This window comes from Bos javanicus, chromosome 14 (assembly GCF_032452875.1).
Source record: "Bos javanicus breed banteng chromosome 14, ARS-OSU_banteng_1.0, whole genome shotgun sequence".
Lineage (NCBI taxonomy): Eukaryota > Metazoa > Chordata > Mammalia > Artiodactyla > Bovidae > Bos > Bos javanicus.
In genome coordinates, this window is record NC_083881.1 from 45,115,993 (window position 1) to 45,187,189 (window position 71,197).

The 71,197-nt window shown below is 42.0% G+C and overlaps 1 protein-coding gene across 1 annotated transcript; it reads right to left on the bottom strand.

The window, feature by feature from the left end:
- Positions 1-23,215: 23,215 nt before the first annotated feature.
- Positions 23,216-56,451, bottom strand: MAL2 (mal, T cell differentiation protein 2). Its single transcript, XM_061439082.1, has 4 exons — positions 56,216-56,451; positions 40,395-40,565; positions 28,129-28,284; positions 23,216-25,503 (listed from the first exon to the last, which is right to left on the bottom strand). The coding sequence occupies exons 1-4, from the start codon at positions 56,345-56,347 to the stop codon at positions 25,432-25,434; spliced, it is 531 nt and encodes a 176-aa protein (XP_061295066.1). The 5' UTR covers positions 56,348-56,451; the 3' UTR covers positions 23,216-25,431.
- Between the last annotated feature and the right edge of the window lie 14,746 nt (positions 56,452-71,197).

A 71,197-nucleotide genomic window follows, 5' to 3' on the forward strand; every position in this document is an offset into this window, starting at 1 on the left:
CACATTGAGAGGTAAATAAAGACTAAAAATAGTCTCCTATTAGGTCAGGTCAGATGTCTGAGAAACAACAACAACACTGTTTTAAGGTTTCTTTGGATTTCAGAGTTATGGATAAAGCACTGCGGACTTATAAGTGCCAGAGCTGAGTAAGATTATTTTGGAAAAGATAAAAAGAGACGAAATATGGAATATTAGCTTTAAAATGACATTACTTTTATTTATTAATCAGGGACATAGAATTTACATCCTTGTCTTTTTCATCTGTGTTAGTCTCTAGTAGGTGTTCAGTAACTCTTTGTGAAATGAATATTGGCTGTGTTCTCACCATTATCCCAAATTCTCCACTGAATGTGTGTGTGCTCAGTCATGTCTGACTCTTCAGGAGCCCTGTGGACTGTAGCCTGCCAGTCTCCTCTGTCCACGGGGATTTCCAGGCAAGAATATTGGAGGTGGGTTGCCATGTCCTACTTCAGGGGATCTTCCCGACCCAGGGATCAAATCCTCCTCTCTTGCATCTCCTGCATTGGCAGGTGGATTCTTTACCATTGTGCCACCGGGGAAGCCCTGCCCCAATCCTAGGAACTGCTTAGAGTTCTCCCAACATGCTCAAGCCATCTTCCCTTGTTCCTTGCCCATGGTGTCCTCACTTTCTAAAGCTGCCCATCCCCTCAAATGCCTCACTAACTTACATTTGTGATTCAGATTCAGTTCAGACCCCTGTTCCTTTAGGAAGTTGTTCTGATCATGCCCAGCTGGGCCCTCCTCTGTATACCTATAGTGAGCACTCTGTTTATGATCCTATTACAACATACTTTATAATGTCTATATTCTTGCATGGGATTGTTAGATTTCTATGAGCAGAGGCCAAGAAATTCATATCCTATTACCTAGAAAAACTCATAATATCCTGCAATAAATTTTTAGTGAAAGAATACACACACACACACACACACAAACTCACACATCCCACATATTAAGGGATGAATATTGGTGAATGAATATACACACACACACATATATGCACACTCACATCCCACATAAAATTCAATATGTCCTTTTACTTTTCCAAAATGTAAAATATTGGCCCATGAAATCTAGGACATTTTTTTTTTGCCTTTTCATGACTCAAATGACTAGTATATCATTCAGCGTAGGCAGGGTTATCTTTCAGTAAAAACCAATCTGGAATCTTGGAGGCCACCTGGCCCCTAAGCGGCTCAACCCCCTCATGTGTGCAAGTCATAAAACATCTGGAGTATGCGAGGACCAGCAGAATTTCAGCTATGAAGATGTTTAGTTTGCTGTCTACACTTAGAACGAGATTTATGAGTAAAAGCACACAGTTTATTATCACGTTGATTTTTATAAAGCAACTTCTAGATCAATATCAATTTGTTTTATTCTACTTCTATGTCAGCTTCTAAAGCCTTGATTCTCTCAGTCTTTACATCTTTTTAAAAAATTTTTATTTCATATAGGAGTAGAGTTGATTAACAATGTTGTACGAATTTCAGGAGTAAAGTGATTCAGTTTATACATATATATGTATCTTTTCTTTTTCGGATTCCTTTCCCATTTAGCTTGTTACAGAATACTGAGCAGAGTTCCCTGTGCTACACAGTAGGCTCTTGTTGATTATCCACTGTATGCTATATTTAAAATGGATAACCAACAAGGACGTACTGTATAACACGGGGAACTCTGCTCAATGTTATGTGGCAGCTTGGACGGGGAAGGGGTTTGGAGGAGAAGGGAAACATGTATATATGTATGGCTGAGTCTCTTTGCTGTTCACCTAAAACTATTGCAGCATTGTTAACTGACTATATCCCTATACAAATTAGGAAGTTCAAAAGAAAAAAAGAATAAATAAATATAGCAGTGTGTACATGTCCATCCCAGAGTCGCAATCTGTCACTTCCTGGACCACCACATACCCAGTCATCTAAGGAGTCCTTCCCTCCTTCCTCTTCCTGCTCTTAACACCCTAACCATCACCTCTGTGTGTCTGGGTTACAGCACTAGCTTCCTGAGTATCCTGTGTCCTACTTCAACCCGTCTCTACACCTCACAGCTAGAATAATCCTATTAGAACATTCTTAGGTGTGTCAGTGTTTCTCCAGAGTTTACAGAATAAAGTATCAAAGCTATAGCTTAGTATTCAAGGCCTGTTATCATTTGTCCATGACCTCCACTCTGACCTCACTTTCTCATTATCTCCTCTGAAAGCCTTTGGCTCATGTGCAGGGGCCCTCCTTGAGTCTCTGTGCCTTATCTAGCCTGGCTTAATGACAGTTCTTATCTCTTAGGGTTGTCATTAAGATTGAATGAAACAATGCATTATAAAGCTCCTAGCACACTGCCCTATGGTACAGTTGGCTCTTGATATTACTGTGGCACATGGTTAAAAATATATATGACAGGGACTTCCCTGGTGGCTCAGACGGTAAAGCATCTGCCTACAATGCAGGAGACCCAGGTTCAGTCCCTGGGTCAGGAAGATCTCCTGGAGAAGGAAATGGCAACCCACTCCAGTACCCTTGCCTAGAAAATCCGATGGACGGAGAAGCCTGGTAGGCTACAGTCCATGGGGTCGCAAAGAGTCAGACACGACGGAGCGACTTCACTTTCACTTCCCTGGCAGTCCAGTAGTTAAGACTTTGCCTTCAATTACAGGGGCATTGGATTTGGTTCCTGGTGGGGGAGCTAAGATTCCGCCATGACTTGTGGCCAAAAAACCAAAACAAACAGAAACAGAAACAATATTGTACCAAGTTAAATAAAGACTTTAAAAACGGTCCACATCAAAACAACTCTTTAAAAATACACAGGACACCTCTGTGACTCTGATCAGCAATGCCTTTTTAATTATGAGTGTCCGCGTCCTGTGCCAGTGCATCCCTCACTCATTATCACCCTGAGCACAGAGAGCATTCTAACCAGCACACACATGCCAGTCATTCACATCTGAAAACCATATAAATAGTTCTAACTTAGTGCTTTGCGGTGCATAGTTCCAGTTCCCATCATTCAAATGATGGCATGACACTGTAGTCCTCAGTCTCATGGAGTTTCACTGTGACTGCCAACAGTTAAGCAGCCACTCAAAAGAGTAACCATTTTCAACATCAAAGAATTTGCTTTTTTAGCTGCCAGGGATGGAGTGTTATAAATCCACTATGCTGTGTATTTTTTTTTTTAATTGAAGTATAGTTGATTTACAATGTTTCAGGTACAGCAAAGTAATTCAGTTATACATATTAATATGAATATGTATACATTCATATACATAGATTAGTTTCTTTTCTATTATAGGTTATGAGAAGATATTATATATAGTTCTTTTGCTAAACAGTAGGAACTGTTGTTTGTCTGTTTTATATATAGTGATATTTATCTGTTAATACCAGACTTGTAATTTATCCTTACCTCTCCTTCCCAGTTTGGTAACCATAAGTTTGTTTTTTATGTCTGTGGGTCTGTTTTATAAATTAGTTCATTTTATCATTTGTTTTAGATTCCACCTATAAGTTATATCATCTGATATTCATCTTTGTCCATCTTCACTTAATACGATAATCTCTAGGTCCCTCCACGTTGCTGCAAGTGATGTTATTTCATTCTTTTTCATAACTGAGTAATATTGATATATATATATATGAATTATATATATATATAAAATATATAGTTATATATTTTATAACTATAAAATATATCTTCCCTGGTGGCTCAGACGGTAAAGAATCTGCAATGTGGGAGACCTGGGTTTGATCCCTGGGTTGGGAAGATCCCCTGGAGGAGGGCATGGCAACCCACTCCAGTATTCTTGCCTGGAGAATCCCCATGGGCAGAGGAGCCTGGTGGGCTACAGTGCATGTAGTCACAAAGAGTCAGACACGACTGAGTGACTGAGCACAGCACATATATATATATATATATATATATATATATATATATATATATAGTACATGTCTTCTATATATATGTGTATACATATATATCAGTTCAGTCACTCAGTCATGTCCGACTGTCTGTGACCCCATGGACTGCAGCACGCCAGGCTTCCCTGTCCATTGCCAACTCCCGGAACTTGCTCAAACTCATGTCCATCAAGTTGGTGATGCCATCCAACCATCTCATCCTCTGTTGTCCCCTTCTCTTCCTGCCTTCAATCTTTCCCAGCATCAGGGTCTTTTCCAATAAGTCAGTTCTTTACGTAGGTGGCCAAAGTACTGGAGCTTCAGCATTACTCCTTCCAAAGAATATTAAGGATTGATTTGCTTTAGGATTGACTGGTTTGATCTCCTTACTGTCCAAGGGACTCTCAAGAGTCAGCTCCAACACCACGGTTCAAAAGCATCAATTCTTTGGTGCTCAGCTTTCTTTATAGTCCAACTCTCACATCCATACATGACCACTGGAAAAACCATAGCTTTGACTAAAAGCTATATATGTATATATTATTATATATATACACCATATATATATATATATTATATATATCTTCTGTATCCATTTATCTGCTGATGGACACAGATTACTTCCATGTCTTAGTTATTGTAACAAGTGCTGCAAAACACTGGAGTACATGTATCTTTTCAAGTTAAAGTTTTTGTCTTTTCCAGATATATGCCCAAGAGTGGGATCTCTGGAGTACGCTGTGTAGTATTAAGGTTGTCAAGGATGTCATACCAGCCACTGGTTTACTTGCTGAGAATAGGGGTCGGCCACTTGTTGGCTGTTTATAAATGTTCCCTTATTTAAATTGCCTGAAATCAGACTATAAAAACAATGCTGTACTGAAGCAAGAGTGCTGGACTAGAAATCTGAAAATCTGTCTACTGAGACCTATTTAGAGCTAATGGTGTAATCCATTAGCATCCGTTTATTTCTCAGTAGAACGTGAATAATATCTGTCTTCTTAGAAGACTGTTGTGAATAACAAATTACACTTGTGAAAATGTCTTGTTTAAATTGATAGTTTGATTTCTGTCTGCAATTTGCATCTATAAAACATAGTGTAATATTCAAAGCATGTAAGAAAAGATTTTCATTAACTCTGTGGTATTTGCTGAAATCATTGTTTCTTTAGGACCAAATTTGGTTCCTTTCTCAGAGGTAAGTAACTATAACACTGAGTCAACTGCAAGCAAGTTTTGAGAAGGTTTCTCATTATTATCTCTTATGACTTTTGCTGTTGGTTTTCCTGAAGGGAAAGAAGGCATATGGAAGAAAGGGACTTAATAGAGGATAGGAAATTTGAGAAATATGATTATTGGGGAGTGGATGAAAAGAAAATTTGAATTTTTCTCCTTAATATTGAAAACTGAGTTGTTTGATTAAAAAGAAAATGATTTATTTGGGCTAATATCTGTGTTACCAGAGTAACACAAAGACTCCATTACCCCCTGGAGGAATGTCATGGGTCAGTTCATAACAGCAACAAAAACAGCAGCAGCAGCAGCAGCAGCTCCTGAGCCAATTCTTGTTGTTGTTGTTCAGTCGCCAAGCCGTGTCCAACTCTCTACGACCCCATGGACTGCACCACACCAGGCTTCCCTGTCCTTCACCATCTCCTGGAGCTTGCTCAAACTTGTGTCCATTGAGTCAGTGATACCATCCAACCATCTCTCATCCTCTGAAACCCCTTCCTCCTCCTGCCCTCAGTCTTTCCTAGCATCAGGGCCTTTTCCATTAACGGACTAGCCTTCAATCTCCCAGTAGAGCCAAAATAGAAAACAAGATCTACCTGGCTCTCAACTCTATTTCTTTCATGGCACCACCCCACAAAGCTGGTTGTGAAAATAACTGTGACTTCAATCACGGAGGCCAAAGACTGAAAGAGAGGTGACTACAAGATGTAGCATTTTTTTCTTTTTACTTTGATTATTACATGACAAGCAGGATGGCTTTAAAGTGTGTTGCTATTAATAATTTAATCACCATTAAGGTTGTAAGTGAAGACTGACAGCAGTGCCCATCTTCAGTAGAAGGAGCTACCAAGTTTTGCAAATGGAGAAATCCGTGACTATGTTCCCAAATTGTATTTTGATTAACAACAAAAGATATTGAAAGGTGTTTGAAAAAATGACTTTTAATTGTAATGTAATGACTGTCTCAAGAACATGAAAGTGCTGATGTTTTTCGCATCTCCCCTCACTCCTTCTAGTGGCTCAGACGATAAAGAAACCGCCTACAATTCAGGGGACCCCGGTTCAATCCCTGGGTCGGGAAAATTCCATGGAGGAGGGCATGGCACCCCACCCCAGTATTCTTACCTGGGAAATCCCATGGACAGAGGAGCCTGGCAGGCTACAGTCCATGGGGTCACAAAGAGTCGGACAAGACTGAGCAACTAACAACTCTCACCCTTCCACACCCAAGTGGAAACAGGCATTATGATTACATTTATTGCTATCTGTGTTTTTAATGATTAAGTTTTGGCTTAGTGACTTAAAAGGAGCCAAACTCTCATCCCTTACTTAGGACAGAATGCTACATATGGCCTTAAACTGTGGGTTTACATATAAGCCTGAGGCAAGGGACTCAAGAGCAGATCATGTTAAAATGGAAAATCTTTCTGGTTTTCCACTCTTGAGTAGCTACCTATCGTCTCTAAGCTGTGCTCATACTGCCCTCTCCTGGTTGGATGGAAGAACAGCTAAAAGAAAAGTGAATGTGCGTTTCAGCATTGAATGCTCTTCGATTAATCTGAATTTAATCGAAATGGAAATTACCAAGTAGTCAAGAGAGGAAAACAACGGGACAGAAAAAGGATTCTCATTTGTGACTTTGCAGTGTGAGTACAAGCCCAGACTAAGCATATTTCATGAAAAAACACCCCAACCAAAGTCTTGCTTTAGGGTCATTTGATCAGTAGGGTTGTCCCACAGCTATCAATTGTGAGTGACCAGAGCTCATCTGAGTTCCGGAGAGATTTGCCTCAGGTGCACTAAATTGTAGGACAGGATTCAGTGGAGACATGCAACCCATGTTGCATTTGTTTTCATACACTTCATAGCTTGGTGCCCTTTGTTGAACCCTGACGGCAGATGAAAAGACTGATCGCAGGCTGGAGTGCAAAAACAGAGGCAGCTGGACATCTGTGGGAAATGTCTGTGTCTTGTTGTAAAGCACTCTAGCATTTCTCCAGTGTTTATCAACCAAGTGCATGGCCGTGATATAACCTAAAAGTATAAATTTGCCTAACTCTTTGCACTCGGTTCAGAATTGTCAAATGTGTTCGGTTTCAATACTTCCTGGCTTCTTGGGTCATATCGCTTGGGTTGGAAATGTCACATGACATTAAACAAATCCTCACGTTTCAATGACCTTAGTTTTCACATCTGGAAAATGGCAATCATAAGGGTATGTCTAGGGGTTTCGGGAGGGTGTGATACATCTAATGTTCTTGGATCAGTGACTGTGTGTGCTCATTTGCTAAGTCGTATCTGACTCTTTTGTGACCCCATGGACTATAGCTTGCCAGGCTCCTCTGTCTATGGAATTTTCCAGGCAAGAATATTGGAGCAGGTTGCCATTTTCTACTCCAGGGGATCTTCCTGACCCAGGGATTGAACCTGCGTCTCTTGTGTCTCCTGTATTGGCAGGCAGATTCTTTACCACTGTGCCACCTGGGAAGCCTGGATCAGTGACTAGCATCCAGTAAATGTTCAATAAATGTTAGCTGTCTGCGACCCCTGCAGCACGCCAGGCCTCCCTGTCCATCCTGGAGTTTACTCAAACTCAGGTCCATTGAGTTAGTGATGCCATCCAACCATCTCATTCTATGTCATCCCCTTCTCCTCCTGCCTTCAATGATGCTGATCTTTCCCAGCATCAGGGTCTTTTTCTAAGGAGTCAGTTCTTCACATCAGGTGGCCAAAGTATTGGAGTTTCAGCTTCAACATCAGTCTTTCCAATGAATATTCAGGACTGATTTCCTTTAGGATGGACTAGTTGGATCTCCTTGCAGTCCAAGGGACTCTCAAGAGTCTTCCCCAACACCACAGTTCAAAAGCATCAATTCTTCGGCACTCAGCTTTCTTTTCAGTCCAACTCTCACATCCATACGTGACTACTGGAAAAGCCATAGCTTTGACTAGAGGGACCTTTGTTGGCAAGGTAATGTCTCTGCTTTTTAATATGCTGTCTAGTTGGTCATAACTTTTCTTCCAAGGAGTAAGCTTGTAGTAAGGAGTGGTTTTAGAAAAGGCATAGGAACCAGAGATCAAATTGCCAACATCCATTGGATCATCAAAAAAGCAAGAGAGTTCCAGAAAATCATCTATTTCTGCTTTATTGACTATGCCAAAGACTTTGACTGTGTGGATCACAATAAACTGTGGAAAATTCTTCATGAGATGGGAATACCAGACCACCCAACCTGGCTGTTGAGAAATCTGTATGCAGATCAGGAAGCAACAGTTAGAACTGGACATGGAACAACAGACTGGTTCCAAATAGGAAAAGGAGTACGTCGAGGCTGTATATTGTCACCCTGCTTATTTAACTTATATGCAGAGTACATCCTGAGAAATGCTGGGCTAGATGAAGCACAAGCTGGAATCAAGATTGCCAGGAGAAATATCAATAACCTCAGATATGCAGATGACACCACCCTTATGGAAGAAAGAGAATAACTAAAGAGCCCCTTGCTGAAAGTGAAAGAGGAGAGTGAAAAAGTTGGTTTAAAGCTCAACATTCAGAAAACTAGGATCATGGCATCCAGTCCTATCACTGCATGGCAAATAGATGGGGAAACAGTGGAAACAGTGGCAGACTTTATTTTGGGGGGCTCCAAAATCACTGCAGATGGTGACTGCAGCCATGAAATTAAAAGATGCTTACTCCCTGAGATTAACATATCTAACATTCAGAAAATTTAAAAAAAGGAAAAATGCACATTCAAAATGGCCAGGCAATGATAAGTACAACTCAAGGGCTTTGCTCACTGCCTATGGACAGGAAGTCAACCCATATTTGCTTCCCTTTCATTTTAACCTCATTCCAGTAGCTTAAATTAAAGAAGACTTGGTACCTGATTATACCACCTTTCAGATGTGCACCTTGATTCTTGACTCTGTTGGCAAAAATTGAAAAGGGAGAGGGATTCCTGGTCATTCTTCATTTCAGAAACAATATACAAAATCTTTGTGGACTAAGTGAGGTTACCATGTTAGAATACCAGGCCACCAGAAGCCGGCAGCTGATCAGAGGGTTATGAGAGTGAGTTGGTAGAAAGAGAAAAAGGAGGTGGATTATAAAAATAGGACCCATGTCTTTGATCGCAGGGGATGCACTGCTGTATGTTCCTGAAAGGAAGCACTAAAATCCTCAGACTAAAGTGGTACAGCCAAGACTTTGGGACAAACTCACTCAGGGCAACTGGGGAAACTTCAACGCTTGCTTGAGGCAGAAAAAAAATTCTAGGGGTGAAAAAAGAGAAATTATGAGAAATTAGCTGGGCGGGTGCAATTTTTCAAGTGGACGTAAGCCTTTTGGGACAGAGCCCAAACTCCTTAGCGTGACACAGAAGGACCTTCATAATGGGAGACTAAATCTAGACAGCATATTAGAAAGCAGAGACATCACTTTGCTGACAACAGTCCATTTAGTCAAAGCTTTGGTTTCAGTAGTCATGTACAGATTTGAGAGTTGGACCATCAGGAAGGCTGAGGACTGAATAATTGATGCTTTCGAAATGTGGTGTTGGAGAAGACTCTTGAGAGTCCCTTGGACAGCAAGGATATCAAAGTAGTCAGTCCTAAAGGAAAGCAACCCTGGATATTCATTGGAGGGACTAATGCTGAAACTGAAGCTCCAATACTTCTGCCACGTGATGCTCCACCACCTAATTAGAAAAGACCTTGATGCTGGGAAAGGCTGAAGGCAGGAAGACAAGGGGACGGAAGAGGATGAAACGGTTGAATGGCATCACCGATTCAATGGACATGAGTTTGAGCAAGCTCTAGGAGATGGTGATGGACAGGGAAGCCAGGCATGCTGCATTCCATGGGGTCACAGAGAGTCAGACACGATTTAGGGACTGAACAACGAATACTAACAACTCCAGCATCATCCCTGAATCTGTCACCATGACACATTCCAAGCTGTCACTATCACACATTCCAAGCTGACTCCACAGGGAACCACTTTGCTTCCTGAACACAGTATCTCTTTTTCTGAGCCTTTACACAAGTGAGTCTGATACTAAGCAATACCCTGTGGGGCTCCTGGGCACAAAAGCCTTTCTGTGTCTCCCATTTCTTGATGACAGGAAATAGGCTTCATTCAGCCTTCATGACCTTCCCTGAGTTCCAATGGGCAGGTTCAAACAGCTGTTAATTAGGGAAGGGAGGGGATGCAGAGACAAGGGAGGAACAGTCAAGGAACCATAGTGCAGCCTTGGGGCAGGGTCCTGGTTCCCCCTCAAGCAATATACATAACAATATCTTTGAGCTGTTTTGCAGATACTGAATCCTCCACCAGGTAATGGCAACCCACTCCGGTACTCTTGCCTGGAAAATCCCATGGACGGGAAGCCTGGTAGGCTACAGTCCATGGGGTCGCAAAGAGTCAGACATGACTGAGCAACTTCACTTTCCTTTTCCCTTCCACCAGGTAGGAGAAACTAAGGGTGTGCTGCCTACTAGCACATAGATCCTAGCTCCCAGGCTACCAGGAGGTTGATGCTGACTCCCACTTACCTTACTGCTGCTGCTAAGCCACTTCAGTCGTGTCCGACTCTGTGCGACCACTTACCTTACCACCAACAAATCAGAAGACTGTCCCTGAGCTGATCATGCCCTCTTTGAACCATTACTGTATCATTTCTCACTACTTTCTCCAGGAACACACAGTTTTTGAGGACATTAGCCCACTGTGATCCTCTTTGCCTGGCAAAGCAATAAAGCTATTCCTTTCTACTTCACGCGAAACTCTGTCTCTGAGATTTAGCTCAGTGTCGAGGTACAGAGGCTAGATTCAGTTTCGGGCCCCTCTGCCTGGAATGCCCGTCTCCTTACTGTCTTGATACTTTCTTGTGTGTGTGTTAATCGCTCAGTCCTGTCCAACTCTGCGACCCAATGGACTGTAGCCCGTCAGGCTCCTCTGTTCGTGGAATTCTCCAGGCAAGAATACTGGAGTGGGTAGCCTTTTCCTTCTCCAGGGGATCTTTCCAACCGGCTCTAATTCATCCTATAGATCCCTTATATATATCAGTTCTACCAAGAAGCACACTTCTCCCCTCTACAACCTTCCCTCATGCTTCCATAGCATTCTAGGCTTATCTCTAAAATCAGCTTTTTCTATCTTTATTAGTTCAGTCAGTAAAGAATCTGCCTGCAATGCAGGAGACCCGGGTTTGATTCCTGGGTTGGGAAGATCCCCTGGAGAAGGAAATGGCAACCCACTCCAGTGTTATTGCCCAAAGAATCCCATGGACAGAGGAGCCTGGCAGGCTACAGTCCATGGGGTCGCAAGAGTCGGACACAACTTAGTGGCTAAAGAGAGAGAGAGAGAATTGTACATTAATTTACAGATCCCCTCCTTATGGACAGTTACTGGGTCTTATTCATCATCGTGGTTTCATCTCTTCCACAATTCTTGTCCTAAAATAGGTTATCAGTACATAGTTTGAATAATTGAAAAGACTCTCTTACTTTCCTTAGGAACAATCCAGAATTTCTACTTGAGAAGTTCTCACTTAGTGGCTGATTTTACCTTAGTCGTAAGGTCACCCTTAGGGCATTGCTTAAGGACATGGCAAGACTTTAAAAGCCCTGAAATCAGCAACCACTCTAGAATTCTTTTCTTTTACTTTTAAGAATCTCCACCAATGTATAATTTATCATTATTTGTATACAACAACTGCCCTGAAGCAAGCTGACATTTTAGCTTTAAATGCAACCAGTGATATACTAAGGAGAAGACAATGGCACCCCACTCCAGTACTCTTGCCTGGAAAATCCCATGGACGGAGGAGCCTGGTGGGCTGCAGTCCATGGGGTCGCTAAGAGTCGGACAAGACTCAGCAACTTCACTTTCACTTTTCATTTTCATGCATTGGAGAAGGCAATGGCAACCCACTCCAGTGTTCTTGCCTGGAGAATCCCAGGGATGGGGGAGCCTGGTTGGCTGCCGTCTATGGGGTCGCACAGAGTCGGACACGACTGAAGCGACTTAGCAGCAGCAGCAGCAGCAGCAGCAGCAGCAGCGATATACTAAAGCATTTTATATTCTGAAAATACGTGGTCCAAATACATGACGACTGAACGTAGAACTATCTGCAACATGAAGGGGTTTGACTGATTTGCCTGGTGGTGCTTAAAATATCTTGGAGGCCTTCACACTCATTGTCCAATTAGACTCTTACAACAGTCCCTTACAGGCCCAGACTGCAATTTCCAATCTTCTAGAGAAGGAAATTATGATCGCTGTATAGTTTTCCCAGGTTTATTCAGTAAACAGGTGGATTCCAGAGTTGACAGTCCTTACCATTTCTAACTTGGAGCTTGCATCTGAACTCTAGATTTGTACATGCAATCGCTTCTCAACATGGGCACCTAAGGAATCTTAAACTCAAAAACAAATTTGAAGGACTTTCCTTGGTGGTGATTAAGATTCCATACTTCCAACACAAGGGACACAGGTTCGATTCCTGGTTGGGGAAGTGGGTCCCACGTGCCGCAACTAAGAGTCTGTATACTGCAACTAAAGATCCCAAGTGCTGCAACTAAGACCTGGTGCAGTCAAACTAATTAATTAATTAAAATTTAAACAAACAAAGCAAACTTCACATGTCTGTATGCGTTGAATTGTGTCCCCTCACCGAAAAAAATTATATTCAAGTTCTAACCTCCAGTACCTTGAATGTGACCTTATTTGCAAATAGACTCTTTGCAGATGCAATCACTGAAGCAAGGTCATTAAAGTGGGTCCTAATCCAATGTGATTGTGTCTTTTTAAGAGACAAACTCAGATAGAATGCCATGAAATAACAGACACAGAGACTGGAGTGATGCAATTGTAAGGCAAGGAACCTCAAGGATTGCCAGTCACTGCCAGAAACTAGGGAGAGGCAAGAAAGAACTCTATCAGAGTCTGAGAGAGAGCAGGGTCCCGCCAACACCTTGATATCAAGCTTCCAGAATGTGGAAGCAAATATGTTTCTGCTGTTTTAAGTCACCACTTTGTGGTACTCTAATACAGCAGCCTTAAAAAATTAATACAATATCTAAAGCCTAACTTTTGATTCTTTTCTAAACCACTTCCTCGCATCAGTTCAGTTCAGTTCAGCCGCCCAGTCGTGTCTGACTCTGCGATGCCATAGACTGCAGCATGCCAGGCTTCCCTGTCCATTGCTAACTCCCAAAGCCTACTCAAACTCATGTCCATTACATCAGTAATGCCATGCAACCGTCTCATCCTCTGTCATCCCCTTGTCCTCCCACCTTCAATCTTTCCCAGCATCAGGGTCTTTTACATTGAGTCAGTTCTTTGCATCAGGTGGCCAAAGTATTGGAGTTTCAGCTTCAACACCAGTCCTTCCAGTGAATATTCAGGACTGATTTTCTTTAGGATGGACTGGTTGGATATCCTTGCTGTCCAAGGGACTCTCAAGAGTCTTCTCCAACACCACAGTTCAAAAGCATCAGTTCTTTGGCACTCAGCTTTTTTTATAGTCCAACTTCCTTCTACAGTTTCTTTCAAAGCAGTAAATGGCAACTCCATCTTTTATCTCTGTTGTTTTCCTCTTGTTCACACTCCAAACCCAGTCCATCCACACATTCTGCTGGCTTTACCTTCACAGCATGCCTAGAGTCCAACCACTTATCACCACCTCCACTGCTGTTGGGGGCCAGAGTGAGGTACTCCGCCCGTGACAAAGGTCATGAGGAAGGAGGCTCGACATACGCAAAGGTGGGATCGAGCCTCAGGAGTCCCCCTGGAAATCCTTGAGCGTCTACCCCCATAACCAGAGCCTGCCTACTTTACTACTTTGTGCTCTTACCTACACCTCTGACTTTACGGGGGGCTGTCCCCCACCACCTCTTTCGGAGAAGGAGTTAACCTAGAGCTCCAGTCAATAAAAACTCTTGGGCGTGATAAGAGTGTTTTAACCTACAAACTCCTCTGAAGGTTCTCTGGCCTGCCTGACAGGCTTGTCCGGCCACATGTGATCGCTCACAGCCTCCCAACCGTGAGAGGCACAAGATGCTTTAAACCTTCTAAAAACAGGTTCCTTAGAAAAGTTAGAAAACTATTAGTATAAGTATAATGGGCTAATTAGAAATTGTGTTGGTGAAGGGTTTTTCATTTGTTGAGCCAATGTTTGTTGCTACGTCTCCACATCCCCTGCCCTTACACACATTAATGAATATATAGAAGAAATAAGTATTAACCTTTGATATTAATCACGTTAGACCTTAGGCTAAGTAAATTCTTTCCTTAACTAAAACCCACTACACCCTCACCCTGTAGGAATGTAACTTTACTTGGGTGGCATCTGTTTTGAGAATAATCAGCCCTGGAGAAATAAGTGTCCTGATTGACTGACCGCTGTCACAAGGAGAGGGTCGTAAATTGTCAGCAGGCCCCCCTGGCCAGAAGATGATGTAACACCCCTAAGACCTCTGTATACATTTGTGTGAAGCACCTGACTTTAATAAAAGTCAGGACTGCTGTCCCCACGTGACTTTTGTATAACATCTTAGTGTATAAAAACAGACTCTGGAAAATAAAGAATTGGGATCAGTTTCTTGAAATACTGGTCTCCCCATGTCTCTCTCTCCCTCTGGCTGAGTCTCCATCTGGAGCGCGGAACCCACCAAGCTTACTAATTTTGCCTGGGCTTCTAAGATCCAACCGGGGAGGCCTCAGTGTCTCCTCTCCTTCGGGAGAACGGAAGGACGCCTGCGGCCTACGTAAGTGGTGCAAGCTTCTTGTCTTGAAGTTTTATTGGCCCCCCGCGTAAACCAAGCTACTCAGCCTCTTTTCTCCACTGAATTTTCCTACTGAGCTATCCTTATTCTATTACTCTTTATATCTCTAATCAATATCTAATTGAAACTATCGTATCCTGACCCTCGCCGACGCCGTCTCTCCTTCGAGTACCCTGGATCAGCCGGGGCTGGTCCCCGGCACACTGCTGCCCCTCTGATCTGACCACCAGCATCTCTCTCACCTGGTTTATTGCAACAGCCTCTTAATGTACACGTTCTTCCACCTTTGTTCCTCTACAGCCTGTTCTTAGCCCAGCAACCAGCATGATCTTGCTAAAACCTAAGTCAAATCATACCGCCTTCTGCTCACAACCCTTCAATGGCTTCCCAACAAACACAGAAAAAGGTAGAGTTCTTTCATGTAAATACAAGACCCTATATGAGCTGCCGGAGAAAGCAAAGGCACCCCATTCCAGTACTCTTGCCTGGAAAATCCCATGGACGGAGGAGCCTTGTAGGCTGCAGTCCATGAGGTCGCTAAGAGTTGGACACGACTGAGCGACTTCACTTTCAACTTTCACTTTCATGCATTGGAGAAGGAAATGGCAACCCACTCCAGTGTTCTTGCCTGGAGAATCCCAGGGATGGCGGAGCCTGGTGGACTGCCGTCTATGGGCTCGCACAGAGTCAGACACGACTGAAGCGACTTAGCAGCAGCAGCATATGAGCTGCATCTGCCGGCACTGCTTCCTGCTTCATGTCACCAGACTCCTCCTGTCCACTTCTCTCTGGCTCTGCTAGCCACTAGCTTGATCCTGGATCACAACAGGCATGCTCTGAACTCAGTCCTCTGGAGAGATTGTCCAAGTCCCTAAAGGCTTTTCTCTTAGTCACCTGCTTGCATCCATCACCCAACTTCAGGATTCTGCTCCTTGCCTCTAAGCTTCCCTACCCAATTTATTTAAAATAACTGTATGTCCAATGATTTTCCTATACCCTTTACCTTGTTTCATTTATCTCATTAGCACTGACGAATGTCTAACCTTTCATACAGGTGCTTTGCATCTGTTTACTGCCTCTCTCCTCACGTACAATGTAAACCCTATGAGGATAATAGCATTGCTTTCTTCCTTGTCTCTGTAACATCTAGAATCATAGCTGACATGTAAAGGAATTCAATAAATGTTTGTTGAATAAATGGATAATAAAGTCTCTTAAGTCAGTCTGCTACTTTTCCCATTTATTCAAATGACAGAAAAAGAAATCCAGTGTCAATGACATAAATGACTAAACGAGATTAGCTTTTATAAAACTAGTGAATATACTCAACACACTAACAATTTATTTGCATTCCCATGAATTAACCACCATAAAATATTTAAACAATTTAAATACCTTGTCAGACTTACCTGAAATGGCCAATAGATTCAAAAGTGGAGGAGGAGAAAGAAAAGAGATAAGAAAGAGGCAGGAGGAGGACTTTTATAGTTTATCAAGATAAGAGTGTGCACTATCAAAACAAAAAGAATGAATACTATTAGTAGTTTTAAAACTGAATGGTTTTGGTGACATAGAATTGGCTGAAGGAGATTGAGGCTAATTTAGGGAAGCCCTTACATCTTTCTGGGCTTCCCCGATAACTCAGTTGGTAAAGAATCTTCCTGCAATGCAGGAGACCCCAGTTCCATTCCTGGGTTGGGAAGATCCACTGGAGAAGGGATAGGCTACCCACTCCAGTATTCTGGCCTGGAGAATTCCCAAAGAGAATGACTGAGCGACTTTCACTTTCACTTTACATCTTTCCTCTACTCTGTTTTAATGAGTCATCTGGATTTCTTTTCTGTTTGGAAACCAGATCTATTCAAATCTTTGGATAAAAAACATGCTATGATTAGTTATTGGAATCTAAACAAATTTGGCAGTGATACTTTAGAGTGAAATAGTGCCTTTTTTTGGATTAGTGGCGAGCACATATAAAATTTTATAAGAATAGTAAATGGTGCCGATAAAATAAAAACCGTAGATTCCTTGCTGCTGCTAAGTCACTTCAGTCATGTCCGACTCTGTGCGACCCCATAGATGGCAGCCCACCAGGCTCCCCCGTCCCTGGGATTCTCCAGGCAAGAACACTGGAGTGGGTTGCCATTTCCTTCTCCAATGCATGAAAGTGAAAAGTGAAAGTGAAGCTGCTCAGTCATGTCCAACTTGCAGCGACCCCAGGGACTGCAGCCTTCCAGGCTCCTCCATCCATGGGATTTTCCAGGCAAGAGTACTGGAGTGGGGTGCCATTGCCTTCTCCAGTAGACTCCTTACTAGGTAAATATAATGTCCCTAACATAGGAGGATGTCTCCATGGAGAGGAATACTCTGGGTGATGTGATAACTCAGGTCTTTGAAAACACAGAGGAAATGACATATAAGATTATAAACACAGTGAGAATAACACAGCTAAAGAGCACACTCAAGATCTGGCGGGTTTACTGAATCGCAAAGGATTCTCTACCAAGGCAAATCTGCGATGCTAAATTCAGCATCCTGAGGAGGAAAGCCTGGGCCCTTGAAACATGGGATGGGGATGGAATATGTGTGCATGTGTAGTCATGTCCAACTCTTTTCGAACCCATGGACTGTAACCCACGAGTCTCCTCTATCCATGGGGATTCTCCAGGCAAGAATACTGGAGTTGGTTGCCATTTCCTACTCCAGGGGATCTTCCTGACCAAGGGATCAAACCCAGTCTCCAGCTTCTCCTGCATCGACAGGAGGGTTCTTTACCACTGTGCCACCTGGGAAGCCCAGATATTGTCGAAGACTGTGGCTCTCTAGAATTCCCTGAAACACTTGGAGCTTTAGAGGTAGTTCATCCCTCATCCTCCTTATTAAAAGTTAGTACTTTCCCCTGCAGAAAGAAAAGAGAGGGGAAAGAAACTCTTCCCCAGGACATGTCTCCATCTTTCTACTGAACGCCTCCCTCAGAATAGCCCTGCTGAATTCATGTTGGGTCTGATAAAAAAAAAAAAAAGAAAGAAAGAAAGAAAGAGATTATACTCCAAGACAGTTGCAAAAATTAACTAGCATTTTATTCACAGGAGCAGGGGAGTACCAATGGAATTAGATCTTAAGGATGCTTGATCAAGAAAAGAAGAACATAAGAGCGAGTAAGAAAATTCCTTAACTCCAGGGGACAGTGCAGACCCCTCAGAGATGAGGGTTTGGGTCACAACACCAGGGACGTGAAAGATCTGAAAAGGAAGGTGCAGGGTAGATAATCACAGAGAGATTACGAGTGTCAGTTATGGCTCCAAGTCCACCTACAGTAATGAGGCTAGTAATTTGGTATAACATCCCTGATCTAATTCTTCTCAGAGGCCCACAGGAACCCTGGAGGAGTGGCTCCCATGACACACGTGGAGAAGTGGACTTGTATGACACACAGAGCAGCAAGTGGCAGTAACCAAGAGTGCTGTGCAGAGCTGCAACAAGGACCCACCCTCCGGGAGTGCAGGCACCTGACAACCTCCGGGTGCAGATGCCTTCAATCTTCTTTTATCTTTTCAGTCAGCGAGCTGAGGTCATAGTCTTTCTGGGCAACCCACAGCCAGTGACTGAGCACAGTGTAGGCATAAGGGCTCATCTCTTCTAGCTAGTGTGGGATACCTCTATGGTGCTGGAGCTCCCTGCTGAGTTGGTTGAGTCTTTCTCAGAGCTAGAACATAACCTGGAACTCTTCCTGACTACTTTTTCCCCCCTTTCCTCTTGACCTTTCATAGCATTACTTCCAATAAATTGCTTGAACTTTTAACTCTATCTTGGGTTCTTGATTCCCAAGGACCTACTGCCACAGGTTTGTAACTATGCTCACCATTGACAGATGAGGAATAGGCTTGGATAAATGGACTCACCTCAAATCATACAGCTCTTAATGGAATATTATTTCCTATTTAAATGTTTATTTAGTTTCATGCTGAATAATATCCATGAAACCATACCTTTTATATGCAAATTATATTTTCCTAATTCACACTGAGGGCTTCCCTGGTGGCTCAACTTCTGCCTGCAATACAGGAAACACGAGAGATATGGGTTTGATCCCTGGTTTGGGAAGATCCCCTGGAGAAGGGAATGGCTATCCACTCCAGTATTCTTGCCTGGAGAATCTCCTGGACAGAGGAGCCTGGCAGGCTATAGTCCACGGGGTCGTAGAGTCTGACACAAGTGAAGCGACTTAAGACGCATGCATAATCCATGTTGAAAGTATAACTATATATTAAAAAAACAAAAACAAAAAACTGAGGCAACTCTTACTCATCTTACATTGGAAAAGAGCCCTAATATATCCATGTGCTGAGAATTTATTTGTTCTTAAAAGTTTGTTTGGCCAAGAGTTGATATCTGAGATTTAGACAACTTTTTCACTCAAAAGAAATGGAGGAGCTGTCATCTCACCAGGAATCTAAAGCCAAGGTATTGTTAAAGTCAAAGCCTGTGGCCACCAGACCCTAAAATAGACATCTTCTCTTACCAAAATATGTGTCTAAATAAGACATTAATTTAACACTTCTGTCAAACAAAATATAATATTTTAACTATTTTTTTTTAATTTAAAATTAAAATGCTTAGGGAATTTCCTAGGGGTCCAGTGATTAGGACTCTGTGCTTTCACTGCTGAGGGCCAGTGTTTGATCTCTGGTCAGGAAACTAAGGTCTCAGAAGTCATGAGGCAGCCAAAAAAGAAAAAAATTAAAATGCTTTACTAATACTTAAAATAGGTTGACACTAGTTCATACATTTTATATGCTAAATAGGGTTCAGTTCAGTCGCTCAGTCGTGTTCGACTCTTTGCAACCCCATGAATCACAGCACGCCAGGCCTCCCTGTCCATCACCAACTCCCGGAGTTCACTCAAACTCAAGTCCATCGAGTTGGTGATGCCATCCAGCCATCTCATCCTCTGTCGTCCCCTTTTCCTCCTGCCCCAATCCCTCCCAGCATCAGAGTCTTTTCCAATGAGTCAACTCTTCGCATGAGGTGGCCAAAGTACTGGAGTTTCAGCTCCAGCATAATTCCTTCCAAAGAATACCCAGGGCTGATCTCCTTTAGAACGGACTGGTTGGATCTCCTTGCAGTCCAAGGGACTCTCAAGAGTCTTCTCCAGCACCACAGTTCAAAAGCATCAATTCTTCAGTGCTCAGCTTTCTTCACAGTCCAACTCTCGCATCCATACACAACCACTGGAAAAACCATAGCCTTGACTAGATGGACCTTTGTTGGCAAAGTAATGTCTCTGCTTTTCAATATGCTATCTAGGTTGGTTATAACTTTTCTTCCAAGGGTATGTATGTTCAAAAATTGAGACAACTGTTAAACAGCCTAAAAGTATCAAATCTTTATTCAACTGCTGTTAAATACTTTATATACTTATGTATGTAAATAAATGAGTTTACTCCACTTTAAAAAATTTCCATACAAAAACTACAGTGTATTCAGCAAGATGGCATACTTAAAAATCAATAGCAAGTAGAATTTCATAAAAAGGCAATGCGGCCCAGGATACTGATGCATCAGAACATCGTTGTGTCAGCTAAACTGCACCTTGACTCAGGATATCAGGCCTACTTAGGATGGCGCATTGAACTGAATACAGGGAATCCAACAACATCCTTCATCTAGAATACCTCTCATAAATACATACCCAAGGATAAAGCTTGGAGTTGGGAGACATGAAAAATCAAAATGCCACATTATAGATACCTCTACCTCTTGTTCATAATTTCTGGCCAACACTACTAGCCAGAGCCCTCCACTCCAATCATTTATAGAAAAATGACAGTCTTTTTAACAATTAATTCTTAGTTCTCATGATACTTTCAGGATTATCTAAGTCAGTTGAGTGTACAGTTATATCTTTAGTCATGAAAATGTTTGAATAAAAATTTAATGAGTTTATATGAAATGCTAAATTTTTATTATTACAGTTTCTCTGCTATAGAAGACTGATTATACAACATTTTGGTTATATACATACATTTAATTAGTACATGACCTGTAAGGTTAGGCTTCACCTGAAATACATCCAGAACTAGGTGAAAAACATACCAGAAATTTTCAAATGCTGGTAAGATCAATTTTTATAGAACATATTGATAGAATACAAGAGTAAGTTATTGTCATTAATATTCATTCTCTAACTCAGTATATAATTACCAAGTACCTGCTCTTTGCTATGCTCTATTCTAGGCACCAGAGATAAAGCGCTAAACAAAAATATTCCTCTCCATAAGCCTTACACTCCAGTGGAGAAGAGGAGAAACAAAATAAACAAAATATGTGCTATATATTGAAAATCTATATCATAAGTGCCATGGAGAAAATGCAGGAAAGAACAGGAGTGCTGGTGTGAGATTCAAGCTTAAACTCAGTTCTCAGGGAGGGCCTGCAAAGGTGACAGCTGCAAAGGTGAGACCCAAAGAGGGTGAGAAAGCAAGCCATGAAGACTTGACAAAAGAAGGCTCCAGAGAGAGGAACTTATTTACCTGTTGCTCAGGGTACAGCCTAATACATGCTCACTCGAAAAAGCTGAACTTTCAAAATACTATATATATATATATATATATATATATATATATATATATATATATTCACCTGTCTCCAAAACCCTGGACCCTTCTCCCATGAATACATTCAGCTCCCATGAATACATTCAGCTGCCACCTGAAAAGCTGGATCACTTAGTGACAAACTTGAAGCATGATGTTGAGGATAGAACCTTCCATGATGATGATTTAGAATTCCAGATTCTGGCATATGCAGAGATGCATATTCATACTCCATGTGTAAAGGTTGAATGGTGTATCTCAGACTAGAAAACCTTTCTAATGTCAGTTCCAGGGGTGATCAAAAAGCCAGGTCAATTTAGGACTTGATGAATGAGGGCCAAACTGATATAAGGCAATGGAATGACTGAAGCCCCGAGTCCAGAACCAGAATGAATGGACCAGAGCAATATTCAGGTAGTCTGGATAACTTTGCAGACCACAGTTGCTTCACTTTTTCCCCCACTATGTAACTTTGGTCTAAGTTCTTACAGCTAAACTCGTGAGCCCTTGGTTGTGACCAAAAAAAAAAAAGGAAGGTAACATCTAAAATAAGCAGTTTTGTGTGTTAAGCATTCTAAAATCTTTGAAAGGCTGCTGCTACTGCTGCTAAGTCGCTTCAGTCCTGTCCCACTCTGTGCGACCCCATAGACAGCAGCCCACCAGGCTCCCCTATCCCTGGGATTCTCCAGGCAAGAACACCGGAGTGGGTTGCCATTTCCTTCTCCAATGCATGAAAGTGAAAAGTGAAAGTGAAGCCACTCAGTCGTGTCTGACTTGCAGCGACCCCAGGGACTGCAGCCTACCAGGCTTCTCCATCCATGGGATTTTCCAGGCAAGAGTACTGGAGTGGGGTGCCATTGCCTTCTCCGATATTTTGATATACTGGGTATTAGAACATGTGAACATATGAATCTGAGGGGAAAGAGTCATATTTTTGGTTATACAAAATTTGTAAAATCTGGGAGGACTAAGGGATCAACAACCATAACGAACCTGGACTTTGCAGCCAGACTGAGGTTTACATACCAGCTTTCCCACTTGATAGGCACATGACCCTGGGTGTTTCTTATGGTCTGTGTTTTGGCTCCCTTGTCTTTGAAATGTGACAATAATATCTACTGCATAGAGTTGTTACAATGAGGATTAAATTAGTTAATATTTGAAAAAAATGTTCAGAACACTGCCTGGCATATATTAAGCCTATATAAATGCTTTTAAAATAAAATAAAGTATAATTTAAGCTTCCTTTATAATACTTCCCTAGTGGGTCAGACAGTAAAGTGTCTGTCTACAATGCAGGAGACCTGGGTTCGATCCCTGGGTCGGGAAGATCTCCTGGAGAAGGAAATGGCAACCCACTCCAGTACTCTTGCTTGGAAAATCCCATGGATGGAGGAGCCTGGTAGGCTACAGTCCACAGGGTTGCAAAGAGTTGGACACAACTGAGTGACTTCACTTCACTTCACTTATAAAACTTTCAAAGAGTTACCTCTTAAATCTTCACCAAAAATAAAAATAAAAAAGACTTGCTGGCAAAGACTGTCTTTTACATAGAAATGTTTAAAGCAGAACTCTGATATATTATGAGTCTAGAAGCTCCAAATCTGTCAAGTTTATATCAAATCTTTAACTGAATTTCAAAGTGAATTGTATAAAAAATAGATGACCCCCAAAGATTATCAAATGAATACTTTATTAGAGTCATAACACTTATAAAATAAATTTATTTTCATCATGGAGTTACCAGATTTTAAGACCAACCAACACTTTCTCATTTTTACGGCTAAGGTATACAAAGAAATTCTCAAATGCTATAATTTTTGTTCAGTGCTTTGTCAGTCAACTCCCAAATCTAGATCATGATTAATCTACAATTCTAAGTATTCACAGTTAAATGACTTCTAGGCTTGGTTCTTTATGATCGAGAAGCAATCCATTTATAAAAGTGCCACCAAGGCAGTTTCATGAAATCATTTAATTTAATGCCACCAAGCAGCATGGACCTGTTATACCTTGGAAATAAAAATAGAATCTCACGACTAAATCTAGCAGACTTTTAACAATTCCAGCCGGAATGGATGATATATCCTTATGGCACATTTATGACTTTGTAATAGACCATTTATAATACAGGTTTAAGTGTGTGGTATGGAACTGGAAAAACCAAGGAAGTTGGATTTTTATAGAAAAGCTATGATAAAGTCACAAGACTGGTTTCCTCTTGCCACATATTAAATATACCTTTTATCTTTACGGTTACATCACAAACCAAACCCTAATAAGATTCCTCTTCCTAAGGGATTATTACATAAACAGCATTTGATCACTGAGCATTGATTATGCTGCCCATTCAGGATTGTTCCATGTTCCACGAACTCTAACTGCTCAATTTATACATGGCACTTGTAGGGGATGATTCAACCAAAATACAAAGGGCTGAAAGTATAAAACAATCAAAAGCCCTCTTTTCCCAGAGGTAGCCCTCTTGAGGCAAGAGATAAGTATCTCATTTGGACAGGTGGTGTAAGCTGGGGCCTAACTCTAACTTGTTCTCAAGCCATTTTGGCACTTTGTCATGACCAGGGTCTCTGAGGTGGGTTAAAATACTTTTCTGTGCTATTCAGCCAGAGATAGCTTTTGTGACCACTGTTGCTTGAAAACTGAGTCTGTGTATTTCTTACCAGTGCAAAACAACATAGGACTATTCTCTAGATGAGAATCTACAACTTTAAGTTACATCTCATGTTCTGTGTGAATTTAACTTAGAGTCATGTAAAAGAATTAGAAGTAAAAAGTTTACCCTTTGGAGAGCTCTATTGGGTAAAGCCTCAGATATCCACATAAAAATACTCACCTATTCATGCACAGGACAAACAGCTGCTATTTGAAGCATAAATAAACCCAAAGTAAAACATCAGGTACTGTATACCCATTTCAGGAGTGGCTTAGGGGTCTCTGGGGCTCTCGTTTTAAGAATGCCAGGTAAGCATTTTGCTCAGTTGTTAGGAAAACACTTAGGTGGATTAAGCCACTAGGGTTCACTTCATAAATTACTTTTTCTTGTACTCAAGACTCTGCTTGAATTAGCTTGAGATGCTATAGCTGCTTCAAGGGTAAGTGTTTGACCATTAACCCAAAGGCAATGTGATTATTGAATGAGACTAAATATTATGTGGCTCGTCAAATTCACTTTAGACCTTTGAGGATCAGTTCAATAAAATACAAAACCCATAACCAAGGTTTTAAACCAGAGGTCAACATACGATAGCCTGTATCCCACAGGCCAAGTCCAGCCTGCTGCTGGTTTTTGTAAATAAAGATTTGTTGGAACATACAGCTACACTCACTCATTTCATATTGTCTGTGGCTGTTTTCATAGTAACAGCAGACGTGAGTACTTGTGACAGAGACTGTGTGGCTCACAAAGCCTAAAATATTTACTATCTGTACATTTAGAGAAAAAGAATGCTGATCTCCATTTTACACTAAAACACAGAGTTCGGCGGGAATCTTATTTTAAATGTGTTTTTCTTCGGGAGTTTTAGTTACCTATTAAAATTAAGGTTCAGGTGATTTGGCAACTAAATACAAGAGATACCCCTTTTTCATGAATGACGTCTATGTATTTTATGGATGTAAAGGGAAATTTTTTTTAAAAATGAGAAAAAGAGAGAGAGATAAATGTAAAACTAAAGGCAATTTCTCTGTTTAACATCATAATAAAATTTCCATCCATGAAATGAACCAAACTTATACTTAGATTCTCTCTGTATACCAAACAATTATTTGAGGGATATTGTTATATCTGAACAAAACGGTACCCAAATTGATCAAGACATAAAAAGTACACAAATGAAACTAACACACAAGCAGTTCGTCTTTAAGGAGTGTTACGGTCGCCATCTTCGTAAAGCCAGCCCCAAACTGCAACCATAACAAGCTGTCGTCACAAAGGCAAAAATCTAAGAAAGAAGAAACAAAAATTCTTATCAGATTTATAACACTGACTTTAAGAAATCATTTGTCCAAAGGAACAACTGTCTGAAAACTGATCAGCCTCCTTAAAGATACTTCAACACTTAAGAAAACTAAATCACTAAGATGATTTAGATTCATCTTTTTTTTTTTTTCTTGGATGACTTTAGCCCCTCATACCATTAACCCCTTCTTTTAAACATTCTAGCCCCTAATAATGGGATATCATTTGTGGACAGCCTTAGGTTGAGCTTTTGTTCACACACTGGACTCACTTGTTAGGCACTGGTGAGACCCCTAACATGGTGCATATTCAAAACTTCATGATGAGATGTCTACCTGCACAGTGATCTCACAGCCACACACAGTGCAGCTCTCAGGGCCCGAGGATGGAGCAGATTATTTCTGTGACAATGGAAGTGACTGTAGAGCTAAACAGAGAAAACCCACAGGAATGAATCATCAGGTTGGCGTGGGAGATAGTTCTCAAATGTGCATGAGTTCTGAATTACTGTCCTTCGTATTCAAAAAGGATTTTTTTAGCATCAACTATGAATGCATCGGTACATTTGGTACATACAGACAAGTAACAGGCATTGTCCTCACCCTTCTGGGGTTTATAATCCACAGAAAACTCCCCAAACCATTAAATATGTTAAAACATTATGATGTAGCACAGGAATCCTTTTTCCAGGAAACCAGAGCTCTGAGAAGGAATATCAGATCCACCTACGAAACATTTTTACAGTGTAATTACCATGCTGCTACTTTCCCCACCCTTCTTCCGCTGGTTTCTCTCAGATACAACTCTCTTTTTTAAGGAAACTTTCCTAGCGTACAGTTGCTTTCCAATGCTGTGTTAGTTTCTAGCGCACAGCAAAGTGAATCAGGAATACATTCACATACATATCTTACATCTGTCATCTAGACATTTCTTTTCTGTTGAAAGAGAAAGACCACTTTATTTTAAAGTACAAATGTGAATATTTACTTAGAACATGAAAAGAAATCATAACCGCCACGAATTCTGAAAAGCTGACAAATGTCACAAATATTCCAAATCGAAAACAACTTTGTTTTACTATCTGCCTGATAACATCTTACTTCTGAGGACCCACTTTCTTTGCTATCCTTTCACAAGACTATTTCAGAAGACAATAGCATGAGAGAGATTTTGTAATCTTGGATAAAATCCACTGTTTCTTCTTTGATGATTGATTAAAATTTGTTTTGTTTTGTTTCGATAACAACAAAAGTTTCTCTCGGTTTTATATGTATTTGTAGTAACATGAAAACTGTGCAGGTTTGTCAAATTTGAGAAACTCTCTATCATATTTCATACATGATTTATAAAATTTCAGGATATTTCAAAATTTCTTGAGGAATGATACTCTTAAACCATAAATCTCAAAGTCTAAATCTTACCGCACTTTGAGTTGCTCACGTGTAGTTACAATTATCCTCCATGTCTTCCTTGTACTGGCAGATGATGAAATTTACATTACCCCCATTGAATTCTGGGGGCCTTTATGCAAGTGGTTCCCTTAGTTCTATTTATAATACTGCTCTAATGTTTGCACGGAATTTCTGATAAGTTCCATCTCAAATGATTCTCATAAAAAAAAAAAAGCCTGGTGCATTTTTTATTTTATGTCACGTATACAACTGCCAGGAGGGAGTTTCTGTTTTGTGCATTTTTACATTTATGTGCATCAGTTGATCTGATCTGCAAGGTGCTTCCCCTTGTTGTGAGTCAGTTCATCAGCTCAGTGGATTTCCCTCACCACTCTGGGCTGACTGGTCCCTGCATTAATGACTACTTTTGATATCTATTACTAGTGAAAAGGAGTTCTCTCTCTAAGGCAGAGGTCACCAACCTCCAGGATCTAATGCCTGATGATCTGAGGTGGAACTGATGAGAACAGAAATAACAGAAATAAAGTGCACAGTAAATGCACCATGAATGTGATGTGCTTGAATCATCCTGAGACCATCCCCTGCACCCCTGGGCCGTGAAAACACTGTCTTCCACAGAACTAGTCCCTGGTGCCAGAAAGGCTGGAGACTGACTGCTGCTCCAAGGTATACTGAAATGAAAAGTGAGGGACTCAGTAGAACGTCACAAATGAATAGCTCATGCACTTAAGTGTTATTAAAACTCAGAAACTAAAGATTTACGTGTATGGGTAAAATGGGGGTTACTGCAGAACTTAAAGCATGGAGAAGTTTACTACGGCAGCTTCACTTAGGCAGAAAAAGGGAAGGACAAATCTGTCTGTGACAAAGACCACGTCTGAAGCTACATGGAGTAGAAAGCACAATTAATTCTCTTCACAATGTAGACTTTGTTGCGCAAGGCCAACCACTAGCACGCATGTAGGTACGGTCTTATATAAATGTCAGCCTCCTGGTGCTTCAGTTTCATCATCCACAGCACTGGGGTAATGACAGTACTTGGCTTGGTTCATAAGGTTAACTGTACAGATAAACAGCTATTATGTGTTTAATGCTGCTGGCTATTATTAAAGAAAACTATTGTTGCCAGAGGAGTTTCTTAGAGACCTTGATGGGGGAGGGGAAGCGTGGGTAAACCGTGTTTACCCCACACTTACTGTGGCTGCCACGTTTATGTTATACTGGTTATCACTCAGGAGTGGCTGCACGGTCATGGTTCTATTGCAGTGTAGGTCGTGCAGCGACGTGGTGGCTGCCTCCAGCAAAAAGGCTCCAAAGTAGAATACGAAGACTGTAAAATGGTAAGCGAAGTCCTGAAAGAGGATGGAAAAGAGAGTCATCTGCCAGTAAAGACAATAAGCTTTTCCAAGAGTTTCTTATTTCGAACCAAGTTTAGGTTCAGGAAAAACAGAACCTTTAATCAAACAGTCTTTAACCACATTGGCCATTTCTTTTGGCTCCCTTAGCAATGTCAAGCTGTTAGAATCCCAAGGAAAATCAACCAACTCGTTGTAATTGGCACAGTGGCAAACCTTCGGATAGACTGAATTTTATAAAATACATAATTCAGTTTAGATAAGGCACCAAAGAATTCCTGTCCTTAAAATTCAAGTAAAACAGCATTTACATTATATCTTGTTAGAGTAATTATATAACTATATATAATAACATACACAAATTTCATAATTAAGTTTTTATTTTTGAGCAGTTTTTATTTTTATTCATTAGATTGCCATTCCATACACTGAAAGATATAGAATATCTATGAAATCATTGAATTCAATACCATATCTCTAGACATTTTAAAAAGCAAAATAAATATATACTTCTACAAAAAGTAGAGGAAGTTTTCATGCAAAACTCAACAGTTATTAAGTTATTTTATCTGTCACTGGCATTAATGTGACACATAACTATTAAAATTCCCACTGTCTAACCTGATTCAATGTACCATCAACACACTGCTGGGTATTTTTGTTAACAATTTCTATAGCAGGCACTTCACATTTATTATTAATCACCCTTACAACCACCATTTATTATTTCCATTTAACAAACAAGGAATTTCCTCTTCTTGTTTTGGTGAAGTGATGAAATGACTGTCCCAAAGCCCCACAAAGCTGAACTTTTGAAGGGAGACCTCAAACCTACACCAGTCTGTCTGATTCCAAAGTCCATTTGCTTTCTTCTCTATCAAACTGTTCTTGATACAACTATAGTACAAAAAAAAAAAAAAAAAAAGGAACACTGCATGGCTTTTATGTAAATGCCCATTCAGCAAGCAAAACTGTCCAGAGAAATTGTTTTTATTCTCCCTAGAATAATAAGGACGAAGTTAACTAACTAGGAGTGAGAATAACCAAAGTACAATGGTAAAAATGCTTTCTACTTAACACTTCTCATTTATAAATTGACCCACCAGTGCCTTCAAAAGATGTAAGAAAAAAGTTATATAATATACTAGCCACATGTCTAATCTATAGGAGAAATGCTTAAACATTTACATGTGCTTAGTCAATAAATGTTCACTGATGAAGGTCAAAATCCAATGTCACTACTTTGAGAGAGAAAATGCAATAGTTGGGTCTTACTTAAGGTAGTAATGAAGACTGAGAGAAAAATACATTTCAGACCATTCAGACTCATCTCATTTACCAAAGGGGACTCTCAGGAATAGCTCATTTCATCCCAAAAGGAATGGGAAGAGTTGGATGACATGGCCTGAAACTCTTGGGATGATGTGGTCTTTGCCTTCTTTGCCAGCCTCATCTGATGTCACCATCTTTCCCCTTTGAACATCAGCCATGCTGGTCTCATTTTGGTCCCAAGGAATCACTCTATACCTCAAGATTGATACTCTTTACACGTGGCAATCTCTCTGACTGAGTCTTCCCACAACCAGTGACCACGTGCCCCTACCCTCCAGCCCTCTACATACACACACACACACACACACACACACACACACCCTCCAGCCCTCTACACACACACACACACACACACACATACCACTGTTCCATTCCTGCCTAATTTTGCCTCCTCCCTCCTTGGGCTTCCCTGATGGCTCAGCAAGTAAAGAATCCACCTGCAATGTAGGAGGCACAGATTCATTCCCTGGGGCGGGAAGATCCCCTGGAGAAGGGTATGGTAACCCACTCCAATATTCTTGTCTGGAAAATTCCATGAACAGAGGAGCCTGGCAGGAGTCCATGGAGTTGCAAATAGTCGGACACAACTGAGCACATGGCACATACACTCCTTTACAGGAGCATCAGAACCGAGTTCTGGCAAAGGCTTTCAGATCCAATCCTGTATCCTCCCCCTGCGTCTTTCATAGGTGTTACCATCCAATAAACTTCCTGCACGTTCAGCTGTGTATGGCTTGGGTCATACCATCCCATCCTTCACATTAGCCTTAGGGTCCCATGTACCGCAAAGTATGGGTTTCCCAAGTGGTGCTAAGGATAAAGAACCTGTCTGCCAATGCAGGAGACTTAAGAGACGTGGGTCCAATCCCTGGGTGGGGAAGATCCCCTGGAGAAGGAAATGGCAACCCATTCCAGGATTCTTGCTTAGAGAATCCCATGGACAGAGGAGCCTAGTGGGCTATAATCCATGGGGTCACAAAGAGCTGGACATGACTGAAGTGACTCAGCATGAAAGTACCCTAAAATGTAAGAGGAACTCATGGCAACAGTGGTGAGAAAATCACTATGTCAGCTCCCGGAGTTATAGAATCAGGCATGTCACCTGTATTGGGGAATTACACATCTTGGAAAAGCATCTCCTGGTGTCCCCCTGGGCCCTTGTAGGGAAGGAACACTTGATCTTGAGACAACAAAAGATGAAGTATCCAGAACTGCCCATTATGAATGATGTTCTCTCAAAGCCACTAACTCATAGTCACAACACTGCTTCTTCAGGTGGGAAGGGGACATCAGAGTTCAAACTGAGCTGGGCTAGTGGGCCTGAGTCTGTTGTGTGAGCAGGTGGCCCAGGCCCCCAAGTCACCCACCAGGATGGGACTGCCCTCCTCCCTCAGCCCAAGCCTATAGCCACATAGGGGAGGAGATCCCCAGGGTCCAGATGAAGGGGAAGAAAAACACCCAAGCTTGTTTCTCATGATGGGTTGTCACAAGGCGAAAAGGGATAGCAGCTGTATTCAGTTCAGTTCAGTCGCTCAGTCGTGTCCAACTCTTTGTGACCCCGTGAATCGCAGTATGCCAGGCCTCCCTGTCCATCACCATCTCCCAGAGTTCACTCAAACTCATGTCCATCGAGTTGGTGATGCCATCCAGCCATCTCATCTTCTGTCGCCCCCTTCTCCTCCTGCTCCCAATCCCTCCCAGCATCAGAGTCTTTTCCAGTGAGTCAACTCTTTGCATAAGGTGGCCAAGGTACTGGAGTTTCAGCTTCAGCATCATTCCTTCCAAAGAACACCCAGGACTGATCTCCTCTAGAATGGACCAGTTGGATCTCCCTGCAGTCCAAGGGACTCTCAAGAGTCTTCTCCAACACCACAGTTCAAAAGCATCAATTCTTCAGCGCTCAGCCTTCTTCACAGTCCAACTCTTGCATCCATACATGACCACTGGAAAAACCATAGCCTTGACTAGATGGGCCTTTGTTGGCAAAGTAATGTCTCTGCTTTTCAATATGCTATCTAGGTTGGACATAACTTTTCTTCCAAGGAGTAAGCGTCTTTTAATTTCATGGCTGCAATCACCATCTGCAGTGATTTTGGAGCCCAAAAAATAAAGTCTGACACTGTTTCCACTGTTTCCGCATCTATTTCCCATGAAGTGATGGGACCAGATGCCATGATCTTCGTTTTCTGAATGTTGAGCTTGAAGCCAACTTTTTCACTCTCCTCTTTCACTTTCATCAAGAGGCTTTTTAGTTCCTCTTCACTTTCTGCCATAAAGGTGGTGTCATCTGCATATCTGAGGTTATTGATATTTCTCCTGGCAATCTTGATTCCAGCTTGTGCTTCCTCCAGCCCAGCGTTTCTCATGATATACTCTGCATATAAGTTAAATAAGCAGAGTGACAATATGCTTTAGAGACACGTTCAGAGCTGGCTGTGAAAGAGCAGTTAGGGAACATCTTCCTAATTGATGGAACTCTGAGTGGTGCAGCACGTCATACACTTTGTTAAGAAAGCAAAGTGGCCCAAGGTGAGAACCCACAGAGACTCATCTGCAGTGGGGAAAGGTCTGGCAAGCTGGTCAGGGCCCTGGAAAATAAAAGTTCAGAGACAACGAAGTATGGAGCAGTGAGATGGACATATGGGATTAGGCATGAAATGTGAAGTGTGACCTTTCTTTTATGTGGTCACACCCACTAGAAACATCCATATGGAAGATGACCTGGCCATTTGATGCAACCAATTAAAAAGCAAGAGACATTACTTTGCCAACAAACATCCATCTAGTCAAAGCTATGGTTTTCTAGTAGTCACATATGGATGTGAGAGTTGGACTATAAAGAAAGCTAAGTGCCAAAGAATTGATGCTTTTGAACTGTGGTGTTGGAGAAGACTTTTGAGAATCCCTTTGACTGTAAGGAGATCAAACCAGTCAATCCTCAAGGAAATTAGTCCTGAATATTCTTTGGAAGGACTGATACTGAAACTGAAACTCCCATACTGATGGGAAGAACCGACTCCTCAGAAAAGACCCTGCTGGGGAAGACTGAAGGCAGGAGAAGGGGATGACAGAGGATGAGATGGTTGGATGCATCACCGACTCGATGGACATGAGCTTGAACAAGCTCAAGGAGTTGGTGATGGAGTCCTAGTGTGCTGCAGTCCATGGGATCGCAAAGAGTTGGATACAACTGAGCGACTGAACTCACTGATCTGGTTCCTGGCATTTTGGGTACATGAACAGAGTGGCCATGGCTAGGGAGGCACGTCTATGTCATGGCCCAATAGTGCGGACTCCCAACAGCCAAAGCTGACAAGCCTCTTATCCGTATACTTCAGGGGCCAGAAAGAATGAAAACCACAACCACAGAAAACTAACCAAACTGATCACAAGAATCACAGCCTTGTCTAACTCAATGAAACTATGAGCCATGCCATGTAGGGCCACTCAAGACAGATGGGTCACAGTGGAGAGTTCTGACAAAACGTGGTCCACTGGAGAAGGGAATGGAACACCACTTTAGCATTCTTTCCTTGAGAACCCCATGAACAGTATGAAAAGCTGACCTACCTCTTGCCTTTTCTGAATGTTGAATGTGCCAGCAACAGAGACTGATTCTGAGACCCTGACATGGTGCTTTTCTCACCTGGTATCAAACTGATGAAACTCAGTTCCCATCTTCCTGGGAGGCATAAAGTTTCATTCTCACAAAATGGACACTCACTGTGAGTATGGATTTGCTTTTCCTCTCTGCAGAACCTCTGCCACTACCACTGTCCAGGGACTTACAGAATATGCCTGATTTATCAGCATCCACTCAATACATCTGACCAAGGGATTAACTTCTCAGCAGAGGATGAGTGGGAATGGGCCCACAACCCTGAGTTGTATCCTATCCTGCACCATCTAGGACCCGCTGGCCTGACAGCATGCTGGGATGGCTGGCTGAAGGCACAGCCTGGAGGAACCACCCTGTGAGGATGTGTGGCCATACTTCAGGATGCAGTAGATACAATGAAGAAGAGTTTTCAACATGGCATCATATCCCCACTGGAAGAGTGGGAACCAAGGGTGGAAGGAGTTTCTCCTCTTACCATTGTCACTCCCAGTGATCTCGTGAAAGACTTTTTTAACTGCTGTCCCTGCACTCTGGACTCTGCATGATCAGAGGTCCCACCCCGGGGGGTGTACTCCTGCTAGAGGATCCAGCAAGCAGCCCATTGACTGTGAGCTATGACTGCTACCTGTGTGCTTTGGTTCTTTGTGCTCAGGGGTCAAAAGGTGAGAGAGGAGGGGTCACCATCTTGACAAGAGTAGGTGTGGCTGCTGATACCCAGGAGGGTGGGAAGGAGTCTGTGTGGAACTTGGGCGCTCTACTCAGGGTCCTATTAGAACCCTCTTGCCCAAGTGTGAGTAAAATGGAGCAACACCGGCCTGAAAAGGATATAGTTACCAGAGGGGTTACAGTCCTTCAGGCAGAAGGGATTGGATTATACCACCAGGTAAACCGCAGAGACCAGCAGATGTGAAGTGGTGAGCAAGAGGAGTTTAAAATGGTCAGCAGAGCCGGGGAGGTGACCGAGACCAGTTGTGGCTCTGAGACAACTCAGTCAGAGGGGCTGCAGTTTGTCTCTGTAGCCTCTCTAAGTTCTGCTTCAGGAAGAGAGGTACACTGGGACCTTGGAGGAGCAACACCCCACACATATATGGTGGAGTGGATCCACGGGCTGCAAGAAGTCTGGGGCATCTTCAGATGCACGTGTGTCCCTTCTAGACATAGCCTGATGTTCCACTGTGAGGACCATAGTCAGCTGACAGCTTTGGCTTCAGTGGATTTGGGATCTACTGCTGAGACTGGGCTAAGCCCATGTTCTTTGGCAGCCCACAGCCAGTGATGGTGCAGCGTGGACACTGACACCTGGCCACTTTCACCCAACACAAGAGTCTGAAAGGGAAGGCTGTGCTCTGAAGCTTCACACTAGGCTGGCGAGGACTTGGTCACACTCTAAGACTTCTTTGCTTTATCTTACTTCCTTCTTTTAAAGGTGTTGCCTCCTCCCCTTTCCCTCAAAAACAAAACAAAACAAAACAAAACAAAACCCACACAAAAAAACTCTTGTACTTCAAAATCCATCTTAGAATCCATGTCCCGGTGGCCTGGAGATGACATATATATATATATGCACTATTCTCATTCCCTTCTTGGCCATTAGCATAATTATAATTATTGCATCAGGCTTCCAGGTGGCTCAGTGGTAAAGACTCCGCTTGCCAATGCAAGAGATGCAGGTTTGATCCCTGGATTGGGAAGATCCCCTGGAGAAGGGACAGGCTACCCACTCTACTATTCTTGGGCTTCCCTGGTGGCTCAGCTGGTAAAGAATCCTCCTGCAATGCAGGAAACCAGGGTTCGATCCCTGGGTTGGGAAGATTCCTTGGAGAAGGGAAAGGCTACCCACTCCAGTATTCTGGCCTGGAGAGGTCCATGGACTGTAGAGTCCCTAGGGTCACAAAGAGTTGGACACTGCTGAGTGACTTTCATTTTCCAGTATTATAGCCAGGAAAATTTCATGGACAGAGGAGCCTGGCAGGCTGCAGGCTGCTGCTGCTGCTAAGTCGCTTCAGTGGTGTCCGACTCTGTGCGACCCCATAGACGGCAGCCCACTAGGCTCCTCTGTCCCTGGGATTCTCCAGGCAAGAATACTGGAGTGGGTTGCCATTTCCTTCTCCAATGCATGAAAGTGAAAAGTGAAAGTGAAGTTGCTCAGTCGTGCCCGACTCTTAGCGACCCCATGGACTGGAGCCTACCAGGCTCCTCTGTCCATGGGATTTTCCAGGCTGCAGTCTATGGGGTTGCAAAAGAGTTGGACGTGACTGAGCAACTGAGTACAGATACAATTCTTGCCTCAGTTGTATAATCATCTCCTCACTGCTACTGTCCACTCCAACAAACTCTCTGAGAGCCACTCCCAGTCCTATCTTGTTCCCCATATTTCAAGAGACTTAGGAAGGAAAAGGCACATCCTAGGTGCTCAGTACATCTCCCTCCACCCTTGCCTGGAGAGCCACACCTGTGTTTATATTTGGCCACTCTGGATATCTTATTCCAGTTCCTGCTCTGTGTGGGATGTGTGCACGAAGGTCTTCCACAATTTCACTCATTGTTTTGGACAATGAATGTTATTTATTCTAAGCCAGAGGGTCTCAAAAGTGAGTGTGCATCATAAGCACTTGAAAAGTTTGTTAAAACACAGACTACTGGGCCCCAACCCCAGAATTTCTGACTTAGATGTCTGGTTGGAACCTGAGAATCTGCATTCCTAATACGTTCCCAGGTGATGAAAGTGCTGTGGGGCAGGGACCACCCTTTGAGGACCACGTGCCTGAAGCCTTGGCACTCCTCCGTTAGCGGAGGAGCCCATCCCCTTTCTGAGTTTTCTTCACATACTTTTGCTTCTCTGCCAATCTTCCCAACACTCACACACCATAAAATGTAGCTCATCTGCCTTGACCACCAGTAAACTCAGGCTCAGCTACAGCCTGAATCTTTTCAGCAGCAAGTTATTCTCTCCTACAATCTTATCTCCAGACCATGTTTTGCTTCTTGGCTCAGGATCAAACTTTCACTAACTATTAAAAAAGAAAAAACTACACTGTATATAGAGGGATCTTCTTTTACACAATGGCAGCATGAAAAAAGGATAATAGTCACTCTGAGCTTTAATTTCCTCATTTGTAAAAATGAGGACAATGCTAGTTTCCCATAAGGTCAAATAGGCAAATGAATGTGACAACAGAAAACAAAGCTCAGGACACTTTAAGACATCAAGTGATTTCCACACTAGGCGAATGATCATGTGTGTGCCAGCTACATATTGAGGAATAAAGGGAAACCCCTTTAAAACTGTATAGGACCTTTTTGTGGGGGGATATCTTTTATTTCTCTAACATACATCTTTCCTTACCACTCCACCTCTCAAAAAAGGGAAAATAAATGTGATACGTCTTGTTTAAAGCTAGGTGAAATGACACCACCCTTATGGCAGAAACTGAAGAGGAACTAAAGAGCCTCTTGATGAAAGTGAAAGAGGAGAGAGAAAAAGCTGGCTTAAAACTCAACATTCAGAAAACTAAGACCATGGCATCTGGTCCCATCACTTCACGACAAATAGATGGGGAAACAATGGAAACAGTGAGAGACTTTGTTTTCTTGGGCTCCAAAATCATGGCAGATGGTGACTGCAGCCATGAAATTAAAAGATATTTGCTCCTTGGAAGAAAAGCTATGACCAACTTAGACAGCATGTTACAAAGCAGAGACATTACTTTACAAACAAAGGTCCGTCTAGTTGAAGCCATGGTTTTTCCAGTGGTCATGTATGGATGTGAGAGTTGGACTATGAAGAAAGCTGAGCACCGAAGAATTGATGTTTTTGAACTGTGGTGTTGGAGAAGACTCTGGAGAGTCCCTTGGACTGCAAGGAGATCCAACCAGTCAATCCTCCAGGAAATCAGTCCTGAATATTCATTGGGAGGACTGATGCTGAAGTTCCAATATTTTGGCTAACTGATGTGAAGAACTGACTCCTTGGAAAAAACCCTGATGCTGGGAAGGATTGAAGGCAGGAGGAGAAGGGGATGACAGAGGATGAGATGGTTGGATGGCATCACCAACTTGATGGACATGAGTTTGAGCAAGTCCCTGTGGACTGCACACCAGGACAAGGAAGCCTGGTGTGCAGTCCACAGGGTTGCAAAGAGTCGGACATGACTGAGCGACTGATCTGAACTGAACTGAAATGGTATTATTACTTCTCCATCAAACACAATAAGAAAAACCATCTCAAAATTAAAATCTGCTTCTTTCCCCAAGTTAGAAGGGGGCAAGTTATTAGCACTTACTATATGTTTTTGTGTGTGTGTGTGTATGTGTGTGTTCTCTGTCCTGTCTGACTCTTTGTGACCCCGTGGACTGTAGCCTGCCAGGCTCCTTTGTCCATGGGCTTTTCCAGGCAGGAATACTGGAATGGATTGAAACTTCCTCCCAGGGATCTTCCTGACTCAGGGATTGAACCTGCATCTCCTGCATTGGCAGGCAGATTCTTTACCACTAGCACCACCTGGGAAGCCCAACATATGTTATTACATAGGATATTTTTATTTCACCATTTATACCAACACTAGAAAAAATACTGAGAAAAAAATTCATGACTGAAGACATCAGTCACGAATGCTAATTAAATCTCATATCAGTAAAAGCTAGAAGCTACACATATTGTAGGTAACATCCCACGATGAACAGTTCTAGAAAATAATTTATCAAAATGCATTCCTACTTCCTTCATGCATGGCATACAGGTGACAGACATTAAACAATTATCATGGGGGGAAGCAATAATTTTTTAAGCAATTAATGTTTAACAACTCCAGAAGGCAGCAATTAAAAATTGTTACCATCTGGTGACAACTGCATGATACGCATGGCTCAAAAATTCTCCTGGCTGAGTGTACAAAATAAATTACAAAACCTATCAAAAGCAACCATGTGGTCAGAAATGACTAAGAATGCAGAAAATCACAAAAGAAGGGGGAAAGGGTGCCCTTTCTAAATACTATGTAAGCATATAAGCAAATTTCTTGAAGGCAAGAGTTGGCTTTTTGAAACTATACCCACTATATGACAAGACAGTACTAATAAGCTCCATAAAGTGTACTGCGTGTTGCTGTCCCCAGCTTTCTCTCAGTAGAAGTGGACTACTCTAACTAAAAACCCATAGGATGAACTCTGCAGGTGACCTATGTATGGAACAGACTGGTCATTTCAACTGCCCCTTTAATAAAGTGGGCATAATTAAAAAAAAAAATGCTTTATTATATGAACATCAGATACAATGCAACAAAAACTGGGAAGAAATACAAGTTTAGAAAACCTAATTAAACCTAATAAATTTAGAAAAATATTAATGCTTGGGCTCAATACCAAAAATAAGGCTCAATATGAGCAAAAGAGAAAAAGAGGATATGAACGTACATCTAATAAAACCAGGAGTGATATTAGAAACATATTTTAAAAATTGGTAAGACATGTGCCTCAATCAGTTAGAGAGAATGCTGAGCATTGCAGGATCCTGGAGACTCACTACTTTTCCAAATATTGACTCATTACTTGCAGGGCTATTAGGAGGTCCAGGAAGGTCCCAAAGAAAGGGTCAGGTTATGGGGATTAGGAAGAGGCAGTAGGTTGGGGCAAAATCTATATATTAATTTAGTACCAAAGTACCAGTAGAGCTGTTCTGCTGGTACATACCGGCCAAGTACTATCTTCAAGTCTGATATTAAAAGAGCTTGGTAGCACTCTCCAACATGAAGGATTGACTGATTCATTCATGTGTTATTGAAAGAAAGTCAGGCATTTAGAAAAAGGCAATAAGCATCTATAATATTTATAACTTAAATGGGGATTTTTGATCTTCATCACTTGAACAATAATTAGAAATCTTTTCTCATCATTAATGAGAATCAAGGCAAACATGAGAAATACATTGTGTCAGCAACCTAAGAAATAGGACTTCGTAAGTTTCAAACTGCAAGCCTCAACACATTTAAGGAGTTCGATGATTTACTGATCACTTACTATAAATCAGACACAAAGCTGAACACTTAACAATACACGGATTCCATTGTTTCTTAACAACATCTGGTGAGGCTGGTATTATTATTATCATTTTACAGAGGAAGAAATGAGGCTCAGTATTTTGCCCAAGGCTACTTGGTTAGTAAGCAGACCCAACCAATCTCAAAGCCTGGGCAGGATTATAACCAGTGCACTACACGTCCTCCTTAGCTGGCCCTGGCTGACTGAATGGGCAGTCACATTTGCTAGACTTCACTGCTGATAACATCTGAGATGATGCTCCTCAGTATGGTCTATAAATAAGACAAGAACAGATATTTTTTCTTGATGCTGAATAAAACACTACCACATGTGAAAGAAACATATAAAGCCTGACTGAAGGTCTGATTTAAGTTTCTAACTGCCAAAGTGTGAAAGAACCTAGTGGGGGTTCTTCATGAACCTTATTAAACTGATCACCGATGGACTGCCTTTCATGCTCCACTGGGCCATGGACAGATAACCCCAGAGAATGAATGACCACAAGCATGAAAGAGATTTAACTACATGATACGAGAAAAAGGAAATGTAAGTTGACCCAATATAATGGTATCGTAATTTTTAAAATGGTGTCAATTGCAAATTCATTTCCTAAAATGTATCTACTCTTGCTAATCTAGGACAGACATTGAAAATAAATGTAAAATATCCCCTTGACTTTTCTAAGTTATCTGAAGAGTAGAATATAGAGCTACTTGTTTTCTGAAAAGAATATATGTATTTGGTATCTGAAGCAGGAATCAATGGAAAACTTTAAGATATATGGCACAGCATCCATCTCCCAAATGCATCTGTTCAATAGTTCAATAACTGTAATGTGATTCATTTGTTGTGTGAAATAAAATCGTCTTTGCATAAAGGTCATCTAACTCATAAGGGAGTAACAGAGAGATGGTTGAGGTATGTCAACGCTGGAATTGCACAAACTGGGACCCTGCTGTCCAGTTGGGCCGGCCACACGGCAACACAGCAGCCCCTGTGCTCTGACCTCTTCTCTCCCATTAGAGGCAATGGATAGAACCAGAGATCTGGCATCTCAGGACAAAACAAGATACTCATAAGTTTCTCGCATTTTCCAGAAAGAGACATAAAGATCCCTTACCAGGAAATTCCAATTGGCATTAATCTGAGTCACCACGCCAGAGAGGAACACGCCCAGGAAGAGAAGGGAACAGACGAAAGCTGTCACAGACACAAACATGACCCATCCTTGCAACAGAGGTAGAGGAACATTGGAGGAGGCGACTAGGATCCACACGAGTCCTCCGAACACCTGCAGGGAAAAGAAACACAGTGACAGACTTGGGCACAGAACTGGACATGCCTGCATCAGGCTTCCTCGCTGTCTTAGCTCCTCCCCAGACCCCTGCATGTGTTCCTGCAACCCCGCCAGTGACTTGTCTCCATCATTACTGGAGATGCCTTCTCTCAGCTGCAAGCAAGAGCTTCTGCTCTGAGGCCTGATCCGACTCCACACCTATTTCTGAACCCGCCTTTCTGCTGGACTCTTGTCCTCAGTCTATGACCAGGTTCAGCATGCTTTCATCATCTAAAAGTGTTTTCCTTTAAAAGAATTTGAAAAAGAATAAATATATGTATGTGTATTATATAACTGAATCACTTTGCTATACACTGAAACACACTGTTAATCAACTATGCTCAAAAAAAAAAAATTAAGTTATTTTCCTTTGGCTTTGCTGCCTCTCTAGTTTCCTCTCTAAGGATTTCTTTTCAATTCACCGTTTTTACAAATTTATCTCTCCACCTCCTCTCCTTATTACCATCTACTGGCTTCTGCTCTCGCCACTTTCTCGGAGAGTCTATTAGCAAAGATCAGCCATAAATTTCCAACCTGTCACTTCTCATGGCCATGCTTCAGTCCTTATCATGACCTATTCACATAGGTGAGATTTGCCAATACGTGGTGACTCAGATGGTAAAGAACCTGCCTACAATGCAGGAGACCTGGGTTTGATCCCTGGGTTGGGAAGATCCCCTGGGAGGGAACAGCTACCCACTCCAATATTCCTGCCTGGAGAATTCCATGGACAGAGGAGCCTGGTGGGCTATAGTCAGTCCATAGCGTCACAAAGAGTTGGACACAACTGAGCGACTAATGCTAACTGAATAGCTGTAGCTACTGTACATGATTGGAGAAGGAAACGACAACCCACTCCAGTATTCTTGCCTGAAGAATCCCATGGACAGAGAAGCCTGGCGGGCTACAGTCCATGGGGTCAAAAGAGTTGGACACGACTCAGCAACTAAACCACCACCGCTGTACATGATAGAAAATGATGAAATCTTATGTGTTGGACATAATAAGTACTTTAGGTATTTCTACACCTAATATTCAATAAATACCTATGTCTGGCACTGTGCTGGGTGAAAGGCATAAAATGGTAAACGATGGTCTCAGCCATCACAGAGGTCATAGTGTCTTATAGGAAAGGAAATTAAGTAAGTCTCTCAAATGCTGCTTCATGTGTGGCACAATTGGGCAAATGCTGGGTGCTAAATCCAGATGTGAAAGTCAGAAAACACTGCCTAGAAGCAACAACTCAAAGGACAGTGCTAGGGAGAAGGGCAGAGGGCAGAGAAGGCTGTTTCAGGGCAGGAGGTAAATCTTGAGATGATTTGGGGCAGGGGGGCAGAGGGGCTGAGAAACAGCCTGGCAGAGCTGAAAGGCAGAGCTCCGGGTGATGGAGCAGCAGGCTGGGACATGACAGCAAAAGAACGGATGAAGAAAATACGCAGATTTATGGCTGGGGCAGGTAGCAGTGAGTGAGAAAACAGAGGAGGAGGAGGAGTTAGCAGGTGAAGACAGTTTTATGAACCTGACAGCAACAGTCTCCTCCATGCTACCACCAAAGAGATAAAGACTAGGGACTCTCCTAGTGGTCCAGTGGTTAAAACTCCTCCCTGGTTGGGGACCTAAGATCCCACATGTCATGCAGCCAACAAAAAGAGAGAGTGTGAGATAAAGGCTACACATCCTTTACAGGGTATTCCAGGCCCTTTATGAGCTAACCTGTCTTTTCCATACTTGTCTCTTGCCACTAAGCCCCTCACATCTTACATTAGAGAAAAAGAAATGTACAGTCCAGAGACAAAGCCTTTCACAGTTGAGTGGCCTGACTTATCTTGGCCCAGAATATTGTTCCTTCCCTATGTGTTTCTGAGAAACTCCCATGCATAGCTCACCATGGATAGCACATCAACCAGAAGGCCTTTCCTGAGTTCCATCCCACACTCAGGCCATCTTCCAGCCCTCTGGGCAAACTCCCTATTGTGGATTTGTTACATGGATGAGAAACATGTATTAATAATTAATGCCCCTGGCTTTCAGTCCAACTTAACTACTAGACCTTCTTGGCAGCAGGCTGTCTTATATGCCTCTGTATCTAGTATCATTTATTTATCTACAAGTTAATTCTTTCCTAACTCTCGGTCAGGCATTGTGTCATATCTGGCAATGAAAACCTAGGTTATGGAAGTATCCTGGAGACACAAACAGGTAAGTGGGAATCAATCCCCAGCTCCACACACAATACCACAATATAGGTGACGTCATAGAAGCAGGTTATGTTTGGCGTATGGAAGGCTGTTAGATATTTGCTTCATGAACAAACAAGCTCTTATTTCCCATGGGAGAACAATCGGAGCACCAAATATTAAAAAAACAATAATCATGTGTATCTTGCTAGATAATATCCAACTTGCTCATTAGAAGTTAAAAATACAAGTATTAATTCGTTTCTTAAAAAAAAAAAAAAAGAGGCCCACACAATTCATTAGTACTTTGAAAAACATTTTGGAAAGCCTAAGTTATCACTTGAACAATAATGAAAGAGCCAGTCTAATAAATTGATAATAATGTTGTTATATCTCAAGTCCTAATTCCAAACGAAACATGAACAATCGACCCGGAAAGTTTTATGAAGTAAATCTAAGTCATGAATATTAATATATATTTTAAAAAATATAACCATAACCTTAGTAGCTATGAAAGAAACAGTGTTCCTGGTAAAAGATTCTCTGCTCTTTCTTACTGTTTAATACATATTTGAAGGTGATAAGATCTTCCATTTTTTCTTTTTTCTCAGCCTCTTCTTCTTGGTACATTGTTCTTACTCTCCCCCCAACAAATAAGCAACATTATTTTAAATACTACTTAAGAAATATACATCACTACTGAATATCTATTAATTCAAGAATCATTTTTGAGACTCCAGGTGCCAAAATAAAGAATAATAAAGAACATCCTGCCACTGTCCATTGGGGACAAGCAGACTCAGAAGGATAAGCATCATTATACGATACAAATGTTATGATCACGTGACACCTCTAAAGAAGATGCTATATGATCTCTTGGAATTAAGCATAACATGTAATAAACCTGGACTGGACCTCAAACTGGCCAGCCTCAAATCTGCTGCCAAGCACTGTAGAAGGACACTGAGAAAAAAGGTGAAAAAAAAAAAGGCAAGGTTCTGTCTCCAGGAGCGCTCAATAAGGGAGAAATAGACACCATCAAATCTGATTCAGGAGCAGATTGTGGTGAGTGCTATAAAAAGAGCTCAATGCTGTGTGCTCCGGGAGATGGGGAGCGGGGAGAAGGAGCAGAAGGGGAGGAATGCAGAAGGCAGGCTGGGGAGGCAGGCCCTGAAGCAGGCTTTCCAGGCAGATGAGGGCTGTGACAAGGGATGCTAACGTGACACAGTAGAGATGAACTGTCCTTGTCAGACCCGAAACTACTGTCCTTCCCATACCTCAAAGGCTAGGAAAGGGAACTAAGTGTGTATATGAGAAGAGAACAGACTTGCGTTCCTGTCTGTGATGTGGGTATGGCTGGAAAGAGGGGAGGGGAGGCAGGAAGGTGTATGAATGCCTTCCCCTCTGCCCCCACAAATGGTTTTGCACGCATGCGCATGCACACACACCCACACTCTACATCCTCAGATCAGAGATTCTGTGAAACCCAGATTTAAGTCTTGCTCACTGCAGTAGACAGAGGATGGGCCAGAGAAGAGAATTAAGCCACTCTGGAGATCCACCTTTCTCGTTGCAAGACTGTCACATTGGTGAACAGGTCCGTAGGGCCTTGACACAGTATTTCTCCTTACTCCACAATACACTACCTCTTCTTTTTGCCAAAAGCTACTTTTCTCCTGAGCATCCAAATCTGGCTCCAACTTTAAAAAAAACTGAGCCTTTACTAACATTACCAATGTTGAGTATATTCTCTTCACCTGATTCTAGGCATTCCTAAGTTCAGAATATTTACCAGCCACGTTAATTATCAGCATCCTTATTCAGAAGACGTGACTCTGGAGGAAGCTTTGTTTTTAGAAGTGAAAAGCAGAACACAAAAATGGTTCAAATCCGAGGGAGAACAGTCGATAACATCTTGCAGCAACTGGAGCATGCACACGGCCTGAAGAAGCGGGGAATGCCAGTTCACTGGTGGTGTGTGTGCCTTGGATCTGAGTCCACTTCTGACCTCTTGTCTATTATGGCCTTCCACCACTCTCTGGTGTCCTAAAAAGTCTGATAATTACATACAAGACTCCTTAAGGCACCACCTTTTGAAATTTCTTCCAGAAATAAAGTCAGGGCTCATGACTTTGAATCTCAGCCCTGACAAGAAGACAATCCGACTTCCAGGCAATGCAAAAGTAAATAACCTCTTCAAGCAGGTATCAGTCTTCCCCTCTTACCCCTTGCCTCCTGAGCTCAAATTTAAGTGTACTTGGCATGCACCTTAAGTGCTCAAATACACCCCGAGTTGCAGTGACTAAGTTGCTACCCATTCCTAAACCCAGGGGTCTCCTTTGTGGCTTAGTGTATGCTCATCACTTCAGATTGGCTCCTGCAGACCAGAGGGTGTGACCTGGCTGAAGCCTTGCCATGAGAAAACCAGGCAAGCGTTCATCCACACATCACACCAAACTGAACCCTCACAGTTGGAGCTAAAACATGTTTTCACTAGAAACTGTGGACGGACAAAAATACGTAACCCCATGGGAAACCATGGTCTTGAGTAACTGATAATTCTGGCTGCATGGATTACAGGCTTCTCAACTTGGCTCCTATTTGGATGGCCTTCCTATGTCCCCAAAGGATGCCTTTTGCAAACACCCTTTTTCTTTTCAAATGTCACTTATTTCCTAACAGCGTGCTTTTAAACATGCCCTCCGACAACTTAGCTAATAATTTCCAAACCACTTTGACACCTTCATCTTAGTATACTCTTATTATTCACTAAATAAACAGGCCAATTTCTATGCTGACCTATTTTCAGTCAATATTTGGAATGAGACCAGGAAAAGGTAAGTGAAGCTGAAGGTATGAAGGGCTGGTCAGACTGCCCCTAAGGAGAAACACTTCAATACTGTGAACTTTCTGTATGTAATGCATAACCCTCTCTTTCCAATTTCCCTACTATTTACATATTGGACATTTTATCACTTTATATCAGTGGAATGAAAAAACCAGAATGCCTAGAGGAAAAAAACGTCTCCCAACCTGGCTTACATATGAGGTTAAAGCTGATGAGGCTAAGAGAAATATGAGCTAGTATTTACCTAGCTCTTGTGTTCCAAGCACTGTTTTGAGGGTTTTATTTGTACCAACTTAAGCCTTACAAACACTGAGAGATAAGCACTATTATTATTCCCATTTTATAGATAAGCTATTCAAGATAGAGTCATTAATAACTTTCTCTAAATCATACAGTTAATAAATATTAGTCCTGGGATCTGAACTTATACTCTTAACATTATGCTATTCCAGCCCCCAAAAGTCTAATGTTTATTCCAGAGCAGAGTTTTTGTAATTTGGCCATGGATTGGCTTGGGGGAAAGGGCCAGACTGATTCTCCAAAATCATATCAAATTGTGTAGGTAAGTGCATATACATTTTTTCTGTATACAGTCTTCTGTATACAGTCATATATAGTCTTCAATGTCCATCAGAATCACAAAGGGGTTTGAGGCCCTCCAAAAGTTCAGGACACCTTATCTTGATAATCTCTCCTATTTCAATGGATGCCGACCAATCAGGTTCCTGCACATGAAACAATATGGTTAAAGGACGTTTAACATGTTCAGACTATTTATCTTCTAGTGACTAGATCACCTATAACTCTGTTTTATATACAACATGTGTTCCAAAGAATGTTTTTAAGTGGAATATACTTCAGTCAACAGATACAATAACTGATAGATGTATTTACAAGGCAGCCCATAAAAGTGCAAAGTCATTCACGACATGACTGCAGTCCAGTGGAGATAGCACGGGGGAGACTCCTGTCAGCCTCTCCAAGCTCACCCTCTCCCTGCGGTGCTCCTTTCCCTGCTGCTCTCTCTCTGCACTGCAGCCTCTGCCTCTCTTCCCCTGCATACAAAGAGGCCATCACACTGGTCCATGCTTCTGCCCAGCATGCTGCCTTGAGACTTTTTGTTGGATAACAAAACTCTGCTACCAAGTCTTAACAGAAAGACTTCCCTGACTGGTTGAAATCAGAGGCTCGCATGCATGTTTTGCCCACTGGATTGTGAGGTCAGAGTCGGCCACATTGCCTAAACATCTCTGTATGCTCAGAACCCAGGCCAGCACTTTATACTGAGGATGCTCAATTGCATTCTCTTTGAAATGAAGGAAACTCACCAGTGTGTTTAATAGATGGTTCTAGAGGACATTGCTCCAGAGGAGCAGCTTGAGACGCTGGGAACACACTGCTGTCTGGAGCTTGGCTCATTCCTTGGTACATGGTGGGTGTTCAAAAATAGGCATGAAGACTTGGGAAGCAGGAACATGTCCTTCTCAAATTTTAAGTTATTATTGGCAACACCCACAGCCTCGTACAAGATCTTAGGAGCCTAGGGTGGCAAGTTATGGGGAAGCTGGCACCTTTTGAAATCTAGCTCATGATACCTCTTTCAATCTTCTTTCTAATTCTTCATCTGAGCCCAAGCTTTTATTCAGTTTACCTATTCTACTGCAATGGCCATGGGACGAGTGACCAAAGTAGTGCTTGTCTTGTGCCTTGCCCCATCCACCCTGGCTCCTCTCCATCAATCACCATCTGCCTTCTCACCATGCTGATTTCCATTCAAACTGTTCCTGGACTAGCCCTGGTACAGTTCTCAGAAGCAAACATTGTCAAGGTGTTTCGTTTGTTTTGTTTTTAATCAGGGAAAAAAAGGACAAATTCTGAGAAGCAACAAGAAATGACATCTACAGAAAAGACCTAATGCAAATGAGGATTTGCTATTTCAATTTACATTTGAAAGATTTAAAAATACATTTGACAGTGTCATCAAGAATTAGACTTTTTCCTTGTCCATCTGACCTAAACTTCCATTTTGGTTTCTCAAATAGCTGTTGCTGCTGCTGCTGCTGCTGCTAAGTCGCCCCAGTGGTGTCCGACTCTGTGCAACCCCATAGATGGCAGCCCACCAGGCTCCGCCGTCCCTGGGATTCTCCAGGTAAAAATACTGGAGTGGGTTGCCATTTACTAACCCTAAAATGGAAAGCCCATATTATAGGGAAGATGTATGTTCTGGCTCTTTTTTATTCTTATTTATAATTTCCCTTGATTTTTAAAATCTGTTTTTCATATGTTTATAGGTAGCAAGTTATCCTCCAGGTTAAAATGTTCATGCAGAAATACCAATGCTTTAGCATCAACAAGGACTGTACAAGTCATTGCCTCTTATCTTTCTTTTTATCCCCCTTCTTCTGAAAGCTATTACACAAAAGTTAGGAATGTCATCTCTGGTGACTATTCAAGGGCATGGCCCTTTTCATATAAAATAGGACACAGGAAAGTCAAGTAAACTATAAGCTCCTGAAGAAGAGTCATGACATTTTAGATGTTGGGCAATAATAAGTGCTGGAGAAGGTGTGGAGAAAAAGGAACACTCCTACCCTGTTGTTGGGAATGTAAATTGGTACATCCACCATGGAGAAGAGAATGGAGGTTCCTTAAAAAACTAAAAATAGTGATACCATATAATCTAGCCAACCTACTCCTGGACAAATATCCTGAGAAAACCATATTTTGAAAAGATAAATGCACCCGAATATTCATTGCAGTATTATCAACAATCGCTAAGACACGGAATCTGTGTTCACTGACAGACAAATGGATAAAGAAGATGTGGTTAATACACAATGGACTCAGCCATAAAAAGAATAAAATAATGCCATTTGCAGCAACATGGATGGACCTAGAGGTGATCGTACTAAGTGACGTAAGCCAGAAAGAGAAAGATAAGTATCACATGATACTGCTTATATGTGGAATCTCAAAAACGCTAAAAATGAACTTACTTACAAAACAGAAATAGACTCACAGATGTAGAAAACAAACTTATGGTTACCAAATGGGAAAGTGTGGAGGAATAAATTAGGAGATTGGGATTAAAATATATATACTACTATACAAAACAGAGCATCAATAAGGACCTACTGCATAGCACAGGGAACTATACTCAATATCCTGTAACAACCTATAATGAAAGAGAATGTAAAAAAAAATATGTACACTGATATATGGAGAATGACATGGCAACACACTCCACAATTCTTTTTTTTTTTTTTCTTTTTTGCCTCTCCCTCCCCCGCCCTCCCTCTTCTCCCCCGCCCCGACCACTCCACAATTCTTGCCTGGGAAATCCCATGGACAGAGAAGCTGATGTGCTACAGTCCATGGGGTCACAAAGAGTTGGCTATGACTTAGTGAGTAAACAACAGCAACAATACTTATATATATGTATAACTGAATCACTTTGCTGTTTGTATGAAACTAACACAACACTGTAAATCAACTATCTATATTTCAGTAAAAAATTTTTTTGTTTCCTCTCCAATGTTTTATTATAAAAAAAAATCATAAAGAAAAGAAGACTGAATTTTACAGTGAATACTTACAGCACCTAGATTTTTCCATTTAGTTTTTACTATTTTCTTTTCTTATTTTATTTTTTTTTAATTATGAAAGTATGATAACACATTTACAGGAGACTTGGAAGATACAGAACAAGGTTACATATAGTTCCACTATATATATATATCACAATTATTTTTTAAGTAGATAAATTAAGATTTTTAGTTGGAATTTCAATATCAAACTCTCAAAAATTAATAGCAAGAATATACAGAGAAGCAGAAGAATATAACAGACTGAAAAGCACTGTGAATGAATTCTATATGAAGAGTTATACAATTTTCACACAAAAATATAAATAAAATTTTTTTTAATAAAATGTTTCCTTTCTTCTAGAAAGAAATTGGACAAGCCCCAAGCATCCAGTATTGCACATCGAACCTGGACTGGTGACTCGTTTCATACATGATATTATACATGTTTAATGCCATTATCCCAAATCTTCCCACCCTCTCCCTCTCCCACAGAGTCCATAAGACTGTTCTATACATCAGTGTCTCTTTTGCTGTCTCGTATACAGGGTTATTGTTACCATCTTTCTAAATTCCATATATATGTGTTAGTATACTGTATTGGTGTTTTTCTTTCTGGCTTACTTCACTCTGTATAACAGGCTCCAGTTTCATCCATCTCATTAGAACTGATTCAAATGAATTCTTTTTAATGGCTGAGTAATACTCCATTGTGTATATGTACCATAGCTTTCTTACCCATTTATCTGCTGTTGGGGCTGGTGCACTGGGATGACCCAGAGGGATGGTATGGGGAGGGAGGAGGGAGGAGGGTTCAGGATGGGGAACACATGTATACCTGTGGCGGATTCATTTTGATATTTGGCAAAACCAATACAATATTGTAAAGTTTAAAAATAAAAAAAATAAATAAATAAAAACAACTAACTTGTTATAAAAAAAAAAAGAAGAAATTGGACAAGACTTTGAGCAGGCATACTTCAAAGCTGCCCTTCCCAGCTCCAGACAGTTTCTCTGAAATATTTTCACACACTCTTCAATGTGTCCTACAGAACAATCACACAGCGTTTGTTAAGTACTGCACATGCGTGGTATTGGGTACACCAGCCTGGCTCCTGTCCCCTGTCATTACACAGTCTTTCCTCTTCAGTTGTATCAATGCAGACACACTCTGTCCCCGGCTCCTGCCACTAGGTACAACATTTCTATCGGACTCCACAAGACAAATCTCTCCTTTACCTTTTCCTTTGGAGCTCAAGGTCAAGGTTTTCAGCAACTTGGTTTAAAGTTTCCCATATTTCAGTTCTTCATATTTCTTAGGGAGCTGCCAATCAGGGCAAATGACTGCTGAAAATAATCTTTGGCAGGGGCTTTTTTTTTCTCTTATGAAGTTTTAAAGACTCCTTTCTCATGGATAGAGATTCTCAACTCAGAGGCAAAAGAAAAATCTTACCTAAGAATTAAAATCCTTTTAACACAATGGCACCCCACTCCAGCACTCTTGCCTGGAAAATCCCATGGACGGAGGAGTCTGGAAGGCTGCAGTCCATGGGGTCATTGAGGGTTGGACATGGCTGAGTGACTTCACTTTCACTTTTCACTTTCATGCATTGGAGAAGGAAATGGCAACCCACTCCAGTGTTCTTGCCTGGAGAATCCCAGGGACAGGGAAGCCTGGTGGGCTGCCATCTATGGGGTCACACAGAATCGGACACTACTGAAGTGACTTAGCACCTACACAGGGAAATATACTCACAGATAGCCCCATCTTTACCACTGCAGACACACAACGTCCCTTTGCAACCATTATCTATTTTCTGGGCAAGAGAGGAAAACTCTACACAGTGAAACATTTATGTGTTAGTCCATCTACAGTCAAAGCTGTGGGTTGAAAATAACCTGAAATCCTTGTCATAAATTTATCTGCATGACTGCACATGCCTGCTGCATAGCCCATCCCTCCCCATCATCCTTTCATTAACATTTTGTTTTTCTGGTATAATTCCTCTGTGTTATATATCATACTCAAGTTTGGTCTAGGATCATTTCAGGCCACGTCACAACTTTACATCATGGTTGACCTTCTAAACATCAAGTCTGTGTCTCTTCTCTGCTTCTTTTCTTTGTCATACTTCTGGTTTGCATTATCCCTCATCCAAACTACTGCAGTAAGCCCCTTAGCTATCATCCCTGCCTTCAATCTCTCTGCATTATGACCAACCTTCACTACTCAAAGATTTCTACAACACAAGTCTGATCAAGTTTATCTCTGTCCTTCAGCAGCTCCCCATCACAGACAGAATAAATGTTATGCCTTGGCTGACCATTTCTCAGCAAACCACATCTTGAACTCTACCTGCCCTTTTTCCTTCCCTGCCACCTTCCCATGAGTCATGTGAAAAAACAAACATTGAAAAACACTAATTGTTGCCAGGACCTCTATGCCATGGTCTTTCTTGTCTCTGGGGTTTGCACATATTCTCGTTTCTATCTGGAATTCTCTTTCCCATTTTTTTTCTGTCTATTGAACCTCTACGCATACTTTCAGATTAAACTCAAACGTCACCGTCCCATTGAAGCTGCCTTATATGACCTTCCCAGTGGCCAGATGTACTCCACCCTGTTTTTAAACAGTACTTTTCATAGACCAATTTTATCACTTCAAACATAGCATTATAATTCTCTCCCGGCTTGTACTTCACTGTATAGGAATTTCTTTTAAGAGCAGGAGTTTGTTAATTGTCCTATTTTCAGGGCATAAAAGAAGGTGTGATACATAGCTAGTTCTTAATCATTTGTGGAATACATGAAAATTATTGTGGCATCCTAAACACTGCAGTTGGAAGCCTATGAATAAGAGTCCTAGACTATCTCACATAAAGAGAGATGTTCAGGATTATCCTGGGGGAGTGCAGATGGTTTCCTAAACACTGAAACTGTGAGTTTCAGTGGATGACGATGGATGGCATCACTGATTCGATGGACGTGAGTCTGAGTGAACTCCGGGAGTCGGTGATGGACAGGGAGGCCTGGCGTGCTGCGATTCATGGGGTTGCAAAGACTGAACTGAACTGAACTGAACTGAAACTGTGAAACACACTGAGTACGATAATGAACTTTACTATTTTCCATGTGTAATACATTCGTACTTCTGATCTTCTTGTGCATTATATTAATACAAGACAAGCTCATTAAGGACAAGAACCGAAAACAGCTTGCTCAGCCCAAAAGTTCAGATGCTCCAATGGCATCTTCCTAAACAGACCTGCCTAGAGAGTGTTTTGCCTATAGTTCACTTTCCATGGTTGAGTCTTTATTCCCTGAATGGTAGTTATTTGGGGACATATCCTCTCAACCAGGTTACAAGCTCTTTCAGGTGAGGCAGGGTCTAAACATCTTTGTTCCTAGAATGATGTCTTGTACACAACAGATATTCACTAATTACCTGGTGAATAATTTGGAAAACATTAATTCAGGAACCACTGAATCAAAGCATTAGATTTTGAAAATGATAACTTTTGAAGGGTTCCCATCTTAAACTAAAAAGCTTTGCTTTGCAAAACTAACTTAGTATTAAACTCTTCATAGCAAGCACATGTTGGTAAGTACAGCTGAGTGCAAAATGCCAGAGGAGGACAACTTAGGTGTCTAAGAGTTGCACTATCTCCACCTGGGAACCCAGCACTATAAACTACTTTACCTGGTGTTTGGAGGCTGACAATACCTGTATCTTTTGAGTTATCTCCCCAACAACTGCCTTACACTTGAGAGACTGTGAATATGGTATAATAAGGTGAATTGAAATAAAATTATCGGAGCAAAGTTACTGCTTAGTGTGAGACATGAACTCCAAGATCATGGTTTCATCAATGATTGATAGTCCAGCTCATCTTTGTCAGGTTTGGTTTTCAAGTGTTCAGTTTTGACAGCACTGGACATAAAGAAATTGCAAGGACAGGTAGATCTGATAAAAGGTCAAAATTAAGGGGTCTGGGCATATTTAGAAACCTTGCAGGAGCTCAAATAAGGGCTCCCCAGAAAGGAGATCATCAGTGTTTAGAACTACTTCTCACATTAATTTACAGAGAAATTTCTGAAGAGGAGCCACGGGAGACTCAACAATTTCAAGGGATCAGAACATTAGAGGGAAATTAAGAAATCAAGGACCAAGGGTGCTTTAAAAATGTCTCCTTTGCTCATGTCTGTCCACACCTTCTCAGTGTGGACTTTCTAGATAGGAAGAGGGGACCAAGGTGGTCTCCATCTCAGCGCTCTTAAAGCACATAATCCAACAGCACTACGTGGTACATGATGAGGGTCAAGAAGGAGCTATATTTTGGTTCCAATGTGGTCTCTGCTTTCTCTAAGGTCACCAATTCCACTGAAATATTTTAGTCCTTTTATTTTTCGTGGGTTGGGTTGGGAAGGAGGGATGTTGATATCACGTGAAAGGTAATGGGGGGCTCAGATTTAAACCTATCAAGATATTTGGCCATAACAAGTGAAAATTAAATGCAAGTGGCTTTCGGAAGTGATGCCGTTCTATCTAGATAAGGACCCTAGAAGTGCTTGTGGGATACGAAGCCAGAGGAAATGAAGAGACAAGAGGAAAGAGACTGGATATTTCTTGGATTGAAATATCCAGAAGTCTGGGACTTCTCCTGGAATGGAGTGAGGCAAAAGTTCTAGCAGGGAGAGAGGCTTCTTGTCAACAGAGTCCCATAAAGGTCTCCCTTGGTGGTTCTCAGCCAAGACTGCATTAGTACCTCTGAGGAGATTTTGAAAAACCTCATGGACTTGAGGTGCTCCCCTAGAGAGTCTGATTTAATTAGTCTGGCCTAGGGACTATTTTGAAAATCTGCCTGAGCAATTAAGTATGGCGGGAGTTGAGAACCACGGGGTTAGATAAATAAAGAGGATACTGGGGTGGGAGAGAGGAAATAGAATAAATCATTTTCCACTTTTTTCCCTCAGAATTAAGCAGAGTTTCCAGAAAGTGTCACATAAACTCAGGTGGTTCTTGAGATGGCATGTGATTTGATAGCACAGGGATAAGCCTTCTTTGCATATATATACATATATTTATGTCACATATGGTTACATATACATGTACCTGCTCTGCTCTGCTAAGTCATTTCATTTTTGTCCAACCCTTTGTGACCCCATGGACTGTAGCCTGCCAGTTTCCCCTGTTCACAGGATTCTTTGGCAAGAATACTGTAATGGGTTGCCATGCCCTCCTCCAGGGGATGCTCCCAAGCCAGGGATTGAATTTACATCTCCTACATTGGCAGGCAGGTTCTTTACCACTAGCACCACCTGGAAAGCCTGTATATACATACATATGCATATATTTACAAGTATCTATCTGAATAAATATTAGAAAAATATAACCAGCATATCACATTTGAGAATTCATGTTTTTAATGCTTAGGATGAGGGTACGATAAGGTTCTGAAGTGCAGAAGGTAAATGCATTTAAGTGCACAATCTGTAAATTCTAGAACAAGTGGATATGGCAAAAATTTCTGACAGAGGTATGCAAACAACTGGAGTTTGAAGAATAGCAAACTCAATTGGCTCAAAACCTGTGAATTCTTTCTTGCCAGCCTTCACTGGTCTACACTGTCTCCCTTGGCCTAGCGGTGCAGACCGCACAAAGCCACCCTCTCCCGGCTCTTCTCACCTGGATGCCCGTCCCTCATCCCAAGGTATTCAGATACTTCCAAACTGGGCACAGACTCAAATCGGCCTCTTCCAGCCTCGCAGTCACGATCCGATTACTGATGTTAAAGCCTGGAACTTGTCTCCTTTTTCAGATTCAAATCTGAGCTAAAACCTAACTTAGGGTGCCTTAGCACAATAGGGCGGAAAACCAATGCTCACCAGGCGTCCCAGCCCCGCAAGCACAAAAGTGAAACCGAAGCGACCCAAATTCAGGTTATGCAAACGCAAAGGAGGGGGTTGAGGGGACGAAAGAAAACTCCCCAAAGCGAGCAAACAAATCCCGCCTGCAGAAAAGGCGCCGACTCGCGAACGTTTCCCTCTGTATTTGCCGTTCTCAGGGCATGATGCAACCCCAGGTTGCCTAATTTATATTTGCACATTTTTCCTAGCGAGCTTCAAAACCTCCCAACTCCATAAAATGACGTTTTAAAAGTTCAAGTCTGCAGCCCAAAAAGCCTGCATGACAGGCCGGATAACTCGACGGTCACCTAAGCCCAAGGAACTGGGCTGAGTCTCAAAGGTAGACGAGGAAGGGAGAGGCGCAAAGGCAGGCAGCTAGGAACTTGACAGCCACGTCTGTACCTTTCCCCTACCAGCCTCAGTTCACTGGATTAGCTACTGCCAAGGGCAACCGTCTGTGCTTCACCTTTCCCCTGCTCTGCTTCTTGAGCCCTGCTCCTCTCACCGATCCAAAGGGCGCTCAGAGTGGCAAAACGAGAAAACTAAAACCCCCAAAAAAGTGCCCAGGTCTTTAGCCTTCCTCCTCCTCTTCCTGGTACCTCCCGCCCCCGCTTTCCACATCCTGGCGGCCTCCTGGTCACTCAGTCATCGGCTACACCTTGCACCACCCAATAAAATGGCAGGTAGCAACAGGCGAGGCCTCCAGCCCCGCGCGCCTCCCACCCCGGGCAAGCCTCCTGGAGTCTCCGACGGTACCCCCAAACCCAAATAGCCCGTCTACTCTTCAAGTCCCCAATCCTCGGCCCCGCGAGGCCTCCTGATGGCTCTCCCGGGACCATTTCTGTCGCCAGCGGAGGAGCAGGTTGCCGCGTAACAGGTGCCAGGCGAGAGGGCCGGGCGGTGGCACCGCCGCCCAGATGCGGGCTGCGCTGGGCACCGGGAGGACCCCGGTAGGAGCGCCGGAGGAGGCCACGTCGGGGGGACGGGAGCCGGGGTACCGCGCAGAGGGAGACAGCTCCCGGGGTTCAGGATGCGGCCGCCCGTCCTCGCCACCCAGGGCGCAACCCTCGCCCAGGCTGCCCCACTTACAATCTCCAGGCACACGAAGGCGCCGGAGTAGGTCCGCAGGATGTCGGGGCCGGCGGGCAGGGTGACCCGAGGCGCGGGGAAGGACATGGCGGGATTCGGGGGCGGCGGAACTGGTGCTCCGCCGGCCGACATGCTGCCGCTGCTGCGTCTCCGCGCGCCGCCACCTCCCTCCGCCCGCCTCCGCCTCCCGGGCTCCCGCCGCCGCCGCCGCTCGGGCCCGCCGGGTCCTGGCGCGCCGCTCGGGAGGGAGGGGGGCGTGGCCCCGCCGTCCTCGGCCAGGCCGGGCCCCGCCCCGTCACGTGGGCCCAGGTGAGCGCGCCTCCGCCACTGCGCCTGCGCGGGTCACGTGCACAGGTGCGGCGGCCACCTGGCCCGATTCTTCCGGCGCCCGTTCTCCCGGTCCCCTGTGCCACCCAGCGGCCAGCGCTCCTGGCTCCACTTCCCTACTCTTTATTTGCTCCCCTTAGTCTCCCTCCCCGTAGTTTCCACCTGTTTTCTTTCACCTGTCCCCCCAACTCTCACAGCTTCCCTATCGCACTTTCCTCAATGTAACTACAAATCAGGTCTTGGATCTGTGACTCAAGGTAAAATCAAGGTCATCAGTCACACCTAAAAAAGGGAGTGGATCAATTTTAAATGGGACTCTTGTGGGATTTTAAAAACACCACTAGGACATTGTCGCCTGGTGGAGTCAGATGGGTCAGCGCCAACATCTGTTGGCGATGGATGTCGGGCAGGGAACCAGCTGCTTTGCATGCCAGTGGTGTGCTCATCTGTGGAATGGGGTTGAGGTTATCTGCTCTATATGGATGTCTGAATTACATGATACAACATGAAAATAGTAAACTCCAGGTAAGCGTTCTTTAAATGGTAGCTGGTAGGATGATGACTATTTTTCTAATTTTTACGTATGCACACATCACACTGTTCTGTAGACATGAAATTGCATAAGTTATATTTTCCACATAAAGCTTTACTTATTGGTTTCACCTGACTGAAACTTATGAATTGCTGTTTTCTTAAAAACTATTCATTTATTTATTTGGCTGCACCAGGTCCCAGTAGCAACCCACTCCAGTACTCTTGCCTGGAGAATCCCATGGACAGGGGAGCCTGGTGGGCTGCAGTCCATGGGGTCGCTAAGAGTTGGACATGACTGAGCGACTTCACTTTCACTTTTCACTTTCATGCATTGGAGAAGGAAATGGCAACGCATTCCAGTGTTCTTGCCTGGAGAATCCCAGGGACAGGGGAGCCTGGTGGGCTGCTGTCTCTGGGGTCACACAGAGTCGGACACAACTGAAGCGACTTAGCAGCAGCAGCAGCAGGTCCCAGTTGGGGCACCCGGGATCTTTCCTGCATCATGCAGGAACTTTCCTTGTTTTGCAGGAAATCTGTAGTTGCCCGAGGAGGTCTTATTTGCTGCAGAGTCATGTGGGATCTTAGTTCCTCCACCAGAGATCAAACCTAGGCCCCCTGTGTTACAAGGTGGCTTCTTAAACACTGGACCGCCAGAGAAGACCCTGCTGTTTTCTTTCAAACACTTAGAAGGATTTTTTTTTTTTTTTTAAGATTCTATGTATGGTTTGAATTCCCTGCCCCAATTTATCTCCATTTTATATTTGGCCTTTATGTCAATATTTTATAAGTAAAATAAATGAGAGGAGATAAATTTTCTCAAAGATCAGCTGAAGATAAGCAAAGCTACACACAGCAACATACAAACACATGTTGAGCAGGCTGAAAAAGTATTAGGCAAGATCATCAGACACTAATTGAATATTAATCTTGTCTGTCAGGTTTAGCCTTTGAGGAACCGTGTTTAATTGTATGCATTGGTCATCAGATTTTAGTCATTCTATCTCTTTATTATACTAATAAGCGAAACTCATAGGTGTGGTGGCAGCATCAGAGTAGAAACCATAAAACAGGGTGTGAGTGAAACCTTTTGTGTAGATCTTTTATCTTCCCACCTCTTTATGTCATCACTTCCTGATACTTAAAGTGTGGCATTTATCTAATAGGAAATTTCGTTGGTTTGATCAATGAACCCGCTTTGAGTTTTCAGGCTCAGGCTGTCAGGGAATGATCTTTCATGATTGTTTTATTTTATTTACTGCCAAACAGCTCTCAGTAAACACTTCAAGTATGTCCAAAAGGAAGACCTCTTCAAATTATTCATCATGAGGATGTGCAGCTATAGTGATGGACCCCCAAAATTTCAATGAATAAGCATAAAATTGGAAACGACTCTGATGTTGGGAAAGACTGAGGGCAGGAGGAGAAGGCATCATTGACTCAATGGATGTGAGTTTAAGCAAACTCCAGGAGATGGTGAAGAACAGGGAAACCTGGGGTGCTGCAGCCCATGGCGTCGCAAAGAGTCGGACACAAATGAGTGAACAACAACAAAGCATAAAATGACTTTGAAGTTTCCAATATGCTCAGTGACTTAGAAGAGAGTCTTGATTGTGCTTGTTTAAAATTACCACCAAGGGGAAAACGTCATTGTGTCTCTTCTAGCACCCTCCTTGCTGTTCCATGCATCCCCTGCCATCCTGGACTATACCTGCTTTCTTCCTGCTTCCTCAATGACAAGCGGAATGAAAAATACATCATTGAGACCTCTTCTATTATTGTGACATATTATTTGTTAAAAAATGGATTCCTCCCTAGAATGGTTTTCTTCCCTCATGACCATGACCATGATCTGTTTACTCTTGATGACACCAGTTTCCTTCTAATGAAGGCAGCAGCTTTGGAAGCAAAGACAAGCACTCATCTCACCCCGGCCCCTCATCACTCTCTTCCTCCATACAGTTGACTGTGAGCTCTTCACACCTTCACTTTTCTGTTTTTCCGCATCCTGTTTCCCTGGTTTACTGATCCTCAACATCACCTTTACCTTGCTCACAGACTTCTTTTAGACCCCATGTTTTGGGATGTTATCCTTCACATTCATGACACTTTCAACAATTTTTTGCCTTACAACTTCTTGCTATCTTCAATGAGCTGAACCACACCTGAATCACACCTGGACCACCTTATTGCTTGGAATTTCACTCCTCTGTTTTCTTGAAGGTTGACATCTTCCATCCATCTGTCTTCTTTGTTTCTCAGTCCATTGACCTCTGGCCTTTCACTCCCTCCTAACTCTCTCATTTCTGGCTTCCCTATCCATCTCGTGCTTATGGGAAGGTATTTTAGAGATGCTTGTGCTCGTCTCACATGTTGCCTCCCATTTTGTACTTTACTATAAATTTATCCACATGGCCATATATCCTGCTGTGTAGGTTAAACCTATCAGCTGCATCTGCTCTCAGATTCTACTCTTAAGACTTTTGTTTCCATTATTAATTCATGTTATTTCGTCAGGGATTCCGAGGTGTCAATTTCTTCCACTGCCCCTCCCCCACTTCTCTCACTTATTATCCCATAGCTTCTTTCACTGTCTCCCATCTCTGTGCTTGGCACACGTGGACAATATGTTCAAAGTATGAAAACAAATTTAAGCCATTGCAACCTTCCCTACTTTCTCCTGCTTTACAAGGAGTTTTAGGATCTCTAACCAGTAATACTTGTTTCACAGGAAGCAGGACCATCCATCTATCCAGTTATCCAAGACAAACAGCAGGGTTTGTTTCCCTTGGTAGTCACATATTTAACCAGTTACAAGGTCTGGCAGTTCTACCATCTTATTCTCTAATAGTCATCTTTCCCTCTCTTGCATTTTCTACACTGCTCTCAGAATCATATCTAAACACAAAATTGATTGCAGTCATACCTCTACTTAAAACTGCTTCAGGATCCTCTACTGTCTCAGGGTCCATTTGAAATACCCCAGAATGCATTCAAGGTTTTTCTGGGATGTAGCTTCTGACGCATTCTCTGTCCTCCACCAGCTTTATTAATCCACCTACAGTTCCAAAAATTCTCTTGCCACCAGATCTTTACACATTCTCTTCCTTCTAGAGGAACAGCCGTTCTTCTTACCATTCCTCTGCTGCTGCTGCTGCTGCGTCACTTCAGTCGTGTCCAACTCTGTGTGACCCCAGAGATGGCAGCCCACTAGGCTCCCCCGTCCCTGGGATTCTCCAGGCAAGAACACTGGAGTGGGTTGCCATTTCCTTTTCCAATGCATGAAAGTGAAACGTGAAAGTGAAGTCGCTCAGTCGTGTCCGACTCTTAGCGACCCCATGGACTGCAGCCTACCAGGCTCCTCTATCCATGGGATTTTCCAGGCAAGAGTCCTGGAGTGGGGTGCCATTGCCTTCTCCATATCACTCCTCTACTCCATAACTATTTTCAGGATAGTTCCTTTGGGTCCTAAGAGCCAATTCATTATGGCAGCATTTCTCTGGCTATTGAAGATTAGGTAGGATCACCTCCCATCTGTGTTTCCCTAACCTGTTGTGCTTACTGCACTTAAAACTCTTACTTCACTAAATGGATATTGCTTATCTCATATTCCTTAGCTAGTGTTATGAAACAGGATACAAAACATTGAAAAGTTCAGTGGAAGCACCAAGAGACAAGGCACCCATCTCTCACTTCTATCAAGAATAAGAAAGCTCAGGAATGAGGATTTGGAAAGAGTGATTTGGGGAATTCATGCTGGGAGCCGCATTGCACTCTATCCCTCCTCCATCGCCTCTCCCAGCACGCAGGAAGTAGGTGAGCTTTATTCACATTACATAACAGGGGCTCAAGTAATATCAGCTGACCACGTAAACTCTGCATCTACATTTCTCTGCTTCATAACTATTACTCTCCCCCCTATTTTCCTGTTTCAAAAGAAGCATTTCTATCTCTATCACAGCTTTTCATTATTTCCCCTTTGTAATTCATTTAGGGAATTAATCCATTAATTTTCTCTTCTTTCTCTTCAGTTTTCAGTTTCTACTTTACACTTGATCTTTCTCCATCTATGAAGATATCCAAATTTCCCTCATCATCAAAACAGCAACAACACTTGACTTCTGCCCCTGAAAGAATAACCAGGACTGGATTTACCTTCCTGGCTTAAACAGCTAAAAACCAAACAAAATATGTGAAACACAGGTTTTCAGACATTGCATATCAAGTCATGCAGAATAGTGAGCCCGAGAGATGGGAAAGAAATGACAGGAGCCCTGTAATTTTCTCAGCTTATTGACTTTCCAGCAAAGGGGAAGAAAGACCCTGGTGAAGTACAGCTGTCTCTATCATCTCTATGAGTTGAGTTGGTACATCTGAGAATTTGAAGGGAGGGAGGTGCAGAGAGAACTAGGGTTCACAGAGCACTAAAGAGGAAAGAGTTGCATATAGAAAACGCTTAGAAGGTCAGCAAAGGGTCCCCTTAAATCTTCAGACGAATATTTATCAGCAAATAAAAGTAACTTATCTGAGTTGAAGGAAGAAGCATTCCAAAGGAGCAGAGGATTAATCTCAGGAATTCACACAGGGACAGGAATAGTTTATGTGTCCACAATCCAGAGTGTAATGTTGCCTAATTAATGGCTTAGTGGTATAGAATCTGCCTGCCAATGCAGGAGATACAGGTTCTACCCCTGGGTTGGGAAGATCCCCTGGAGCAGAAAACGGCAACCCACTCCATTATCCTTGCCTGGAGAATCCCATGGACAGAAGAGCCGACAGTCAGTGGGGTTGTACGAAGTCGGACATGACTGCATGACTGAGCATGCATGGATAGAGTATTCTGATAAGCGTTGCCTTAGTACTGGGGCAAAGTCAACTTTAGACAGCAGGCTGCTCTGGTCTTCCCTTACAAAGATTTTTAAAAAGCCTCAAAATGCTCAGACCATTTTCAATTAGCTGAATCACAGACCAAGCAAAAATATTGAGGAATACAAAATGTCCAGTACCCAATAAGATAAGGTTCACAATGTCTGGCATCCAATTAAAAATTACCAGGCATGCAAAGAAGCAAAAAATTTGAATCATAATGAAGATAGCAATCAACCACAATCAACAGACCAAGAAATGATATAGATGACTGTGTTGTGGAAAAAACATTGGCAGTTATTATAAATGTATTCCATATTTTTAAAAATATAGAATGAAATTGAGCATGTCATGTAAAAAGGACCCAGGTTGAACCTCTAGACATGGTATCAATGTCTGAGATGAAAAAAAAAGAAATTCTGCAGAGGATTAGCACTGGGTCAAACACAGAAGAAAATATCAGTTAAAATGAAGACAGAAAATAAAATGGAAACATATAGAGCAAAAAAAAAGACTAAAAAAGTGAACAACATAGTGAGTAGTGGGATATTTGCAAATGTTTTACTATACCTGTAATTACAGTTTCAGAAGGAGGAGAGAGAAAAAAATTTTATAGAAACAATAGCTGAAATTTTTCCAAATTTTAGCTAAACTATATCCACAGATCTAATTCATTCAGTGAACCTCAGGAATTAAAAACATGAAAAAATCCACAAGAAAGACACATCTTAATCAAATTTCTTACAAACAATACTAAAATTTTCAAAGTAACCAGTATAAAAGACACATGACATGCAGAGAAACAAAGAATGCAACAAACGTCTCATTGGAAACAATGCAAGCAAGGAATAGAACAGCACTTACAAACTACTAGGAGAAAAAAAGAAAAGGAAAAACTGTCAACCTAAAATTCTGTTTGCAGAAAAATGCCTTTCAATAATATAATAAGCACATCATAATAAAAGCAATCAGAAGACAACTTGGGAGCTATATTAATATCATACTAAATAGGTTTCAATGCCAAAATTTTTTACCAGAACTGTTATTTACCAGAGTGTTATTTAATAATGATAGAAGAATCATTTTATTATGAGGACTTAAAAACTTCTAGTATTTGTGCACTTTATAACAGAGTTTTGAAAATAAGTGATACGAAAATAATAGAATACAAGGAGAAATAGAGAAATCCACAATTAGAGTCAGCTGTCTCATTACTCCTCTCTCAATAATAGATGGATACATTAAATTCTTGGAGAAGGAAATGGCAATCCACTCCAGTATGCTTGCCTGGAGAATCCCATAGACAGAGGAGCCTCACGGGCGACAGTCCATGGGGTTGCAAAGAGTCTGACACAACTGATAGATTAACACACATATTAAATTCTAGGTAAACCACAAATTTCTCATAACTCTGATTATTCCAACCTCTGTGTCTTTGTTCATGCTTTCAATTGTCCAGCCCCTAGAATAATCCCTCTACAACCTCTGAATCTATATTTCAAGGTTCTTCCTGAAAGTCACATCTTCACAATGCCTTCAGTTCTTTTTTTGATCTAAATCATAAGGCTATTAAAAGCAAAAATGTCTTTTCAGGGTTCTAAATTGCAAGTAGCAGAAAATGAACCTGACTTAAACAGAAATGTAATTTATTACATTACACATGAAAAGACAGGAGGTAGTTTATAGATTAGGCAGGACATTTGGGAAGCCAAGCTCAGAAACCGGATGGAAATAACGGTGCGTGGTTTCCCTGGTGGCTCAGATGGTAAAGAATCCTCCTGCAATGCAGGAGACTGGTCTGATCCCTGGGTTGGGAAGATCCCCTGGAGGAGGGCATGGCAACCCACTCCAGCATTCTTGCCTGGAGAATCCCATGGACTGAGGAGACAGTCAGTCGGGCTGTGGTCCACAGGGTCACAAAGAGTTGAACATGACTAAAGTGACTTAGCATGCATGCACATGGCCCAAATTAAGCTACAAAACTAGTCTAATGAGGGGGCACTACTTGCAACTCCACCAATCACTGGAATCCATGACTTGGCACTGCTTACATTGGCAGAACTGGATCAAGGATTCTATATCAGCCCAGTGCTGTTGATGCCTCTGTGATCCCTCATAACTGAATGTCAGCCAGTCTCACCACTTTGGAATAAACCTTTCTAAAAAATATTTATTTATTTGTTTATTGGCTGTGCTGGGTCTTTGTTGCTGCACAGGGACTTTCTCTAGTTGCAGAGCGGGAACTACTCTCTGGTTGAGGTGCATGGGCTTCTTGTTGAGGTGGCTTCCCTTATTGTGAAGCACAGGCATGAGGCCTTCAGGAGTTGCAGTTTCCGGACTCTAGAGTGCAGGCTCAGCAGTGTCCGCAGCATGTGCAGTCTTCCAAGACCAGGGATGGAACTGGTGTCCCTTGCATTGCAAGGTGAATTCTTAGCCACTGGACCACTAGGGAAGTCCTGGAATAAATCTTCTTTTGTTTATGCTTCTTTGAGTTATTAGCTTCTCATTTGAACCTGGAAGGTGTATCTAATTTGCTAAACCTAGCACATTCATCTGCACTGTAGATGAAAGGAAATCTAAGAACGTGTCTTCTTTTAGCCCTCCACCATGGAAGTAAGCTTTCTTTCTCACTATATCTTGTACTTTGGGAAACTGACCAAATAAGGAATTGGTCCCTCCACAGCACAGCCAAAAAGATCTTGATAAATGCTTTCTCTATATATTGAGCATATGTAAGATAATAACAGTCCATGGGGTTCGCTAGGAGTCGGACACGACTGAACGACTTCACTTTCACTTTTCACTTTCATGCATTGGAGAAGGAAATGGCAACCCACTCCAGTGTTCTTGCCTGGAGAATCCCAGGGACAGGGGAGCCTGGTGGGCTGCCATCTATGGGGTCGCACAGAGTAGGACACGACTGAAGCGACTTAGCAGCAGCAGCAGCATGATAATAACAGAGTCTTCTAATGAGAGAAGAAGTTGGGGAAAGTGACCTTCATTCAAGAAGGAGCTTGGTGTTCAGAAATGGAGTGAAATCAGTGGACTTTGAGATGAAGCCAGGGAGTTAGGTAAAGGTTTGGTTTCTTTCTAGAGCCTTCTACGTCATGTTTAAGCCTATGAACTTTATCCTAATGACCCGATAAGCACAGTGCAAGGTTAGGGTGTGGGACTGAACTTATGAAACACAAGCTTTAAAAAGATAACTCAGGTAAGGAATAAACTGACACTCAAGTGCTAAAACCATCCAACAAGTCTGAGAGAGCAGTGGGGTGAGGAAGTAAAATTAGAAACTTCCAAGCAGAGACTTGCTTGTCTTGAGCAAATCAATTAACTTTCCTGATGCTCACTCCTCATCCATAAAATGGAGGTTATTTTCCTGTATTTCTCTACCTTCTAGGTTATCGTGAGGTAAGATGAAATATAAGATAAGATTTCGAATTGTAGAATGCTCACAAATGTGATGTTCCGAAAAATATTTAGTGAGTGCTCAATTATTTTGCTAAGCGTGGTGGAAGGTATACAAATTTATTAAACTTAGAGGAAAATATTTTAATTTTACATTTTAAAGAATGTTTCTTATTATCATTAGTCCCTAGTCTCTATATTTTTAACTACACTTCTATAGAGAGGCAGTATTATTCTGCAGATTGGCTAATATATGTGGATCATTTATTGTAGTAACTATCACAAAGTAAGTACCTGATAAGTATTAAACATCATTAGTAATACATCATTAGTAATACATCATAGAAATTATTCCTGAAAAGGATGTGTGTGTGTGTATTTATATACATATATCGGCTTCCCTCGTGACTCAGATGGTTAAGAATCTTCTTGCAATGCAGGAATCCCAGGCTTGATCCCTGAGTTGGGAAGATTCCCTGGAGAAGCGAATGGCTATCCACTCCAGTATTATTGCCTGGAGAATTCCATGGACAGATGGGCCTGGCAGGCTACAGTCATGGGGTTGTAAAGAGTCAGAGACACTACTGAGTGACTAACACTAACACTTAAAATGCACACACACACACATATATATATTTGATATTGGTTCTTCATTTTGATAATTGTTTAAAGTTATCCAATAGAAAATGACTTTACAATCTACAGAGCAAAGGATTGGTATTTATAAAGACAGAAAAGAGTAGTGTTGCCAATATTTTACAAAAAAAAAAAAATCCAATAAAACCATTTTGGATAGCCAATTTTGCATTGAGTACCTCATCACACAGGAAAGGGAATGGAATCTTTCCCCAGATAATTTGTACTTTCAATGTTCTTCAAATCTTATACATAATCAGATCTGATTTTACTAAAAATTATCCAATGATAGATATCACCTGTTAAGCTAATTTTCCTCCAGTTACCACACATATAAAGGCATAGCCCTTTGAAAGCTTGTAGTAGAAATCAGTAGCTTGTGGTTTCTAAGGAGGCAAACAGATATGTACCAAAATACATTTTTTGAAGTGAGAAAAAAATTGACAGAAAAGTTAGATAACACAACAAATATTTGGCATGTGTTTTACTTACTGGAAAAGATCAGTTTTCATTCCAATCCCAAAGAAAGGCAATGCCAAAGAATGCTCAAACTACTGCACAATTGCACTCATCTCACACGCTAGTAAAGTAATGCTCAAAATTCTCCAAGCCAGGCTTCAGCAATACGTGAACCATGAACTTCCTGATGTTCAAGCTGGTTTTAGAAAAGGCAGAGGAACCAGAGATCAAATTGCCAACATCCGCTGGATCATGGAAAAAGCAAAAGAGTTCCAGAAAAACATCTATTTCTGCTTTCTTGACTATGCCAAAGCCTTTGACTGTGTGGATCACAATAAACTGTGGAAAATTCTTCAAGAGATGGGAATACCAGACCGCCTGATCTGCCTCTTGAGAAATTTGTATGCAGGTCAGGAAGCAACAGTTAGAACTGGACATGGAACAACAGACTGGTTCCAAATAGGGAAAGGAGTACGTCAGGGCTGTATATTGTCACCCTGCTTATTTAACACCCTGCAGAGTACATCATGAGACACGCTGGACTGGAAGAAACACAAGCTGGAATCAAGATTGCCGGGAGAAATATCAATAACCTCAGATATGCAGATGACACCACCCTTATGGCAGAAAGTGAAGAGGAACTAAAAAGCCTCTTGATGAAAGTGAAAGTGGAGAGTGAAAAAGTTGGCTTAAAGCTCAACATTCAGAAAACGAAGATCATGGCATCCGGTCCCCATCACTTCATGGGAAATAGATGGGGAAACAGTGGAAACAGTGTCAGACTTTATTTTGGGGGGCTCCAAAATCACTGCAGATGGTGACTGCAGCCATGAAATTAAAAGACGCTTACTCTTACTCCTTGGAAGAAAAGTTATGATCAACCTAGATAGCATATTGAAAAGCAGAGACATTACTTTGCCAACAAAGGTCCATCTAGTCAAGGCTATGGTTTTTCCAGTGGTCATGTATGGATGTGAGAGTTGTAAGAGACTGTAAAGAAAGCTGAGCGCCAAAGAATTGATGCTTTTGAACTGTGATGTTGGAGAAGACTGTTGAGAGTCCCTTGGACTGCAAGGAGATCCAACCAGTCCATTCTGAAGGAGATCAGCCCTGGGATTTCTTTGGAAGGAATGATGCTAAAGCTGAAACTCCAGTACTTTGGCCACCTCATGCGAAGAGTTGACTCATTGGAAAAGACTCTGATACTGGGAGGGATTGGGGGCAAGAAGAGAAGGGGACTCCAGAGGATGAGATGGCTGGATGGCATCACTGATTCAATGGATGTGAGTCTGGGTGAACTCCGGGAGTTGATGATGGACAGGGAGGCCTGGTGTGCTGCAATTCATGGGGTCACAAAGAGCCGAACACGACTGAGCGGCTGAACTGAACTGAGTTGAACTGTACTTACTACCCAGCACTCATGACAGACATCAATGATAAATCAGCCCTCTTTCCCTTGGAACAGCTGGCACTCTGAAAAAAATAAATATTTTATTCTTGTTCTAGGTGTTGATAAAAGGGTATTAATTTGCTAATAATCATTCTGGTAGAAGGATGAGATATACCAGAATGATTAGGAAATAGTTGGCCGAAGACCTTTTTTCTTTAAAGAAATATCCTTGAATTTCCATCTAACAGTGACTAATTGATGTGTTGATGAACTTATCTTTTACATTCCTAGAATCTCTCACATTCCTGGCTTATGTCAATGAGTTGTTGTTGTTGTTTAGTCGTTAAATTTTGTCTGACTCTTTACGACCTCAAGGATTGCAACATACCAGGCTTCCTTGTCCTTCACCATCTCCTGGAGTTTGTTCAAACTCATCTCCATTGAGTTAGTGATGCCATCCAACCATCTCATCCTCTGTTGTCCCCTTTTCCTCCTGCCTTCAATCTTTTCCAGCATCAGGGTCTTTTCCAATGAGTCAGTTCTTAAATGAGAAATAAGGATAAATGAGTCCAAGAATAGTCCCTTGCAAACTAGCTTCCCAGAAAAGGATCTGGCTGTCTGTAAACTGCCTGGTATCTGGCCATGGCTCAGTTCTCTGGGTGAGCAAATCTAGTCAAAAGTAAGGCTTGGACTTCAACCTTTGGTTGAAGGACTTATGCTTTTCCAGGCATAAACCTTGATGTTGAAAGTCCTACTGCTAGTTTGGTGCATCATCTAACTGGAACTGTAAGGTCTGCACCCCAGCACCAAGGCAAATGGTAACCGGTGAGTCTGCAGAAGAAACCAGATGTGATCTAAACATCTCACATCTTGTGAATGCTAAACGGGTAGGATACAGCTGAAGTTCAGTTTCTGCCATACTATATCATGGAATCATACCAGGAAAGAACCAGTACTTAAAAGTTAAAAATGTGTAAAAGCCAGTGCTATCCATGCAGCTTACAAGCTCATGGTTTAGGGTCATCAAAGTCATGTATCTGGACTTGTTAAATGAATAAAACAACTTGGAACCTATATATTTGCTACTAATTCTATACCTAATAGTTTTTCCTAGTGAATACTTTCTAGTTCACGTGTTTGTGGGGTACAAGTGAGTAGAGAGGTATGTATGTATATGTGTGTGTATATAACATTTGCTCTAGTATTAAAAATGTTAAGTATACCTCTATGTAAATTTTTAAATTTGGTTTCTTTCCTTTTTAATATGAGATCAAACATTGAAGGTTTAAAAACTAAGAATATAGAAAGAAGAGAGAATTTCAGGAAAAAAAAAACAGGTTTTTGTTTGAAGTGAGATAGGGTAAATGCAGAGATCAGTGTTCTGGCTTTAAACGCATCTTCCCTGTCCATGCCTAGGATCTGCCTTATAAAACCTTCTAATCTACTTACTTCAGTCCATTTCTGTAGTTTCACCCCCCACCCAATTCTTTACAGATTCTTGCTTTGTTTGCTTTTCTAAATTCTCATCTCAATAGCTCCTAGCCAAGATCCTGATTTCTCTCTACCTAGCTTCTGTAGAATGACAACCTGTTTAGATCACATCTGGTTTCTTCTGCAGACTCACCTGTTACCACTTTGCTCTGCTCCACACAACAGCTTGAGCACCTCGCTCCAAAAGCGGGCTTTTTTCAACATGACTCCATTTCCATCCAAGGCAGAGGGGAGCTTCGATTTATAGTGCATGCTGATTTCCATGTTGCAAATATTTCCGCCATGGTCAATTTCAAACTACCAATATGAGATCACTGAAAGTGGAGTTATAAAGAGATGTACAGCAGTAGGTAGTATATTCTTTGTACATATCTAATAGGTGGAGATAACCCCAAAAGCTTAGATAACAAAAGACTGCCAAATAATTAGGTAATATTGAGTATTTGTTATCTGTATTTTGGGTATAATTTATCTACCTGTACATTTATACAAGTTAAATTTTAATGATGGTTGTGTACAATAAGCAGCTTGCAAGTTTCTTAAAAATTTGAGTCAGCTCTGATTAGCAGGACACCCTTACTTCCAGAACAATACTGCTTCTATCCCATCATTCAGCAAGAGGCAAGAGAAGCAGGTGGTTTCAGGACAGGAAGTGCTCAGAATAAATAATGATGGATTATCCACCACACTTAAATTTTCTTGAAGGTCTGTCTGATAACACTACCCATATTCACACGCACACTAATATATGCTCATAGGAATCAAGAGGCAGAATTGGTCACATTTTTGTAGCCCTGGATTGAAACTCTCATTTCTACTCTCCTCTAGCTGCTTTAAGTAAGTACATCCTGTCCACTGAACCATTAATGGTGCTGAAAATGTGCTTTATACCTTATTCCTAAGTCCCACCACAAATTGGAGCTGTAAGGGCTTGGTTGATCTTTTCATTCTGTGAATGGACGTTAGTGCCGATATCTTGAATGAGGACTTCCCCGGTGGCTCAGCGGTAAAGAATCCATCTGTAATGCAGGAGATGAGGGTTCGATCCCTGGGTCAGGAATATCCCTTGGAGGAGGGCCTGGTAACCCACTCCAGTATTCTTGCCTGGAGAATCCCGTGGACAGAGCCTGGCAGGCTACCGTCCATAGGGTCGCAAGAGTCAGACACAACTGAAGCGACTAAGCATGCACTCAGGCACACATCTACATCCTGAATGAAACTGCTTAGCATTTCACATTTTTCTACAAATGTGTATGAAAGTGTATTCTTTCCAAATTCATATTAAAATATATTAAAATGGTTTTTCTACAACTTTCTTTATTTCCAAGTACTTTCTTCTCTGTTGAGCTAAGCATTGCCTTAAAGAATCTAGAATACTATATTAAAAGAGCCTAGGAGACTTCCCTGGTGATAGAGTAGTTAAGACTTCAAGCTTCCATTGCAGGGGGCATGGGTTCAATTCCTGGTTGGGGAACTAAGCTCCCACATGCTGCACAGAGCAGCCAAAAGAGAAAAAAAAAAAAAAAAGAACCTAGGAGTGCTATAATGTTAACTTTAAACTACAATGATAAACGCATATATTTACCCTCCTTGTGTAAACGTTCCCTGCAGCCTTTATGTGTATTGTCTTTATCAACCTTCGGGGTTTTCTAAATAGTTTACAGTCAGTATAATCATTAGATAGCAGACGTCTTTTTAATTAAACATATTTCATTACAATAATTAGTCTGCTGTGTACTCATTAAGTAGAATTATCTATCATTTTGTTCTAAACATTGAATTTGTTTCACAGCCTTAAACTGTCTCAGGGATCCTCCCACGCCAAGAACTTATTAACCTCAATTCCAAGGCATCCTCATTTGAACATTAATGAG

Excerpts from the sequence above, each read along its gene's own strand:
- MAL2 (XM_061439082.1), bottom strand. The coding sequence starts at position 56,347 with ATGTCGGCCGGCGGAGCACCAGTTCCGCCGCCCCCGAATCCCGCCATG. Across the intron at positions 40,566-56,215 it reads CCTTCGTGTGCCTGGAGATT|GTGTTCGGAGGACTCGTGTG; the intron begins GTAAGTGGGGCA and ends TTTTCCCTGCAG. Across the intron at positions 28,285-40,394 it reads ATGCCAATTGGAATTTCCTG|GACTTCGCTTACCATTTTAC; the intron begins GTAAGGGATCTT and ends ATCCTCTTTCAG.